Source organism: Myodes glareolus, chromosome 10, assembly GCF_982192425.1.
Source record: "Myodes glareolus chromosome 10, mMyoGla1.1, whole genome shotgun sequence".
In the NCBI taxonomy this organism is placed as follows: Eukaryota; Metazoa; Chordata; class Mammalia; order Rodentia; family Cricetidae; genus Myodes; species Myodes glareolus.
The window spans coordinates 67922807-67989192 of NC_142035.1; the positions used below are offsets into that span (position 1 = coordinate 67922807).

The following is a 66386-nucleotide window of genomic DNA, read 5'->3' on the forward strand; positions in this document are numbered from 1 at the left end:
ATTTTCCAACTTTGTGGCATATAAACTTTCATAGTAAGATCTAATGATTCTCTGAATTTCCTCTGTGTCTGTTGTTATGTCCCCCTTTTCATTTCTGATCTTATTAATTTGAGTGTTCTCTCTCTGCCTTTTGATTAGTTTAGCTAGGGGTTTGTCAATCTTGTTGATTTTCTCCAAGAACCAACTTTTTGTTTCGTTGATTTTTTGGATTGTTTTCTGTGTTTCTATTTTGTTGATTTCAGCCCTCAGTTTGATTATTTCCAGTCTTCTACTCCTCCTGGGAGAGTCTGCTTATCTTTTTTCCAGAGTTTTCAGGTGTGCTGTTAAGACTCCAATATGTGCTTTCTCTGTTTTCTTTAAATGGGCAGTTAGTGCTATGAACTTTCCTCTTAGCACTGCTTTCATAGTGTCCCATAGGTTTGAGTATGTTGTGTCTTTATTTTCATTAAATTCAAGGAAGACTTTAATTTCTTTCTTTATTTCTTCCTTGACCCAGGGATGATTCAGTAGTTGACTGTTCAACTTCCATGCATTTGTAGGCTTTCTGGTGTTCGAATTGTTATTGAATTCTAACTTTATACCATGGTGATCCGACAAGACACAGGTGGTTACTAAAATTTTTTTGTATCTGTGGAAGTTTGCTTTGTTCCTGAGTATGTGGTCAGTTTTCGAGAAGGATCCATGAGCTGCAGAGAAGAAGGTATATTCTTTCCTATTTGGGTGGAATGTTCTATAGATATCTGGTAAGTCCATTTGATTCATTACCTCTAGTAATTCTCTTATTTCTCTGTTGAGTTTCTGTTTGACTGACCTGTCCTTTGGTGAGAGAGGTGTGTTGAAGTCTCCTGCTATTAGTGTGTGTTTTGATGACTGCCTTGAGTTCTAAAAGTTTTTCTTTTACGTAAGTGGGTGATTTTATATTAGGGGCATAGATATTCAGGATTGAGACTTCCTCCTGATGAATTGTTCCTGTTATGAATATGAAATGTCCATCTCCATCTCTTCTGATTGATTTTAGCTTGAAGTCAGTTTTGTTAGATATTAGAATGGCCACACCAGCTTGTTTCTTAGGTCCGTTTGCTTGGAAAACCTTTTCCCAACCTTTTACTCTGAGTAGATGTCTATCTTTGTTGTTGAGGTGTGTTTCTTGTAAACAGCAGAATATTGGATCCTGTTTTCGTATCCAATCTCTTAGTCTGTGCCTTTTTATAGGTGAGTTGAGTCCATTAATATTAAGTGATATTAATGACCAGTGGTTGTTGATTCCGGTTATTACTTTTTGTGTGTGTGTGTGTGTAGTAGAGTTTGTGTGTTTCTCTTCTTTGAGTTGTGGTTGTGAATGGTCGCTAGATGTCTGGGTTATTGTAGGTAGTGATGGCAATGTTGGATTCCTTGGGATGCGATTTTCTTTCTATTACTTTCTGTAAGGCTGGATTTGTGGCTACGAATTGTTTAAATTTATTTTTATCCTGGAATATTTTGTTTTTTCCGTTGATAGTGAATGATAGCTTGGCTGGGTATAGTAGTCTGGGCTTGCATCCATGGTCTCTTAGTTTCTGCAGTACCTCTATCCAGGATCTTCTGGCTTTCATGGTTTCCATAGAGAAGTCCGGTGTAAGCCTGATGGGTTTACCTTTATAAATTACTTGACCTTTTTCCTTTGCAGCTCTTAATATTCTTTCTTTAATCTGTATGTTTTGTGTTTTGATTATTATATGGCGAGGGAATGTTTTTTCTGATCCAGTCTATTCGGTGTTCTGTATGCTTCTTGCACCTTCATAGGAATATTGTTCTTTAGATTGGGAAATTTTCTTCTTTAATTTTGTTGAATATATTTTCTGGGCCTTTGATCTGCCGTTCTTCTCCTTCTTCATCCCTATTATTCTTAGATTTGTTTTTTTTTTTGTGTGTGTGTGTTTCACAATTCCAGAATGTTTTGTGATGAGAATTTGTTGGATATGCTGTTTTATTTGATCAGAGTGTTTAATTTCTCTATGGTGTCCTCAGAGTCTGAGATTCTTTCTTCTATCTCTTGTATTCTGTTGGTTATGCTTGTTTCTGAAGTCTCTGTTTGTTTACCTAGATTTTCCATAGCCAGCCGGCCCTCGTTTTGTGATTTCTTCATTGACTCCATTTCAGTTTTCAAATCTTGAACTGTTTCCATTACCTGTTTGATTGTTTTTTCTTGGTTTCCTAGAATTTCATTTATGGATTTACTCATTTCTTCAAACTTTTTGGTATATTTCTCTTCCATTTCTTTACTCATTTCCTGAATCTTTTTGTTATACTTATCTTCCATTTCTTTACAGCAGGTTTTCACCTCCTGTTTAAGTTCCTCTATTATTTTCATATAGATCCACTTAGAGTCGATTTCTTCTATTTCTTCTGGAGTAGGGTGTTCAATTCTTCTCATTTCGTGCTCCCTGGATTCTGGAGATGTCATGTTGCCTTTCAGGTTGTTGGAGGAATTCTTGCATTGGCGCCTGCCCATCTCCACCTCTCTGGATGAAACTCCTCCGCAATCTCTGGATAGAACTCCTCAGCACTCTCTGGATAGAGCTCCTCAGCACTGAAGCTGGGATAGCTGGCCTTCCCAGGGCCCAGGGAACCAGAGTGCAGCGGCAGTGGGGGCAGGGAGTGGTCCGGTGAAACAAGGAAGACCCTGCCTCCGAAGCTGAGGGGGGAGGGGCTGTGCTCTCTTCCTGGGCTGGCTGCCCAGGCTAGCACCCACTCACCTCTCCGGGTAGAACTCCTTGGCACTGCTATGGGGTAGCTGGTTTTCCCAGGGCCCAGGAGACAAGAGTGCAGTGCAGTGGGTACAGGGAGGGGTTCGGTGAAACAGGGAAGATCCTGCTGCAGAAGCTGAGGGGGGAGGGGCTGTGCTCTCTTCCCGGCTGGCTGCACAGGCTAGCACCAACTCATCTCTCTGGGTAGAACTCCTCAGCACTGCTACAGGAGTAGCTGGTCTTCCTAGGGCCCAGGAGACAAGAGTGCAGGGCAGTGGGGGCCCCTAGGTGGGATCTTGCTCTCAGGTTACCAATCCATTTATTTCATTTCTTAATCCATGTGCATTCAACTTCCTGATGCCGCTTTCACATTCTGTACCTTTTGTGTTTTTATTTGCTCAGCTTGACTCTTATAATTGCAAATCTTCATCAGAGTTAACATTAATAATAACACAACAAGAGTCTATACCAGGCTGTTTTTTGTTTTCCTCTGTCTACAGGATTGTTGCAAAACCCCTCACTTTATCTTCAGAACAACTCTTTGAATTATGGCAAAACTAATTTACTTTTCCCCCAAAATATCACAAAAAAATATAGGCTTTATCTTAATCGTCTTCTCTTCTACAAGCTCTGGGGCCATCACAGTTAAAATAACCCTTTGCCCCACTGTCTTCTGTGATCCTACTAATATGACCAATTAAATATCACTTAAAGCATCCCACTGTTTTCCTAACCCAAACTCCAAAGTTCATATTTCTCCAACAAAACATGGCCTGGAGTGTCACAGAAATATTCCAGTCCCAGGTTACAAATTCTTTCTTTCTTAGCTAGAGTTTCTATTGCTGTGAAAAGACAACATGACTACAGCAACTCTTACAAGAAAATCATTTAGCAGTTTGATTTGCTTACAGTATCAGAGTTTAAATCCATTATTATCGTGATGGAGAGTATAGTGCTGTATAGGCAGACATATTTCTGGCTACTTTGATCAGAAGGCAAAGGGAAGTAGACTGAGACATTGAACAAGGCTTGAGCATTTGTGAGACGTAAAAATCCACCTCCACAGTGACACACTTCCTTCAACAAGTTCATACCTACTCCAACAAATCCACCCCTCCTTATAACACCATTCCTTATGAGTTTATGGTACAAATTACAAGCAAACTGCAACACAGACCAAGAAAGATAAACATAGTACATGATTATTCATGAGTGGATATTAGCAAAAAGATAAAGGAAAACTATACTTCAATCCACAGAACAATAGATACTCAGTAACAAGGAGGATTGAAACAGCAATGCTTGGATCTCCCTGGATGGGGGAATAAGAGATTTTTGTGAATGGACTGTGGAAGATGATAACATAAGGCATCAGTTGGGCAGACAGATGGGGAGAGTATTGAAAGTGAATTCTAGAAAATTGGGGGTCAGGTGAAAACCTGGTACGAGGGACTCTCCCAGAAATCTACAAGGGTAATCCTAGCTAAAAATCTTAACAAAGCTGAATACTAAACTGAACAATTCATCTCCTGTGACCAGGCAAGACTTTAAGTGGAGGGAGTGGAAAAATCAACCCCGCCACTGAACTTTTACCTACAGTTTGTTCTAACTATGGAAAATGTTTGGATAAGTGTGACCTAGCATGACCAACCAATGGTTGGTCTACCCTAAAACCCATGCCAGGTTTTACAAGCCCACACCTGACCCTGTCTGAATTACCAGGGCATACAGACTAGATGACCAGAGTTTAGGATAGCACCAAACATAGCAAAATAAAAAATCGTCAATGTAATGACAGAGACTTTGTCTAGCAACTGTTAGATACAAATGCAGATCCACAGTCAAACATTAGGCAGAGTTTGGGAAATCCTGAAGATGAAGGGGAACAAAGATTGTTGGAGCCAGACGGGTCCAAGACTTCACAGGAAAACCAACAGAATCAACTAACCTGGGCTCATAGGTAATCAAAGGGACTGAATTGACAACCATGGATCCTGCATGAGACTGAGATAGGCATTCTAAATATATTTTGCATTTATGTAGGTTGATCCTCTTGTGCATCTCCTAAAAATGAGAGCAGGTACTGTCTCTTGGGACCCTGTTTCTCATACTGGGTCACCGTGACCTGCCTTGAGATGTGCTTATTCTTACTGCAACTAGATAAGTCATGCTTTTGTTAATATCTATAAAAAAAACTACCTTTTTTATGGGAAAGTAATTTTATTAAATTATAAAAGTTTCCATTTCCGCTCCTCCTCCCAACACCCTCCCACTCCCCCCACTCCCTCTCCTCCTCCCTCTCCATCCTTAAGAGCAGTCAGGGTTTCCTGCCCTGTGGGAAGTTCAAGTTCCTCCCCCCTCCCTCCAGGTCCAGGAAGGTGAGTATTCTAAAAAACTGGATCCCCAAAATCCAGTATATGCAGAGGAAACAAGTCCCAGTGTCATTGTCAATGGCTTTTCAGAAAGACTCCAGGCCAGCCACATTCAGAGAGTCCGGCCACATTCAGAGAATCTGGTTGGATCGCGTCCTCATTCAGTCCCAGTCCAACTGGCCTTGGTGAACTCTCATTTTATCAGTCCCCTTGTATCAGTGGGTGATCGCATCCCTCGCAGTCCTGATTTACTTTTTCATTTTCTTCCTCCTTCTGCTCCTCATTTGGACCTTGGGGGGCTCAGTCCGGTGCTCCAATGTGGGTCTCCGTCTGTATCGCCATCCATTGTAGGATGAAGGTTCACTCTGGTCTTGCCGTCTTTGCTCAGTTCCTTCGGCTTCTCATTTGAACCTAGGGAGTTAAGTCCAGTGCTCCAATGTGGGTCTCTGTCTCCAACTCCATCCATCGCCAGATGAAGGATCTATGGTGATAAGCAAAATATTCATCAGTATGGTTATGGGCCAAGGCCGGTTCAGGCACCCTCTCCTCTGTCCAGAGAACAATCTGGGGATCTCTCCTTGGACCTGGGATCCCATATATAATCAAGTCTCCTGTAAACCCTAAAATGACTCCCTTAGTTGAAATATTCTTCCCTGATCCCATATTCATCCTTCCTCCCTCCCCCCCATCCCGGTTCACCGAGCTTTCCCCATTCCTTCCCTACTCCCTTCTCTCTAACCCTCTCCCCTTCCAACAACCCTCCCACCCTCCCAAGCACCCGAGGTTACCTGGGACTCTTGTCTATTTCCTATCTCCTGGCAGATAGCTAAATAATCTTCATCAGGTTCACCTTCTTATTTAGCTTCTCTAGGATCACGAATAATAGGCTCAAAGACCTTTAATTATGGTTAGAATCCATTTATGAGTGAATATATACCGTGTTCCTCTTTTTGGGTCTGGCTTACCTCACTCAGTAAAGCGTTTTCTATTTCCATCCATTTGCATGCAAAATTCAAGATGTCATTGTTTTTTACCGCTGAGTAAAACTCTAATGTGTATATGTTCCACTCCCTTTTTAACCATTCTTCTATTGAGGGGCACCTAGGTTGTTTCCAGGTTCTGGCTATTAGAAATAGTGCTGCTATGAACAGAGTTGAACAAATGCTTTTGAAGTATGTTAGGGAATCTCTTGGGTATATTCCCAAGAGTGGAATTGCTGAGTCCTGAGGGAGGTTGACTCCCAGTTTCCTGAGAAACCGAATCACTGATTTCCACAGTGGCTGCACAAGTTTGCATTCCCACCAACATCGGATGAGAGTTCCACTCATTCCACATCCTCTCCAGCATTGGCTATCATAGGTGTTTTTGAGTTTGGCTATTCTGACAGGTGTAAGATGATATCTCAAATTGTTTTGATTTGCTTTTCCCTGATCGCTAAGGAGGTTGAGCATGACCTTAAGTGCCTTTTGGCCATTCGAAGTTCATCTGTTGTGAATTCTCTGTTCAGATCAGTACCTCATTTTTAATTGGGTTAATTAGAGTTTTAGTGTCTAGTTTCTTGAGTTCTTTGTATATTTTGGAGATCAGACCTTTGTCTGATGAGGGGTTTGTGAAGATCTTCTCCCAGTTGGAAAGTAGCCTTTTTGTCTTACTGACAGTGTCCTTTGCTTTACAGAAGCTTCTCAGTTTCAGTAGGTCCCATTTATTCATTGTTTCTCTTATTGTCTGCACTCCTGGGGTTCTGCTTAGGAAGTGGTCTCCTGTGCCTATATCTTGTAGACTACTTCCCACTTTCTCTTCTATCAGGTTCAAAGTTGTTGGATTAATGTTGATGCCTTTAATCCATTTGGACCTGAGTTTTGTGCATGGTGATAGATATGGATCTATTTTCATTCTTCTACAGATTGACATCCAATTATGCCAGCACAGTTTGTTAAAGATGCTATCTTTCTTCCATTGTATTCCTTTAGCTCCCTTTTCAAAAATCAGGTGTTCATAAGTTTGTGGGTTAATACCCGGGTCTTCAATTCGATTCCATAGGTTGACTTCTCTGTTGTTAAGCCAATACCAAGCTTTTTTCAACACTGTTGCTCTGTAATAGTTTTTGAAGTCAGGGATGGTAATGCCTCCAGAAGTTCCTTTATTGTAGAAGATTGTTTTGGCTATCCTGGGTTTTTTGTTTTTCCATATAAACTTGATTATTGTTCTCTCAAGGTCTGTAAAGAAGTATGGTGGGATTTTGATGGGAATTGCATTGAATCTATAGATTGCTTTTGGTAGAATTGCCATTTTTTACTATGTTTATTCTCCCAATCCAAGAGCAGGGAAGGTCTTTCCATTTTCTGGTATCCTCCTCAATTTTTTCTTCAAGGACTTAAAGTTCTTGTCAAATAGGTCTTTCACTTCCTTGGTTAGAGTTACCCCAAGATATTTTATGCTATTTGTGGCTATCATGAAAGGTGATGTTTCTCTGATTTCCCTCTCTGCTTCTTTGTCCTTTGTGTATAGGAGGGCGACCGATTTTTTGGAGTTGATCTTATATCCTGCCACATTACTAAAGGTGTTTATCAAATGTAGGAGTTCTTTGGTAGAGTTTTTGGGGTCGCTTATGTAAACTATCATATCGTCTGCAAATAACGAGAGCTTAACTTCATCGTTTCCAGTTCGAATCCCCTTGATCCCCTTATGTTGTCTTATTGCTATTGCTAGAACTCCAAGCACTATATTGAAGAGGTATGGAGAGAGTGGACAGCCTTGTCGTGTTCCTGATTTTAGTGGAATGGCTTTGAGTTTCTCTCCGTTCAATTTGATGTTAGCTGTCGGCTTGCTGTAAATAGCTTTTATTTTATTTAGGTATGATCCTCGTAAACCCAATCTCTCCAATACCCTTATCATAAAGGGGTGTTGAATTTTGTCAAATGCTTTTTCAGCATCCAATGAAATGACCATATGGTTTTTTTATTTCAGTTTTTTTTATATGATGGATTACATTGATAGATTTGTGTATGTTGAGCGAACCCTGCATCTCTGGGATGAAGCCCACTTGATCATAATGGATGATTTTTCTAATGTATTCTTGGATTCGGTTTGCCAGTATTTTATTGAGTAATTTTGCGTCAATGTTCATGAGTGAGATTGGTCTGTAATTCTCTTTCTTGGTTGTGTCTTTGTGTGGTTTTGGTATCAGAGTAACTGTAGCTTCATAAAAAGTGTTTGGCAATGATTCTACTATTTCTATATTGTGAAATACATTAAGGAGTATAGGTATTAGCTCTTCCTGGAAGTTCTGGTAGAATTCTGCATTGAAACCATCTGGTCCTGGACTTTTTTTGGTAGGGAGATTTTTGATAACAGCTTCTAATTCTTCACGACTGACAGGTCTATTTAGATTGTTCACCTAGTCTTGGTTCAACTTTGGTATATGGTACTTATCTAAAAAAATGTCCATTTCTTTTACATTTTCCAACTTTGTGGCATATAAATTTTCCTAGTAAGATCTAATGATTCTCTATTTTCCTCTATGTCTGTGTTTATGTCCCCCTTTTCATTTCTGATCTTATTAATTTGCATGTTCTCTCTCTGCCATTTGATTAATTTGGATAGGGGTTTGTCAATCTTGTTGATTTTCTCCAAGATCCAGCTTTTTGATTCATTGATTCTTTGGATTGTTTTCTGTGTTTCTATTTTGTTGATTTCAGCCCTCGGTTTGATTATTTCCAGTCTGCTAGACCTCTTGGGTGTATCAGCTTCTTTTTTTTCTAGAGCTTTCAAGTGTGCTGTTAAGTCTCCAATGTGTGCTTTCTCCATTTTCTTTAATTGGGCACTTAGTGCTATGAACTTTTCTCTTAGCACTGCTTTCATAGTGTCCCATAGGTTTGAATATGTTGTGTCTTTATTTTCAGTAAATTCAAGGAAGACTTTAATTTCTTACTTTATTTCTTCCTTGACCCAAGGGTGATTCAGTTGTTGACTGTTTAACTTCCATGAATTTGTTGGCTTCCTCGGGGTAGCACTGTTGTTGAATTCTAACTTTAATCCATGGTGGTCTGACAAGACACAGGTGGTTACTAATATTTTTTTGTATCTGTGGAAGTTTGCTTTGTTACCTAGTATGTGGTCAATTTTCGAGAAGGTTCCATGAGCTGCAGAGAAGAAGGTATATTCTTTCCTATTTGGGTGGAATGTTCTATGGATGTCTGTTAAGTCCATTTGATTCAATACCTCCAATAATTCTCTTATTTCTCTGCAAGGTTTCTGTCTGATTGACTGGTCCGTTGGTGAGAGAGGAGTGTTGAAGTCTCCTACTATTAGTGTCTGTGGATTGATGACTGCCTTGCGTTCTAGAAGTGTTTCTTTTACATAAGTAGGAGGCTTTATATTAGGGTCATAGATATTCAGGATTGAGACTTCCTCCTGATGAACTGTTCCTGTTATGAGCATAAAGTGTCCGTCTCCATCTCTTCTGATTGATTTTAGTTTGAAGTCAATTTTGTTAGATATTAGAATGGCCACGCCTGCTTTTTTCTCAGGTCTATTTGCTTGGAAAACCTTTTCCCAGCCCTTTACTCTGAGTAGATGTCTGTCTTTGTGGTTGAGGTGTGTTTCTTGTAAACAGTAGAATGTTGGATCCTGTTTTCGTATCCAATCTCTTAGTCTGTGCCTTTTTATAGGTGAATTGAGTCCATTAATATTAAGTGATATTAATGACCAGTGGTTGTTGACTCCGGTTATTATTTTTTGTTTGTTTGTTTAATAGAGTTCATTTTTGTCCCTTCTTTGAGTTAAGCTCGTGAAGGGTCGCTAGATGTTTGAGTTATTGTAGGCAGTGTTGGCAATGTTGGATTCCTTAAGTTGTGATTTTCCTTCTATTACTTTCTGTAAGGCTGGGTTTTTGGCTACGAATTGTTTAAATTTGTTCTTATCCTGGAATATTCTGTTTTCTCCATTGATAGTGAATGATAGCTTGGCTGGGTATATTAGTCTGGGCTTGCATCCATGGTCTCTTTGTTTCTGCAGTACCTCTATCCAGGACCTTCTGGCTTTCATGGTTTCCATAGAGAAGTTCGGTGTAAGTCTGATAGGTTTACCTTTATAAGTTACTTGACCTTTTTCCTTTGCAGCTCTTAGTATTCTTTCTTTAATCTGTATGTTTTATGTTTTGATTATTATATGGTGAGGGGATTTTTTTTTGATCCAGTCTATTCGGTGTTCTGTATGCTTCTTGAACCTTCATAGGAATATCCTTCTTTAGGTTGGGAAAGTTTTCTTCTATAATTTTGTTGAATATATTTTCTAGGCCTTTGGTCTGCAGTTCTCCTTCTTCAATCCCTATTATTCTTAGATTTGGTTTTTTTACTGTGTCCCAGATTTCTTGAATGTTTTGTGATGAGAATTTGTTGGATTTGCTGTTTTCTTTGATCTGAGTGTTTATTTTCTCTATGGTGTCTTCAGACTCTGAGATTCATTCTTCCATCTCTTGTATCCTATTGGTTATGCTTGATTCTGTAGTTTCTGTTTGTTTACCTAGATTTTTCATATCCAGCCGGCCCTCGGTTTGTGTTTTCTTCATTGCCTCCATTTCAGTTTTCAATTCTTGAACTGTTTCCATTACCTGTTTGATTGTTTTTTCTTGGTTTCCCAGTGTATCATTCACGGATTTACTCATTTCTTCAGACTTTTTGTTATACTTCTCATCCATTTCTTTACTCATTTCTTCAATCTTTTTGTTGTACTTCTCATTCAGTTCTTTAAGGGAATTATTCATATCCTGTTTAAGGGACTCTATTGTTTTCATAATGTCACTTTTTTCCACTTCTTCTGAATTAAGAGGTTCAAGTCCTTCTACTCTAGGGTCATTGGGATCTGGTGATTTCATGTTGTTTTTTAGATTGTTGGAGGAGTTCTTGCCTTGGTGTCTGCCCATCTCTTCCTTCAACTGCTCTGTATCGTATCTTCTTGTACCACGTCAGGTTCCCTTGTTGGGCAGATACTTCACTGACCGAAGGTTTACCTTTCCTCAGGCAGTCTATTGTAACACAGGCACTCCCTCCTGCCGGGTTGCACTCACAGCCCTGGCCCAGCGCGCAAGGGAGCTGCTCTGGGGAGATCTTGTGGCCCCAGGGGAAAGAGGGGAAGAGAGGAAGGTGTACCTGGATGAAGGCTGGTATGGGATTCAGGAGAGCTCCGCAGGGTAGAGCCACCACTGCATGCGACCAGAAAGTCGAGGGGGGCGGGGAAAGTCTGAATTCCTCCTAGCCGAAGCCCTCGGGTCAGGAGCAAACTCACCCCTCCTCCAATGGATGTCTGCTAGAAGTTCACTGTCTCTTGCTGGCCAGGAATGTGGCTGAGCTGATTCAGGGCCTGCCTGTCCTCAGGCAGGCTCTCAAAGCACAGGAACTGCCCCTGCCCAACTGAGCCCACAGCCCAGGCTCAGCATGCAAGGGAGCAGCTCTGGGGAGATCTTGTGGCCCCAGGGGGAAGGGAGAAAGAGAGGAAGGTGTCAAAACCTACCTTTTTTTGAAAGAAATGAAGGAAGAGGATTGAGGGTTAGGAACAGAGGGAAATTCGAAGGAGGGACTGGGAGGAGAGGAGGGAAGAAAACCTGGTTAGAATACAAAATAAATAAAAAGTACATAATAAATAAAATAAACACTACAGGGAAATAAAAAATACTGAATGTTTGATAGTCTTCCTATAGCACATCAACTCGTTATTGAACAACGAATGTCCATCCCAGAAAACATACATACAGACAAACAAGTCACATTTGGGAAAATATAACGTGTGTGTGTGTGTGTGTGTGTGAGAGAGAGAGAGAGAGAGAGAGAAAGAGAGACAGAGAGAGAGAGAGAAAGAGAGAGATAGAGAGAGAGAGAGAGAGTTTATCCCCATATAAATAAACCACTGTTATACTCCATTTTAGGCTATTATAGAACTCTTTTGTATGCCAAAAAATTGATGCCCACATGTCTGCATTCCACTCAAATGATGAGAAATGTGTAGCAAGTAGTGGGAGGCCATTTGTGTGTTTCCCAGCTGGCTGCCCGTACTCCTAAACTAATCACAAAAACTTTATTAATTAAATTACTGCTTGGCCTATTAGCTCTAACTACATATTGGTTTACTCTTACATCCTAATTTAACCCATTTCCATTAATCTGTGGATCACCTTGAGGTTGTGCCATACCACCAAAGTTTCAGTGTGTCTATCTCCAACCATGGCTCCACGACTTCTCTCCAACTCCACCCTTCTTTCTCTCAGCATTCAGTTTCATTTTCCCTGCCTAGCTCTGTTCTACTCTATCATGACAAGCCAGTTTCTTTATTAACCAATGGCATTTACAATATACAGAGGGGAATCTCACATCACCTCTCCTTTTCTGTTTTAATAAAAAGGAAGGTTTTAACTTTATCAAAGAAAAATTACATACAACAAAATAGGTATCAAGCAAGAATTACAGTTATAATATTTATATCTACTTTATCTTTTATCATATCTAAGGAAAACTATAATTATTTATTCTTGGTGAGGGCTGTAATGCTGATTCACAGAGTCAAGCTATTTATAATTAATACATCTTCTCCCTGTGTCCTACAGCAGCTTTAAATTCTTGGAGCAGGATTCAAGAATCAGGAATTATTATTGAATTATATGTCATTAACTGAATGTCCTGGCTATTATGCTATTATGCTTTTCTAAATGGAATTTTCTTTGGTTTTCACTCAATTTCTTAACAAAATTTTCAACATTTACCCTTTGAATCCACAGGGTTATAATAGTGGAATTCCCATGATAAAAGTCTTAGGAAACCAGTCCATCAGCCTTCACATTGCCAAAGACTCCACCCAGTACCAAGCATGTTTATTAAAAGACTGAATAGTATTGGAAATAGGGATTTCTGTTGCCTTTATTCTCATTAATCAGGTAAGTGGTGATTCTATAATTAGTCAATAGCCTACTAAATTTAGCAGTTATTTTTCTTGTGTATATAATGTATATGTCTCAGGTCAGAACAACAAAACATTTTATTCTTTGTTGAAATATTTATTTAAAAGCCTTTATTGAACCTTCACTTTTACTGGACTTCCACAGAGAAGTCAGAATTTTCACTCCTTACTCTATTAAGTTTTTGCCTTGCTTTTCTTGAGAACTGCTCTCTATTGTATTTCCATAAATCCTAGTTAAGGTCTTAGAAACTTGCTTTAAAGTGGTTATCTTGACATCAGTCATAGGTATATGATAATTTCCAGAGGAATAATTGATAATTCTTTTGGAATCAGATTTCAGTGGCTTTAAGATAGAAGGCAAAGGTTCAACATCAATCAAACAGTATAATCAATTATCCTTGTATTTTATATAATTGACTATCTCAAACTCACTTAACCATGAACCAGGATTTCTTAAAAAGATACATTCCCTTGTTTTCAGAACTTCATGGACTTAGTATGGCACTAAGAGAATAGTCATTGTAAATTATTGTATGGAATAGGAAATATAACATGTTTACAAGTATGATGTTAAAGTGTAGAGAAAGGCTATTTGATCCAGAACTAAGTAGAAAGACATTTTTAGTGAACTGACAGAGAAAAGACTTTTGCAATAAGAAGTAATCAGCTAAACAAGAACATAAAGTGATCTTTTAAGTAAAATAAGGAAACACGTACAGTCATAAAAGAACAAAGTGTGCTTGAGATGGTATGGAAGCGAGGCTGCAGAGATAGAAAGAAGGAGGGTGCCAAGAACTATTCTGCTATACAGAAAATGTCTGCATGCAGAGTTCACAAGATTTTAAGCAATGAGTAGAGCAGAGAAACGTCAAGAAATATTTCAGTAGTGTTCTTTTCATCTCTTTTCCCTTTAGTGTTTATGGTATATTTTCTTGCTTGTTTCAAATTTCCCGTTTCTTTCTGCTCTGTGTTCATGTCCATCTTCTCTATTCTTTTCCTTCTCATCTACTTCCTTATTAGTATCAGCTAACTAAAGGATGAGAATATTTTAGAGAAAACTAACAATAGATTGCTCACAAAAAACTTTAATATTAGTGATAAAACTCTTTCTGAGAAAGTATTTTATTAAGTAACTTGTGATATTTTATGAGAAAAATCACTTTTTTCATATTGGTATTCTTTGTTATAATTTCTAAAGTATGTTTGAGTGGTTTTGACATTAAACTATTGAATGTGTAGGGATGTTCATCTTGATCTATTTAACTTTATACTCTCCAATTTTCAAACTGAAAACATTTTCAGACTTACATATATAAAATGAGTTTATCTAATAACTTTAAATTATTCCATTGCATATATGCACAGTTATGTAACTAAGAGGTTTGAGCTATTCAACATTAATAAGATAAATGTTATAAATGTTGCTCACTTAAGCATTAAACTCTCACTGGGATTAGTTTTCTAGAAATCAACTTGGTATCACATTTTAATAAATTTTCTTAACATAATTTAAGAGTGAAAGAAAACTCTTTGTTCTGTAGTATTGGTAATACTGAGAGTTATTTCTCTCATCTATGCCTTATCACCCTTTGTTGATCTTTTTTCTTGATTACACTGCTTCTTAAACTAAAAGATAACTACTAATGACTGATAAGATTGATTATTAATAACTCTGTTGCCCACTGTGTTTCTTCCTTATCCTTAAAATGAGATCTACTCCTTGCAGCATGAATACTTTAATCCTTGTATCAAACATTATAATATCAATATAAATGGCGGTAGTTTTCCAAACCATAATAAAAATGTAACAAAGAACAGACTGACATAGAAAAGGAAGTCAATATAAGCTGTTCAGTTGCATAGTCATTTAGAAACAAAAATAGAATATAAAGTTAATTATATTGTTTTCTCTCAGTGTTTGTGAATGCGTGGGTATGTTTGTCCATGTATCAGTACAGCTGTGTGCGGATGCAAGAGAACAATGATCATTGCTCTTTTTCAAATATCTTGGTTTGTTTGAGTATGTATGGGAGAGACGGGGACTCTCACTGGAGTGGGGTTCAAGAATTTGATTAGATTGGTTCAGCCAGGGAAATTTGGGGATCTGCCTGTCTGCATACTGGAATTAGAAACTCACATTGCTGTGCTTTGATTTTTAACCTGGAATCCTGAGGTGACATTAAAGAATTAATTCTTAAACAGCAAAAACTTTACAAACTGAACCATCTCCTGAGTCCTGACTTTTGATTTTGTTGCTTTTCTCTGACTTTTCTTTGGAAATACAAAATGTGTGACTTTTTCCTTTTGAATGTACATGCTTTATATTCCTCACAATGAATGACCACAACTCTTAGGACTAATTAAAGCTCCTTTGAAGGAAAAACTATATTGTGATTTACATCTATCATTGTGCCTTCATCCCTTGCTTAGTGCTTAGTTTTTTCTTGAATTTAAATTATAAAGATTTAACTTATATATAAAATGTATTTACCATGAGAATTTTGATATATTGTACATCGTTCAAATAAAGGTTAACCTATATATCCTTTCTAATATGTGTCATAACATTGTGGAAAACTACTGTTTTTCTCTTCTGGTTCAATAATGAACTGATCACTGAATTCTTCTCCAATGTTCCCTAGTCACTACCTGTATAATCATCACTAAGTGGCCCTTTTCTTTTTAAGCCTGCAGTGTTTTGTTTTGCTTTGATTTGTACTCCTACATTCTAACCATCATAATGCCTCTTCATGTCTGGTTTTGCCACACAGAACTTGATTTCTATTTCAATGAGTCCCTGATGTGTTTGCATCAATATATTCTACTGTGTGACTATGCAATATAAGAATCCTTTTCAAGTAGACCCAGGCTAGGTGGAAAATGACACATAGGAGAGTAAATGACAAGTTCATTGTCAGTGCCGAGTCTAGAAAAGCTTGAAAGTGGAATTACAAGTTTAGAAACCAAGGTTGTCAGTTATGTGTGAGCTAAAAAGAATTTATTTGATTTGGTTGCCTAAAAATTAAGTATTTAACAAGACTGAAAAGGAAAAATTATATGTTAGGTTACATAAAATTTATATATCTTTTTTGAACTGAAGAAATGTCAGTTTTGTATCCTTTAAACTAATAACTCCATCCACAGTAAAACAAAAATAAAGTATGACAGAATCATCCTCTGTTTTACAGAGAAATGTACTTCTTAAATATAAACTTCTTATGTATTTTGTTTTATAACAATTTTATGAAAATATATTATTCACATTTTATATAATATTGATTTTTCCCCTGTAGTTGGAGTTTTGATATTCTTTTGAAAGTATCAGTTAAAAAAATCATACCAAGGCCAGGTGGTGGTGGTGCATGCCTGTAAACCCAGCACTCAGGAGACAGAGGCAGGCCCATATCTGTGAGTTTGAGACCACCCTGGTTTGCAAGTTCCAGGACAGGCTGAAAAAGCTAAACAAAAATCCAGTCTCAAAAAAAGAAAAGAAAAGAAAGAAGCAAGGAAGGAAGGAAGGAAGGAAGGAAGGAAGGAAGGAAGGAAGGAAAAAAGAAAGAAAGAAAGAGAAGAAAGAAATTATATCAAGCTATTCCAATTTTCAATGTATGAAACTCTTTTTTCCCCTCGAGGTGTTTTTCACAGAACTTCATCAGATTATGAAGAATCTTACAACACAATGGAAATCAGTTACCTTTACCCTTCTGTTTATATTTCTTCAGATAGTACAAAAGTAACTTTATGTTTATATGGTGAGTATGAGATTTTTAGTAAAATAAAGCAGCAAGTTCTGAATACAAGTGCTTACTTTACTCTTGATGCACTTCCCTTGTCCCGTGGCCACTGAAGAGGACATAAACCTTGGACATTCTAAATCATCTTCAGAGGTAATGACTACTGTTTGGCAGATTGTAGGCAGAGTCCACTGATATAAACCAACACTTCCCCTGTGTTTTCTCTTAATCTTAGTTATAAATGTTTTCTTTGTACTTAAAGATTTTTACTGTTTTGTATTTAAAGCAGATAGTCAACCTGCTTATAATTCTGCAAAGAACAAAATTTTTGTCTTGCCAGAGGATATAACATAGTATTTGGAAAACAGTATATATTCATAATGGATATAAGAATAATAGAGATATTAAATCTTCAAAATATAGAAGACTAGGGGGAATTGTTTTATTAATACATATTATAAAACAATTTAAGAGTGTTTTTCAATAATCATTTATTTTAAAGGATGTTTTCTGATATACTGTCACTTTATTGTAATGAATTCACAAATAATGCTTTCAACTGCTAGGTTATCATTCTGGTAACTGCTTTGCCTGTTTTGTTTTGAGCATTGTAGATAACTCAAGAATGAATGAAGCAAATTATTCTGAAGTATCTGAGTTTATATTCCTGGGATTATCAATCTACAGACCAACACAGATTTTCCTCTTTGCATGTTCTACATTATCATATGCAACAATTGTTCTAGGAAATTTCTCTGTTATGCTTACAATTATCTTTGACCCCCATTTACATTCACCTATGTACTTCCTTTTAGCTAATCTTTCATTTGTTGACTTATGTTTTTCTACTTCAGCTGTTCCTAAATTGATTTCTGATTTATACTCCAATCACAGCACCATTTCATTCCAGGGCTGTATCTTTCAAATGTTTGTCCTTCATGTCCTGGGAGGATGTGAGATGGTGTTGCTGGTAGCTATGGCCTGGGACAGATATGTGGCCATATGCAAGCCCCTACACTACCAGACCATCATGAGCCCACGGAAGTGCATTTTGCTTCTGATTGGTACCTGGATTATTGGTCTCATTCATTCAGTGGCTCAATTAGCTTTTGTTGTCAATTTGCCTTTTTGCAATTCAAATGAGATAGATAGTTTTTATTGTGACCTTCCTAGGTTCATCAAATTGGCTTGCATAGACACCTACAGGATGGAGTTCTTGGTTACTGCTGACAGTGGACTAATATCTGTCTGTACCTTCTTCTTACTGATTGTCTCTTACATCATCATACTGTTCACTGTATGGAAACAGTCCTTGGGCAGTTTGTCCAAAGCCCTCTCTACACTTTCTGCCCACATTTCTGTGGTGGTTTTGTTCTTTGGACCATGTATCTTCGTGTACATGTGGCCATTTCCTACTGTACCAGTCGATAAGTTTCTTGCCATTCTGGACTTCATGATTACGCCCATCCTGAACCCTGCAATTTACACACTTAGGAACAAAGACATGAAGGTGGCAATGAGGAGACTGAGTAAGCAGCTCCTGAGCAGGAAAGTTATCTGCTAAATTTCCCAGAAGAATGTACAACCTGTATACTCAATTATAAACACAAATGATAAATGACTTTCTCTGCTTTGATGTGATTTATTATTCCTACTCCATCAACTTGATAAACTTGAATAATTTATTTCAAGTTGGTAATGAAATCATCACCTATGTTTTTGTTAATTAGCCATGAAATGTCACATACTTATTGGGTGCATGTCATTTATACATTGCATTTAGTTATTTATTGTTTACATATTTACTGGCTATTATGAAACACATTTTTATGATATTTAGAAATCACTAGAGGAAATGAAAGTAACAAAACATATATTGTTTTCACACTTGAAAAATTCATCTTTGTCTCCCAGTGTTTCCTGTACTATTTTTCTTGTTTGGGTCTAAGTTTAATCAAAGCAGGCCTCAAACTCAAAATCTAATTGTATCAACATCCATAGCACTAGGATTAAAATGTGCATTATCACATTCTTCTTGCTTTTTGCTTTGTGTGTGTGGTGAATAAGTGAATGGCAAGACTCTATGGTGTCGGTGAAGATCAGTAGTAAATAAATGAAATTTGGATTCTTTGAGAAACATGTAGTGAAATGGGGTCAGAAAGAAGGAAGTAATATAGAATGGCCCAGAACTAGACTATACCTACCGGAGGTGCATTTGAAGAGATGATCTAATTTAGGAATTGGGGGAAGGGGTGGGTGGGAGAGGGGCGATTTATGGTGAAGGGACTGCTACTTCAAAGTCTAACAGCTCCCTGGAGAGAAAAGTGGTATTCAAAACGGGGTAGTGGAACATGGAAAAGAAAAACATAGAGTTTAAGGTTGTGTGAACCAAGGAGGGAGAGAAGAGGGAGTAATAGGAGAGTAGAAAAGATGAGGGGAGAGGGGTTGGAGATGGAAGTTGAGGAAGGGGGCACAGACTTGTGTGAGGTGACATGGATATTTACTGGACAAAGGATTTGTTTTCCTGGAGAAATGGTCAGAAGAAGAAGGCGTTACATGCACAATGAACTCCCTTAAACTCCAGGATTGTTAGCAGTACAAGAAGTTTGCTCTTGTACATGATCACATCAATATTTTCCAGTGTTGCTTGGCAACCTGGAGTCAATCAACCATATCTGGGGATGTCAGAAGCTATTTACCCTGCCCTACATCCTCTGTGGGGGACTTTGTGGGCATATATTGATTTTCTATAAGTTGACAGTGTGTTTGGCAATTATTTGAAAAGGGTCAGGGACAGGCATATGAGACCAGCAGCTTCAGTAATGAAAAACGTGGCTCAGGGAATTAAGGAAAATACACCTATAGGTTTCTGCAATGTCCCAACAATGTCCCACTTGTTGAATATTTTTATGGGACTTCATTGTTTATTCAGTTATGTAAATCATCAAGAGTATGAATTATCCCATATATATTAACATACATCTGATCCGAAACAGGTCTGTCAGGCCACCTAGCACAAAGTAAGGAAAAAATTGATCAACTCTTGATGAAAAACATTCTGGAGTCCACAGAATTTTATTAAAAATGTCTTGTCAATACCAATGGTTTAAAAAGAAGATTTTTCCCCTATTAAGTAATAAATCAAGGAAATTATAAAGAAATGTCCTACTTGTACTTTATAAAACTAAACTTCAATATCTGCAGGAAGTAGTGGAAATGTTATTCAAGGAATGAAATCTGACAGATGAATATGTTCCATTTTGTAGAATTTGAAAAATTAAAATATGCATACTACACCCTTGATACCTATTCAGATTCTCAAAGGGAAACTGCTTTGAGTTCAGAAAAGGCTGAATTGGTAATCACACATTTGCTAGAAGTTATGGTCATTATGGGTGTACTAATTAAAACTGACAATGTTCCAGCATATGTCTCTAAGAAAATGAAGCAGATTTTTGCTTATTATAATATAAAACATATTGCAGGTATACCACGCAATACTCTAAGGTAAGTTGTTATAGAAAGCTCAAATTGAGCTCTAAAGTATATGTGAAATAAACAGAAAAGGATAATAAAGACTCCCATAAATGAATGCCTGATACTTTTTATAACTTTGAGTTCTCTAAATGCTAATAAGAAAGAACAATTGCTTAGGTGAGACATTAGATAACAGAAAAATCTACAGAACTAAATTAGTCTGTATACTTTCAACACCTATTGATCTCAGTATGGAAATCAGCATATGTGTTACACTGTGGAATGGGTGTTTTTTGTTTCCACAGGAGAATAAACCTATGGATACCATCAAAATTGATTAACATTCCATTTGAATAAGAGAGACTACTTAAGAAGTACAGATATTTCTTCATCAAGCAATATGGCCATTTAATCTAAACTAACCTATAAAACTGACAAATGTTTTTATTTTTATCAGAAATAACTTGCCAAAGGGTAACCTCCCCAAAATTAAGGTTGGGGAAGGTTTTGGTTTTGTCTTTTCAAGAAAAGGAAGTTTTAAACTAAGGGACCAGAACTAAACTAAACTAATATGACATCTGAATAAAAATAATGAATCATATAGAGATAATGTCTCAAGAAAAGGAGTAAATTGACCTACTTGTATATCATATCTGTAACAGGATAAAATTGCATAAATCTTCCTAAATGTTTGTTGATGTTCTCTACAGACATATAATGCAACTGGTCTTTTGTGATCTCAGTCCAATTAAAAATTAACACTATTTTGGAGTTAGAGTGTGACTCTCTCCTTCTCTAAATCCAATCATGCTTGTTAAAGTAAAACCTAAAATCTCTGTCTCTCGTGAGATATGGGACAAAAGAAAAGTCAAAATTTAGAGACATTTTATTCCACTAATTTCATAATCCTTCCTTTTTTGACTTTTAACAGCTTTTTCTAAGGTATAAATGTTATCTCAATATTTATAAAATTAACACACAAACACATATATATGTATATATACATATATTTACATATATACATGTGTATATATATATATACTTTGTCATATTAATGTTTATATAGAGTACTAAAAAACTTCATCTACTTTCTTGAGTATGATCTTGGGTTAGAGTTTCTATCAGTTTCTGCAGTGAACCATGACCACATCTTACAGTGAACTTTGAAGTCTCCAAAAAAGGATGGGGCCCCACAACAACTATCCCACCATGACTGTGATAACATTACTAAGCTGCAAAATACAATCTAAAGATCGGCTTTGGACTAAATACTTCTCAGGGCAATTTTGAGGTGGCTAGCTAAGATGATCCATTCTCATAGACAATTCTAGTCAGGAATTGAGACAAGCCCTAAGCTTTCCCATAATGCAGAGAATGGACAACAAATGATACAGCTATCTCTCCCAGGACTTGACAATTACACCATTTTTTTTCTTTTCTGGATCCCCTGATGATGCCATCACCACCAGATAGCAGGGAGTAAACTTAAGAACACAATGTCTACATTTCCAAGTGGTGGGGTAGGTGGTTTTTGTTTGTTCAGTGGATTATGGCTATTTGTCATCATTTAGGGAAATTGGTTACAAGTTGTGTTTGGTAATGGTCAGTATAAATGCTAAACAAAACAGATAATATTCACGGTTCTTGTTTTGAAAAGAAAAAAGTGGAATGCAGATAAAATAGGATAAATGGGTAGATTATTCAATCTACTCTGAAAAGAAAAAAGGGAGGGAATAGATACGATGAGATAAAAAAGGTAGATATTAAATCTATTTTTAAAAAGCAACTACTAGTTTTAAATATTTTACATTGGATTGACTTCTGTATAATGTACACAAATTTTGTATATTGATTCAAATTTCAGATTAATTTTGTTAGAACATACTGTACATATATTTCTATTCTTGCTTAAGGTATTGTAACTATCTAGCTCATTTAACAATGAAATGTAAATTTCCAGAACTTAAAAGTTATTATTACCCATTATTTAGGATAATAAGAAATGCATATTAATAATTATTCACCAACTACATTTGAACATATGGTCACATTTTGTTTTCAAGTTTAAAGAAACATATATTTTAGACAAATAGGGCAACTTCAAACTCTTTCAATATCTACAGAATCTGGCATTTAAGATGTTTTAATAACATAGGTTCTTTTTTATGACAATGAGACATGTCTGCTCCTGGTAACATCAATATACTTCAGAGATAATGATGAACATCAAATAAATTCCACACGGAGTTTACTTTCTTTGTGACAGAAGTAAAGCCCTGGGCAAGAAAATATCCTTCCCTATACTGCTGACATTATGTTATACAAAATGGACAAGCAGGTCACAAAAGATGGCGACTGTCAAACCTTGTCAAGACAAGGTAGGAAGGTCCTTCAAAAATCCTGCTTTATAGAAAAACCTTTAGAATATTCATGGTCTTGTCAAGACAAGGTAGGAAGGTCCTTCAAAAATCCTGCTTTATAGAAAAACCTTCAGAATATTCTTGGTCTGTAGGCTGAAGATGAATACCCCAACATTGCAGAGGAGCCTTGGGTTACTGGCCACTCAGCCAGCTGTTTCTGTTATTTTTCACAGGTTTTGAGGTCACTTGCTTGTATTTCCTGCTTGTTCAGTTAATATTTTTTCTCTCTCAGGTCTCTGATGGATTGAAGACTAGATAGCAATAGTTGTAGTTTTTTTTTATCTTTTCCAGATACAGGAAAGAAACTCACTAAAGAAATGTAAAGTATATAAGGTTGATAGCTATCAATTGTATGGTAATACAAGTTAGGATATAAAGTGAAATAGGTATAAACATTTGAGTCACTAAGATAGCATATATAATGAAGTATCTTCTCTTAATTTGTGAAATGCAAATGAACTATTGTATATAGTTATTGTATGTATTTTTCTTTTTTTGCTTTTTTAAAATTTTTTTGTTTTTTAGGTTTTTTTTGTTTTTTTGTTTGTTTGTTTTTTGTTTCTTCCCAAAGTTTATTAAATAATGAAAGTTTCCATTTCCGCCCCTCCTCCCAACACCCTCCCACTCCCCCCTCCCCCTCCTCCTCCCTCTCCATCCCTAAGAACAGTCAGGGCTTCCAGCCCTGTGGGAGTTCAAGTTCCTCCCCGCTCCCTCCAGGTCCAGGAAGGTGAGTATCCAAACAGACTGGATCCAAAAAATTCAGTATATGCAGAGGAAACAAGTCCCAGTGTCATTGTCAATGGCTTTTCAGAAAGGCTCGGGGCCAGCCACATTCAGAGAATCCGGCCACATTCAGAGAATCTGGTTGGATCACGTCCTCATTCAGTCCTAGTCCAACTGGCCTTGGTGAACTCTCATTAGATCAGTCCCCTTGTATCAGTGGGTGATCGCACACCTCGCGGTCCTGAGGTTTTTTTTATGTTCTTCCTCCTTCTGCTCCTCATTTGGAACATGGAGGGCTCAGTCCAGTGCTCCAATGTGGGCTTCCGTCTGTATCGCCATCCATCGTCGGGTGAAGGATCTATGGTGATAAGCAAAATCTTCATCAGTATGGTTATAGGTCAAGGCCGGTTCAGGCACCCTCTCCTCTGTCCAGAGAACAATCTGGGGATCTCTCCTTGGACCTGGGATCACATTTATAATCAAGTCTCTTGTAAACCCTAAAATGACTCTCTTAGTTGAAATATATTCTTCCCTGATCCCATATCCATCCTTCCTCCCTCCCCCCATCTCAGTCCCCCGAGTTTTCCCCATTCCTCCCCTACTCCCTTCTCTCTAACTTTCTCCCCTTCCAACGACCCTCCCACCCACCCACCCCCATGCACCCAAGGTTACCTGGGACTCTTGTCTATTGCCAATCTCCAGGAGGATAAGTACATGATTGTCTTCAGGTTCACCTTATTTAGTTTCCCTAGGATCTCGAATTAAAGGCTCAAAGACCTTTAATTATGGTTAGAGTCCACTTATGAGTGAATACATACCATATTCTTCTTTTTGGGTCTGGCTTACCTCACTCTGTAAAGCGTTTTCTATGTCCATCCATTTGCATGCAAAATTCAAGATGTCATTGTTTTTTACCGCTGAGTAAAACTCTAATGTATATATGTTCCACACCTTCTTTAACCATTCTTCTATTGAGGGGCACCTAGGTTGTTTCCAGGTCTGGCTATTACAAATTGTGCTGCTATGAACATAGTTGAACAAATGCTTTTGTGGTATGATAGGGCATCTCTTGGATATATTCCCAAGAGTGAAATTGCTGGGTCTTGAGGGAGGTTGACTCCCAGTTTCCTGAGAAACCGTCACACTGATTTCCACAGTGGCTCCACAGTTTGCATTGCCACCAACAATGGATGAGAGTTCCCCTCTCTCCACATCCTCTCCAGCATAGGCTATCATTGGTGTTTTTGAGTTTAGCTATTCTGACAGGTGTAAGATAGTATCTCAAAATTGTTTTGATTTGCATTTCCCTGATCGCTAAGGATGTTGAGCATGACCTTAAGTGTCTTTTGGCCAATCAGAGTTCTTCTGTTGAGAATTCTCTGTTCAGATCAGCACCCCATTTTTTAATTGGGTTAATTAGAGTTTTATTGTCTAGTTTCTTGAGTTCTTTGTATATTTTAGAGATCAGGCCTTTATCTGATGAGGGGTTGGTGAAGATCTTCTCCCAGTCAGAAGGTAGTCTTTTTGTCTTACTGACGGTGTCCTTTGCTTTACAGAAGCTTCTCAGTCTCAGTAGCTCCCATTTATTCATTGATTCTCTTATTGTCTGTGCTACTGGGGTTCTACCTAGGAAGTGGTTTCCTGTGCCTATGTCTTGTAGACTACTTCCCACTTTCTCTTCTAGCTGGTTCAAAGTGGTCAGATTAATGTTGAGGTCTTTAATCCATTTGGTCTTGATTTTAGTGCATGGTGATAGATATGGATCTACTTTCATTCTTCTACAGGTTGACATCCAGTTATGCCAGCACCATTTGTTAAAGATGCTATCCTTCTTCCATTGCATACCTTTAGCCCCCTTGTCGAAAATCAAGTGTTCATAGGTTTGTGGGTTAATATCTGGGTCTTCTATTCGATTCCATATGTCGACTTCTCTATTCTTATGCCAGTACCAAGCTGTTTTCAATACTGTAGCTGTGTAATAGAATTTGAAGTCAGGGATGGTTATACCTCCAGACGTTCCGTTATTATATACAATTGCTTTGGCTATGCTGGGTTTTTTGTTTTTCCATATAAAATTAATTATTATTCTCTCAAGGTCTGTGAAGAAGTTTGATGGGATTTTGTTGGGGATTGCATTGAATCTATAGATTGCTCTTGTTAGAATTACCATTTTTATTATGTTGATCCTCCCAATCCAAGAGCAAGGGAGATATTTCCATTTTCTGGTATCCTCTTCAATTTCTTTCTTCAAAGACTTAATGTTCTTGTCAAATAGGTCTTTCACTTCCTTGGTCAGAGTTATCCCCAGATATTTTATGCTATTTGTGGCTATCGTGAAAGGTGAAGTTTCTCTGATTTCCCTCCCTGCTTCTTTATCCTTAGTGTATAGGAGAGCAACTGATTTTTTGGAGTTGATCTTGTATCCTGCCACATTACTAAAGGGGTTTATCAGCTATAGGAGTTCTTTGGTAGAGTTTTTGGGGTCGCTTATGTACACTATCATATCGTCTGCAAATAATGAGAGTTTAACTTCTTCTTTTCCAATTCGAATCCCCTTGATCCCCTTATGTTTTCGTATTGCTATTGCTAGAACTTCTAGCACTATATTGAAGAGGTATGGGAAGAATGGACAGCCTTGTCTTGTTCCTGATTTCAATGGAATGGCTTTGAGTTTCTCTCCGTTCAGCTTGATGTTAGCTGTTGGCTTGCTGTAAATAGCTTTTATTATATTTAGGTATGATCCTTGTATTCCCAATCTCTCCAACACCTTTATCACAAAGGGATGTTGGATTTTGTCAAATGCTTTTTCAGCATCTAATGAGATGATCATATGTTTTTTTTCTTTCAGTTTATTTATATGATGGATTACATTGATGGATTTGCGTATGTTGAACCAGCACTGCATCTCTGGAATGAAGCCTACTTGATCATAATGGATAATTTTTCTAATGTATTCTTGGATTCGGTTTACCAGTATTTTATTGAGTATTTTAGCGTCAATGTTCATGAGTGAGATTGGTCTGTAATTCTCTTTCTTGGTTGTGTCTTTGTGTGGTTTTGGTATCAGGGTAACTGTAGCTTCATAAAAAGAGTTTGGCAATGACTCTTCTGTTTCTATATTGTGAAATACCTTAAGGAGTATAGGTATCAGCTCTTCTTGAAAGTTCTGGTAGAATTCTGCATTGAAACCATGTGAACCTGGGCTTTTTTTGGTCGGGAGGTTTTTGATAACCGCTTCTAGTTCTTCGCAACAACAGGTCTATTTAGAATGTTCACCTGGTCTTGATTTAACTTTGGTAAATGGTATTTATCTAAAAACCCATCCATTTCTCGTACATTTTCCAACTTTGTGGCATATAAACTTTCTTAGTAAGATCTAATGATTCTCTAAATTTCCTCTATGTCTGTTGTTATGTCCCCCTTTTCATTTCTGATCTTATTAATTTGAGTGTTCTCTATCTGCCATTTGATTAGTTTAGCTAGGGGTTTGTCAATCTTGTTGATTTTCTCCAAGAACCAACTTTTTGTTTCGTTGATTTTTTGGATTGTTTTCTGTGTTTCTATTTTGTTGATTTCAGCCCTCATTTTGATTATTTCCAATCTTCTACTCCTCCTGGGAGAGTCGGCTTCTTTTTTTTTCCAGAGCTTTCAGCTGTGCTGTTAAGACTCCAATATGTGCTTTCTCCATTTTTTTTAATTGGGCACTTAGTGCTATGAATTTTCCTCTTAGCACTGCTTTTTATTGTGTCCCATAGATTTGAGTATGTTGTGTCTTTATTTTCATTAAATTCAAGGAAGACTTTAACTTCTTTCTTTATTTCTTCCTTGACCCAGGGATGATTCAGTAGTTGACTGTTTAACTTCCACGCGTTTGTAGGCTTTCTGGTGTTAGAATTGTTATTGAATTCTAACTTTATTCCGTGGTGATCCGACAAGACGCAGGTGGTTACTAATTTTTTTTGTATCTGTGGAAGTTTGCTTTGTTCCTGAGTATGTGGTCAATTTTCGAGAAGGTTCCATGAGCTGCAAAGAAGAAGGTATATTCTTTCCTATTTGGGTGGAATGTTCTATAGATATCTGGTAAGTCCATTTGATTCATTACCTCTAGTAATTCTCTTATTTCTCTGTTGAGTTTCTGTTCGATTGACCTGTCCTTTGGTGAGAGAGGTGTGTTGAAGTCTCCTACTATTAGTGTGTGTGGTTTGATGACTGACTTGAGTTCTAAAAGTTTTTCTTTTGCATAAGTGGGTGCTTTTATATTAGGGGCATAGATATTCAGGATTGAGACTTCCTCCTGATTAATTGTTCCTGTTATGAGTATAAAATGTCCATCTCCATCTCTTCTGATTGTTTTTAGTTTGAAGTCATTTTTGTTAGATATTAGAATGGCCACGCCTGCTTTTTTCTTAGGTCCGTTTCCTTGGAAAACCTTTTCCCAACCTTTTACTCTGAGTAGATGTCTATCTTTGTTGTTGAGGTGTGCTTCTTGTAAACAGCAGAATGTTGGATCCTGGTTTTGTATCCAATCTCTTAGTCTGTGCCTTTTTATAGGTGAATTGAGTCCATTAATATTAAGTGATATTAATGACCAGTGGTTGTTGATTCCGGTTATTATTTTTTTGTGTGTGTGTGTGTAGTATTGTCTGTGTGTTTCTCTTCTTTGAGTTGTGGTTGAGAAGGGTCGCTAAATGTCTGGGTTATTGTAGGCAATGATGGCAATGTTGGATTCCTTGGGTTGTGATTTTCCTTCTATTACTTTCTGTAAGGCTGGATTTGTGGCTAAGAATTGTTTAAATATATTTTTATCCTGGAATATTTTGTTTTCTTCGTTGATAGTGAATGATAGCTTGCCATGGTATAGTAGTCTGAGTTTGCATCCATGGTCTCTTAGTTTCTGCACTCCCTCTATCCAGGATCTTCTGGCTTTCATGGTTTCCATAGAGAAGTCCGGTGTAAGCCTGATAGGTTTACCTTTATAAGTTACTTGACCTTTTTCCTTTGCAGCTCTTAATATTCTTTCTTTAATCTGTATGTTTGTGTTTTGATTATTATATGGTGAGGGGATGTTTTTTTTGATCCAGTCTATTCGGTGTTCTGTATGCTTCTTGAACCTTCATAAGAATATCGTTCTTTAGATTGGGAAAGTTTTCTTCTATAATTTTGTTGAATATATTTTCTGTGCCTTTGATCTGCAGTTCTTCTCCTTCTTCAATCCCTATTATTCTTATATTTTGTTTTTTTATTGTGTCCCAGATTTCCTGAATGTTTTGTGATGAGAATTTGTTGGATTTGCCGTTTTCTTTGATCTGAGCATTTATTTTCTCTATGGTATCTTCAGAATCTGAGATTCATTCTTCTATCTCTTGTATTCTATTGTTTATGCTTTATTCTGTAGTCTCCGTTCGTTTACCTAGGTTTTCCATATCCATCCGGTTCTCGGTTTGTGTTTTCTTCATTGCCTCCATTTCAGTTTTCAATTCTTGAACTGTTTCCTTTACCTGTTTGATTGTTGTTTTTTTTTTCCTTGGTTTTTCAGGGTATCATTCACGGATTTACTTATTTCTTCAAATTTTTTGTTATATTTCTCACCCATTTCTATACTCATTTCTTCAAACTTTTTGTTATATTTCTCATCCAATTCTTTAAGGATTGTTATTCATATCCTGTTTAAGGGACTCTATTGCTTTCATAATGGCACTTTTTTCCACTTCTTCTGGGTTAAGGTGTTCAAGTCCTTCTATTGTAGGGTCCTTGGGATCTGGTGTTTTCATGTTGTTTTCCAGATTGTTGGATGAGGTCTTGCCTTGGCGTCTGCCCATCTCTTACTTCAAATGCTCTCTATTGGAACTTCTGGTACCAGGTCAGGTTTCCTTCTTGGGTTGGGATTTCACTGACAGAATGTCCACCTTTCCTCAGGCAGGCTATTGAAGCACAGGCACTCCCTCTTTCTGGGATGCGCTTACAATGCAGGCCCAGCTAGCAAGGCAGCTGCACTGTGAAAATTTTATGGCCTCAGGGGGAAGGTAGAAATATAGGAATTTGTACCCAGGTGGAAGCTGGGATGGCAGGCGGGAAGGGGGAGCCAGCACTACAGGGTGACCTGGGAGTCTATGGGGTCAGGGAAAGCCCGAGCTCCTCCTCACCGGGACCCTGCCACGGGCCGAAGCAAACTCACCCCTCCAATGGCCCTCTGCTAGAAGTTAGGGCCCCTGCTGGTCAGGAATGTCCTGTTTTTTAGTTTTTTGAGAGAGGGTTTCTCTGTAGCTTAGGATCCTTTCCTGAAACTAGCTCTTGTATAGCAGGCTGGTCTAAAACTCACAGAGATCCACCTGCCTCTGCCTCCCAAGTGGTGGAATGTTTTTCTTATACTAGTTTAATTTTTTATATTAGGCACAAAAGTAAATGTAGTGATATTTTGTTTGTGATTTAAGATCAGAATATAGATCAAACCATTAGTTAGCCATAGAGGCTAGGCAATGGTGACACATACCTTTAATGACAGCATTCAGGAGGCAGAGGCAGACAAATCTATGTGATTTCAAGGCCACCTAGGGCTATATGAGCTTGAATCTGTCTAAAAGAAAAACAACCCAAACAAAGGTGATCCCAGCACCGGGGATCACATCCTTTAATTCAGCACTAGGGATGTAGAGACAAGAGTGGTATGGCTAGGTGGAGAAGGGAATAAAAGGTGGGAGAAGAAAAGAGATTCAATTAAGTCTGAGGTTTTATAGAGAGAGCATTCAATCTGAGATTTCAGAGGGACAGGATTTCCCCCTTGGTCTGGGGATGTAATCATGGTAAGAAATAGTGTCACGCTGCTCTGTTTCTTTGGTCCTTCAGCATTAACCCCTTTATCTGACTCTGGGTTTTTATTATTAATACCAATTAAAATTTGAGCAAATCCAAGCCTACTACAAAGTATGAGAAAATCTCTTTGTCAAATAAACTGAGAACCAGGTGTTAAAGACCCATTGTGAGCATTATGTCTTTCCTTTAACTTTTGACTAACACATTAAAGTACATCTTTTAACATTCATATATTCAAAGGTCTGAAGATGTTACATATTGTCATATATTTATTGGCTTTCTAATTTAAATGGTGAGATTCCATTGAATAATTTATTCATGAAAGCTTCTTTCTCTGTCTATTAATCTTTTCTTCCTTCCTTCCTTGACTTGCTTCCTTTATTTATTTCTTATCTTAATTTTTTTACTGTTTCATTATATTTTCATGTTTAAAGTCAGAAGATTAAGAAATCAAGTTGTTAGTTGATATTATATAATTTCCGTTAAGTCCTTTAAAGATATTATATTGTATTGATGATAATTAGTATTAATTTTCCTGTGCCAATAAGCTCAACAAATTAGCAAAGATGTAGTGTAAATATATCCATCCCTCTCCAAAACCTCCAATATCCCTTCCAAAATGAAAGGTAAATGATAGAAGATTTGATATTGAGTATTCTAAGAATAATAATATTTGTAAAATGAGGAACTTGACTCTTTATGATGAAATACAAAAAGAGCATTTACACAAACGCTAGTATTATTTCATTGTATTCAAAATTCAGTGCACTTAACCTTGAATGTCAATGGCATTTTTATATACCTTTTTATTGATTTTGTGAATTATCAAAAATTATTTTAAATGCACCTTCTCTCATTTTCTTCTAATCTCTGTTAACTACATTCTTGTTGTATTATGTATATCTTTGAAAATACAGCATCTAATAACGCAATGATAACCATACAACATTAGAATAAGTTTAGTTGTCTGTGAACGCCATATTTCTCCAAGTTGAGAGACTTAAACCTTGTAATATTACTGTAAGAAATCATTAGATATGAGCATGTAAAACTGTGTTAAGTAGTCAGAAGTCTCAAGGATTTGTTGGATGGATGTGAAAACTTGTAGTATACAAAAGTATGCTACTAAAAGAAACAAACAAACCTTCAATGGGAGGTTGAAATGAAAAATGATGCAATAATCTTTTAATGAAGTAAATCAATAACTATAGGAGACCATTCTTTAGGTAATAGGGAAGGAAAAGGAATCCCAGATTGTAGAGAGCCCATTGGTTGAATTACCTTGTTGACAACTCTTAGATCTATATCTCTTCTACATTTTCCAGATTTATTTTTAACAAAAAGTACAGCATAATTCCAAAGGCTGGTTGATTCTTCAATATGGTGAGCATCTAGTTTCTTTTGTATTAACAGTCTAAGTCTGCAGGTTCTCTTCTGTTAAAGGTCATTTTTAAACCCATATTGTTTTCTCAGTTAACCATTTTGTACAGCCATTGTACCTCTCATAGTTTGCTAGCTGTTTTATCTTCTTGTGCAGTCTGAATGGCAGGTGATATTTGTTATAGTACCTTATATTATCTGTCCCAGAAACATGAGTTTTAGGGACTGCAGTAATTTTAATCTCAGTATTCCATTGCTGCATCAGGTCATAACTCCATAAATTCTCTGTTATATTTGTCACATATGTCCTCAACCTTCCTCTCTGTTCTTCTGGGCCTATTCATTCAGTCCATTCATGCTTTATTTCAATTGAGATAGGGTTTCAATACCTAGGCATTGAACATATACCTTTAGAAGAGGCCAATTTGAGTTTCAAGATTCTGGAGTAATGGTAGTCATATCTGCACTAATGTCCAGTAATCCATCAATCACAATTTATTTATACACATTCTTAGCTTTGGTCTTTGATCATTTTATGGAAGTGTGCCAAAAATAAATGTTTTCTGTTTCCTATTGAAATTTTTTATTCATACTCCCTGTTTATTCCATTATCAAGACAAGTATGGGTTTTTTTAAAGCAGGCACTGTGTATTTTAATTACCTGGTGAGTCATGTCCTACAAGTGACTGGAAATGACTGGGTCGTGTTTGACCTGTGGGTTGACAAGAGGCTCCTCAAGGAATTTCCTGATGCTATCTTGTTGCCTTGTCTGTCTTTTGTTGATCCACATTCATTGGTTCAATGATGGTCTTTGCCACATCTTCTATATAATCCAAAAGATTGAGACATTTTCCTTTTGCCATTCCCAGCGGAGACATTATTTTTAGGAATGCCTTGTCTACAGTCTCTTCTCAGGTATCCTATTCTACCACAATTTTTAAAAAATGAACATTGATATGAGCTCATACCATTGGAAATTGCTTCTCCTAACCAAGATTCAGTATTGTAGTCAAATGTCTCAATATTCATTGCATGCAGGATCCATTCATCCACTGGTGTTGACCTAACCTTTAAATGTCCAAGTATCTTTTGTATTCTAAGTTGACATTTTCAGAAACAGGAGATTCAAAATTACTTGTCTAGCTTCTGGGTTTGTTACTCTCATTTGTCCATCCTTAGATAATGTTTGTAAAATGTCACTAAAGGATTCTCTTTGGTTTTGTTTTTCCCAAGTATATGTTGCAATTATCGCTCTTAGTTCTTGAATCCTATTCCAAGCATTTAAGGATGCTTCATGGCATAGGGACATGGTGTGATCATCAAAAAGAGCTTGCTTCTGTGGATCAATGTAAAAGCCCTCACCAATAATTTGATCTTGCAAAGCCTCAAATCCTTTTGCTCATCCCTGTTGTTCTAAAGTTTTTCTTTTTTTCACTAGTAGCATTTCCATAGCAGTTGTGGTCAGTTTTCAAGGATTACTAAGTCTAACTAAAGCCAAACACGTGGGATGGCCTTCTTACTTGACACCAATATCTTTACCATCTCCATAACAAATGGTGAATGCAACCCATAAGATACTTCTACTTGCTTAACTAACTTTGAAATTTATACCTAGAGGCTTCCATTTGCAGTCTTTGAATCCTTTTGGGTATTTAGTACTGGAAGGTGTCTCAGAGCAGATAACAGTAAGTAGCTAAAACAATTACTAAGTAATCTCTGATTCTGAGATGTACTGACAATCCTAAATACTGTCTTTTTACCTTCTCTCCCTGCTGTTTAATTCCCAATAATTTCCCTAATCATTTCATATCTTTTTTACCACTGTCTTTTGTAAAGCATGAATCTTTTGACTTATGAATTATTTCTAATGATTTCATTGACACATATAACCTCTGGTCCTCATTCTGCACATATTATTCCAAGGTAGGAAATTGTTTCCAGTAAGGATAACTTCTCATCCTTGGATAGTATTTGGGTGGCATGCAGAATGCCTTCCTAGAGAGATACTCTATCTCCTAAATTATCATAAGTTTTTAACAGATTTTGATTGTCAAATTCAATAGTATGAATTCTTTCAGATAATTTCTCAGCATCCTTTGATGTAGGTTGAATTTTGTCTGTCAAATTAATGTTATCATTTTCAATAGTATTATTTTTACAGCTAATTTTTTTTTATTTTCAATGGTATTAATACTATCAGCTAACTGTTCATTATTTGTCTCTAAAGACTGTATCACTTCTAAAACTGTCTGGTTCTTAACTCTGTCATCAAACCATTTTCTTAAGGATATAATGTGAAAAACAAAGCTAAGTCCCATTATTAAATAAATGGAAGTATCAGAAAAATCATATAAACCTTGCAGAATGCCATCCATAGTATAAGCAAAATGTTATTAAATTCCTGGATAGCCGTATTGTCTGGCATTATATAAATTTAAAATTTGCTGATTTATTTATGTAAATTATCATTCCTCATTATGGATCTTTGGTAAACTTTTGTAGATGTAATAATCTTTATTGGCCAGCAGGTGTCACAGTTGTAGGTGAGTGTGATTGACAGCAGCAAAGCAAGTTCCAGTACCTGAATTACCTGGTACTTAATTAATTAATTAAGAGCAACAATTGATATATGGATGATTGAGTTGACCAGAAGACAAGGAACCCAAATCTTGCTGGCAGTTGCTAGCCATGAAAGGGGCCTGGGCACAGAAGGCAGATATGAAGCAGCGCGGATTGCGGTGGGTGAAAAGCATGTGCAGGTGGGTAAGTCATGGGGCTTGGGTACTGGAAAGAGAGACTGTAGCTGCTTTATGTGGGTAAAAAGCATGTGCACCTTTATATGGAGTTTGGTGGGGAAAATGTGTGCACGGACCTTTTGGGCTAGTCCCAATAGGCATGGAGTTGGGATTCATGTGGGTACCAGATGTAGATGCTACAAAGTATCCTTATAGCATCAAGGGATGCTATAAAGTTGTCCCACATTAGCTCAGATTTGCGTATAATGAAAGGTTCTTTATTTAGGGGTAGCAGCAGCCGAGAGAGAGAGAGAGAGAGAGAGAGAGAGAGAGAGAGAGAGAGAGTGCATAATCACGCTATTGTAACCAAGGCCTTGCCAAACCTTGCCCAGCATCTCAAAGACCATAGGCTGAATGAGATTCCCCAGCACTAACACTTTCTAATATACATAAAAATAACTTATTAATACAGATAAATACAACATTGAGTCAAATAGTATAGAAAAATGTTTCTTTTCATTATATGATTGAAATTACATATTTGTGATTATATATATTTATAATTATACACATAAAATATAAATAGTAATTATATATTACATATTGTTTATTATATAGTAAACATGTATACTTATTTGTCATATATGTAATTATGTATATAATATTATATATATTATAATTGAGTAATTATTTATATATGTATTATGACAACATACATGTTATATGCTGAATAATATGGGCCAGTGATATGTCTTGTTGCAAAATCTGATAAACCTGAGTTGAGACATTAGGCTTAACCTGGCTCCACATGTTGGAGAGAGACAACTGAGTCCATCACATTATCTTCTAAACTCCAAACTTGTGTCGTTGCACAAATATAAGTAAACAAATCCACATTAACGTGTGCATGGAAACACACAATAAATGAAATAAATTTTTGACAAATGAAAATTCATCTTGTCTGTCACTTTACAGTTGTACATACACATTTAGACAACTCTATGACATCTGAAGATGCCAAAGCAGTCATTAGTTTCTCCCATACTATCTTTCGTACTCTATGATCAACCACACCTAAGACTCAGGCAAACAATCTTATTTTCATTTGTATACTTTTGCTTTTGTCTTTAAATCCATTTATTGTATATGGTTAAGGTGAACACTGTTATATTTTGATAGACATACATATTGTAACTTTGCCTATCATTACTTTACATATACATTGTATGTACATTAAAAACATTTAAAAATCTCTTCAACTTATCATTATTAAATACCAATCTACTAACTATAGTTTTAATTCAGTACATTAATTTTCTAGAATTTTTAGCCACATATAACTATGAACTAATCTATCTTCACTATTCTCTCTGATCTACTATTGATGCCCACAGCTGTACTATTTTCCTTTTTATTCAACTTTTTAAATGTTTGCAAGTAAATGAGAGCACACCTTATATTTCTGCTTTGTGTCTGTCTTTTCATTTAGCGTGATGTTTTCCACATTCACCAATGGCATTATATCCCTCTTTTTAAAACCTTAATTATATGACATAGAGCTTATTCCATATACAGTATGTGTTCTACATATTTGTTTTATATGTAATATATTTCATCCATCATGTGTATCATATATATTGCTTTATCTAGCAACCATTTTAAAAATATTGACATAGGAATTTGCTTTGCATGTTGCTCAAATTTAAGAACTATCTATCTCACATTTACTTAAAACATACAATCTTCTTTCTTCAATCCCCAAATTGATGAAACCTTTCAATTTATTAACAACATTGGGTCTACAAGTTTGTCTTTGTACCAACAATTTAAGAGTTCCTTTCTACAATTTTTACAATAAAATGGTGTATCGTTTTTGTTACATATACAAGAAGCTATACATATCTGTAATATCTGACATATTATAAGGTGTTATGCCAATATGACATTGATTTTCATAGTCACATATTATGTTCCCTTTTGATTCAAGCTTTCTCCTCTCTTCACTTGGTATTAAATATGTTATTGTATTAGTAATTTTATTTACTAATTTTATTTCATTTTATGCACATCTATTCATCTACTGTCCACTTTAGTACATGAGGGTTGTATCTAATCTATGGGTTTTAGGAACACAACAGTGTAAATATTCACGTTCTTGTCATTCACACAGATTTATTCTATTTAGGTAAATAGTTACTAGTAACCTCTCTTTGTAAAATGGCTTATTATAAGCTTAATATTATCAGTTTTTTTATGATAACTTAGATCAACAGACCTGCCTGGTACCAAGTAGCTTAGGCAAGAGAAAAACACCCACAGGGCAGCCTTATCATTAACAAGTATGTGGTGCAGATGTGGGAGAGAAAGAAAAGCAGAATGGTTTGTATGCTGTGGTAAGAACAGATCTGCAGCAGCAATCATGGTGAGGAATGGCCTGATGTTGGTGTCCTGTTTGCTTCCCAGGACCAGAGTGATGTCTGGTGCTGAGTAGATGCCTAGGACCATGACTGGTGATCCTAGTGCAGCTGGAGTCTATGTTGATGGACATGAACCATGTTGCCACCAAGACCACAGAGATACTCAAATTCTTGGATGCCATCTGTGGTCACTTTGTTGTACAAGGGTCTTGACACCACTGGTGGATGTTGATTTTAGTAGACTGTGCTGCTCCCAGGGTAGATGATTTCATCTGACTTCAGCAGATGGCAGGGAACATGTCTGTGTCCACAGCTCTGCTGCAATCAGAGCCTGTTCTGATGTTTGTGGCAGCTGTTACCACCAAAGAGCATGCAGATACCAGGGCTCTGTGCTGCCTCCTGGTTCCATGTAGGTATCCAAGGGTGACAATGCCAATCTGAGTGGTCTGCCCTGCCACCTGGAGTTATGGTGACATCTGAGCTCAGGGTGCTACCAGAAACTATATCTGGTTTCATGGCCCTACCACATCTGAGGCCTGTGTTGATACCTGTGTCTCATGGTAACACTGAAAGCCACATGGATTGTATGGATCAAGGCCACAACCTGTGGCCCTATTTGTGGCTGTGACCCAAGCCACAACTTGAGTCATGCTGATCTATGTGGCCTGTGATGCCATACAGGATTATGATGTTGTCTGGTCCCAGCTACTGCACAGGACCATGTCTGTGCCATGTCTGCCTCTGTGGCCATTCAGCTGTTAGGGTCTCTACTAGTGTATATGACTCCTGATAGCACCAGAGGCTGTGTGGATGCCAGGGGTCTGTATAGCAATATCTGTGTCCTAAGGCCTTGCTGTAGCCAGGGTCATACTGCTCTGGGTTGCCTTTGCTTCGACCGCTGCCATGGTGACATCCAAACACAAGGTGCTGCCAAGAGTCTTTCCATGCTTATGGTTCTTCTGAGGCTGGGGTCTGTGATGATGTCAATGACTTGTGTTGCCATAGGGGGTCATCGGAACCATGTGAATTGAAATTCTAAGGTCATGCTGAATGGTGACACCCCTCACTGCAGCTGGGATAACTGTCCCTGTTGCTTGCTGGTCACTGCAGCAGAGGTGTTGGTCCTGCCACCCTTGGGATACCTGGCCCTTATACTCTGATCTCACCTCTCACCATGGCATGATCCTAGAGGAGCAGACTATGCTTTTGTCTGAGAGGGTGTGTTACCAATGGCCTAGAGCGACCAAACACCCAAACACATATTCTGGTCCATGGGTTGGTCCCCATGTATGACCTGTTAGAGTGCATGAAGGGACTGGTCCTGTGGAAGAATAACTGCAGGATACTCATGACTTGGGACAACACAAAAATAATGGAGATGAGTTTGGGTGAGGGTCCAGTGATGGTGTTATGTCAAAAGAATCAGATTCATTGTAATGAACATTTTGCGGGTGTGATTGTTTGGACAATAGGGTATGCTGTGAGACATACAGCAGCCCCCAGTGTCATTAGAATGAGTAAAGAGGTGTTGAAAGCACAAAGGAGCTGGGGGGTGGTGGTGGCACAGGCCTTTAATCCCAGCAATCACAAGGCAGAGGCAGGCAGATCTCTGTGAATTCGAGGCCAGTCTGGTTTATAAGAGCGAGTTCCAGGACTGGCTCCATAGCTACTGAGACACCCTGCATTGAAAAACCATAGATAGATAGATAGATAGATAGATAGATAGATAGATAGATAGATAGATGGATGGATGGATGGATGGATGGATGGATGGATGGATGGATGGATGGATCGATGGATGGATCGATGGATGGATCGATGGATATATAGACAGACAGACAGACTGACAGACAGACAGACAGACAGATAGATAGCTAGATAGATGTAGATAGATAGGACAGATAAGACAGAGAAACAGACTAAATAAATAAATAGAAAACACAAAGTAGAAGGTTATTTTCTGCTTTGTTTTTAACTGAGTTTTTTGGGGGGAATTTCTTTTAGGTGGATGCTGCATGGGTGAGGAGAGAATATGGAAGGACTGGGAGTGAGCAGGATTGGGGTGCATAATGTGAAATTTCCAAAGAATCAATAAAAATTTATGTCATTAAAAAAGAATGATGTTTAAAGTACTGTTTTCTTAGCATATTTATCATACTGTCTATAAGAATGCCTTAAAAGTGCTGTTCAATTCCATTTGGGCTTAGCATAAGAATGTATATAGTACATATACCAAAACCACATTTCTATTTCAACAGGAGAAAGAAATAGTTTGAGAACAAGTAAGAGTGACCATGGCCCAGGACTACAGCTTCAAATTGCCTAAAAACCATGTTTCAATGTCATACCAGTTTCATGAAGTGTTTATGTTGACAGAACAAGAGAGGGTCAAATATCAAAACAGAGTTAAAATACATTAGTGGGAACATCAGGTGGGTAATATCTCTACTCATTAACTAAAGCATTGTCCTCTAATTTAGTCTTAGTAAAAGTTAAAGTTCTTTTTGTACATTTAAAAAAATAATTACCTAGCACTCTCATGACTGGAATTTAGGTAGATAACTGAAGAAGTCAATGAATGGCTCTTAAGTGGACTAATGATAGCACAGTAGGCCTAGACTGGTAACATCACAGCTCTCTAGACTCACAGGAGTTCAAGTCAAGCAATCATCTTTGCAGAACCTGGTTTTCAGATTAATTTAATTTTTAATGTATGTGACAGTGTGTATGTCCATGTGTATGTGTGTGTATAAATGTGTATATATGTGTGTGTGTATGTCTGTGTCTCTGGACACGTATATATGTATGCATGTATGTGTGTATATGTCTGTGTATGGACATGTGTCTGTGTCTATATGTATTGGGTATGTCTGTGTGTATGGACATGTGTATATGTGCTTATGTGTGTGTATGTGTGTGTGTGTTTGTGAGTAACTCAGTGTGAATTCTGGGTGCTATGGTTTCCTTAACTACCAAGTGATCTTTGCAGCCCATGGTCTTAAAGAGCCTTTTTTATCATTAAATTTATTTTTTTTTAAAAAAAAGTCTTTTTTGGGTCTGAGTTACCTTATTCAATATATTTTTTCTATATCAATCCATTTGCCCCCAGAAAGACAAATATAATATATATTCACCCATAAGTATCTTTTAGACGTAAATCAAAAAAATACACCTACAGCCCACAACTCCAGAGAAACTAGACAACAAAGAGGACCTTAAGAAAGACATACATGAATCTTCATAGGAAGGCAAAAAAGAAAAGATCTTCTTAGTAAATTGTGAACATGGGTGTCATGGGAGAGGGGAGAAGGAGAGAAGGGAGAAAGGCAGGGGGAAGGAGAAAAACATACTTCTCAATAAAAATAAATAAATACAAAAAACGATTTTTTTTTCTCATTTTATTATCATAATTAGGCCACTTCCTACTCCCTCTCCTCCATTTGCTTTCCCCACCTTCCCAGGATCCCAGCTTCCTATCTACTCCTCACAAATGGTAAGGCTTCCCAAGTGGAGTCAACAAATTCTGACACATCACTTTGAGGTAGGATCAAGGTCCCCCACCCCCTCCTGCTATATCTAGCCTGAGCAAGGTATCCCTCCAGAGATAATGGATTCCAAAATGCCAGTTCAAGCCCTAAGGATAAATTCTGGTGCCACTGCCAGTGGTCTCATAGGCTTCCCAAGACACAACTGTCACCACATTCAGTAGAACTAGTTTGGTCCTATGTAAGTTTCTGCAATGTTAAGTCCAGAGTCAATGAGCTCTCACTAGCTCAGGTCAGGTGGTTCTGTGGGTATCCCATTATGGTCATGACCCCTTTGCTCCTCCCTCTCATGGACTGGTCTTCAGAAGCTGATTCCAGTACTTAGCTGTGGATGTCAGCATCTGCTTCCATCAAATGCTGGAGAAAGGTTCTGGTTACAGGGGAAACCAGTTTAGTCACCCTCTCCACTATTGCTTAGGTTCTTAGTGAGTGAATTCCTGAGAATTTCCCTACTGTTTGTTTTCTCCCTAGCCCCATAATGGATCCCTCTGTCAAGATATCTCTTTCCTTCCTCTCCCTCTCTGTCCTTCCCCCATCTCAACCATCCCATTCCTTCTTGCTCTCTTCTTCACTTCCTTTCTCCCCTCCCTCTCCCTCCTGCCCTTTCTTTACCCCACATGCTCCCAATTTTCTCAGAAAATCTTGTCTAATTCCCCTTCCCCGGGGGACCATGTATGTCTCTCTTAGTGTACTCCTTGTTTCCTAGCTTCTATGGGATTGTGGATATAGGCTGATTATTCTTTGCTTTTATGTCTAATAGTCTTTAACACAGGCATGTTTTTTTTCCTTCTTTCCTTGGGACTTTAGTACAGAACAGTGAAATTTCAAACACAGCAGAGCTGGCAGGTGGTGTGTTTGAAGCCAGAAAGTAAAGAGAGACCATCTGTGTTGTAAGACATAGGCTGTAGGCACAAAACACAGATCACATATTAACCAGGACTGCTGTTTTTTGGTTCAGACTGCATTTCCCCCTTAGAAACCTGCAGCCTGAATGGGACCTGCAAGAGAACACAGGCATCATCACTAACCCCGAAGATATCTCCAACTGATAACCACTTGTAAATGAAAATTACCTTTCTCCAAAGGAGTTCTCTAGAGAAGCACACTATCTTAAGAAAATCACATGCCCAACAGTCAGTGGTCAACAGAAAATGAACTTACCTGCATCATTGGGGGTCTTTCGTCATTTCAGTGATTTTTTTAAAAGATCTATACTGTTATGTTTTACTTATTTATTCAGCCATTGTTTTTTGTACTATAGGTTTTATGAATATATTATGGTTTTCTGATGTCTGCTCTTATGGGAATCTTTAATGTACATATCAGTGGTTTCTGTAGGTCTGTTCTTGGACTCTTTTCCTGTTTGTTTTGCCCTAATCTTATCTTATTGTTATCCCTCAGGTGAGTGTTCATTTCCTAATATGAGAAAGACGCGGGGGAGATAGAAAAGAACTGGAGGGAGTAAATGGAAGGAAAACTATATGAAAAAAGTCTAAGTAGACTTTTAGACTATTTAGAAAAAAAGCAACAGTAACAAAAACAGAAACAGCCCAAAACAGAATCCTTGCTTTACCCAGTAAGATGAAATCCTCTTCATTCAGAATCATGCTGTATTATTTGCAGGGATAATAGCTTTTATACCCTTTCAAATGTAGATCAATCTCAGTGGCCTTTTCTCAGATGTGCCTTTTTCCCCTTGTTCCTCTTTTTCTCTGTGAATTATTTAATTTGTGCATATGTGTATAATGACATTATTTTGTGTTTATCTAGAACTTTAATTTCAAACTCGGATGTCTATTTTTGTCCCTGTAGAAGTCAGATGATTTCAGTTTATAAGGGATGGTATCTAACCCTGCTCCTTAGACTACTCTACTGGCCATTTCCTTGCTGGGCTGTGCATATGAATGAAAGAACACCAACAGTCAGTACTTTTTAGAGACTCAAAAAGTATCAAATCAAAGATTTTTCAGATGATAGATTTTTTCATGCCTGTGTATAACTTAGTGCCACATGATTAAAGTGAAAATATTTAACGTGTAGTTTATAAGCTACCTAGCCTTTAGATATGACCTTTCATTTACTTGATGGTTAGATTCTTCTAGTGTATTAATCATCCACTCTGCTTGACCACTTTTTCAGATTTTCTAAACTGCACAGAGAAAATTTTCTAGGAGGCAGATTGGACAAATCGAAGAAATAAAGTGCATTTACAAAATAAAGAACTACACTGAATACTTTATCTTAAAATTGAAATAATTCTAAATTACAGCATCTATATAGTCATCATTAGGGCAGAGCCAGTAGAAGATACTAATATGTCACTTTCCCACTGATGACCATGAACCCACTTCTGAATAAATTATTCACTTTCAAATTTAAATTCTGTGTTTGCTTTTGAGACAACACCACTTAAACTACAAAGACATTAGTCCTTTATAGAGAACTACACATTGTGATTATTAATTTATTTACATAAATAAATTTGGTGTTCATTTTTGATCACTATAGATTGTTTAAACAGACTAAAAAATACATTTATTTATCCATACTGCATTTTTAGAATACTGATGTATTCTAATTTCTCAAAGAAAAAGGAGCAAGACACTAATGGTCTGTGGTAATGAATGTGTGTTGGTTACAAGTTATGGAACATATGCCTTAGTGGAAACTTACATTATACAATTGTTCATAAGCTTTTAGAGGTCCCACACCAGATTTACTCAGCAAAATTTGTCATAACCAACCCTTTTGTATAATCTTTGGATTGATACCCTTATATCTTTGTTCCTAAGTGTATAGATGACAGGATTCAGGGCAGGTGTGATAGCAAAGTCAACAATAAACAGGTATTTATCAATTGATGATGTGGGGAAAGGCCAAACATAGAGAAACATACATGGAGTAAAAGAAAGAACAACTACAGTGATGTGTGCTGACAAAGTGACAAGTGCCTTGGACAAATCACCTGAGGACCTTTTCCAGACAGTGACCAAAATGAAGACATAGGAGAGCAGAAGCAGGAAGAAGGCCCCCATGCTCATGAAGCCACTGTTGGCAGCAACAACAAACTCAAACTTGTCTCCATCAGTGCAAGCGAGTTGTATGATCCGAGGAAAGTCACAGTAAAAGCTGTCAACTTTGTTAGGACCACAAAAAGGCAGGCTTATAACAAAAGAGAACTGGGACAGGGCATGGACGACACCAGTGACCCAGCCAGTGACTACAAATGAGATGCATATTTTAGGGCTCATGATGCTCAGGTAGCGCAGAGGCTTACAGATGGCTGTGTACCTGTCAAATGCCATGGCTATGAGCAGCACCATCTCCACTCCTCCAATAATGTGAATAAAACATATCTGAGTCATACAACTGTGGAAAGAAATTACTCTGTGTTCTTTCAAAAGATCTGAGATCATCTTGGGAACTGTGGTAGAGGAAAGTCCAACATCAATGAGGGACAGGTTGGCCAGCAGGAAGTACATAGGTGAATGTAAATGTGAGTCAGAAATTACCAAAATAACAATGAAGAGATTTCCCACAATGATTCCTAAGTAGAGCGTAGAGAAATTCAGCATGAGAAAAATTTTAGTTTCCCAAGAACTAGAGAGTCCTAAAAGCACAAACTCAGAAACCATGGAGTCATTTAGTTGATCCATTGGCGTGGGCAGTTTCAAATCACTTGTTGTTAGGAAATGATGAAAATTTGTAGCTTAGATACTAAGGCATATGTTCAACTTACAAAACGTCTTGATTCTCTAAATATCAAAATCAAGAAAAAAAACTCTGAGTTGGATAGCAAAACAATAAGCAACTGAAAAATAATAAAACTTTCACGATAGTGCCTTTAAGGAAATACAAGCATAAATATGGTAAAGGAAAGCAAATGGGGTTTCTCCTATGTATTCTACTATCAGATATTCTGTTATAGTAAGTTTGTTTTGCAGAATTTCTAAATATGTTCCCTGAACTGTTTTCTAAGTGTTTTGAGTGTCTATTCATTTCAGATGACAGAAAATATCCATAAAAATGTGTTCTTGTACTATTTTGTAAATTATTTTTTCATGAACTCTTTTACTGATGGAATGGAGCTTTTTAGGGGCAAAGCTATTTTTATACACATTTAATTTGTTCATTTCAGTCTTTTTAGTCTCCCATTTTGTCATTCCCAAATCTTTATTGATTACTCTTTTACAGTCTTACTTTTTCTTTGACATTTTCCATCAATGATGAGAAGTTGGACATGTTTCTCTCTCTGACAGTTCCTTTAAAACAGTGCCTTGCACTTTTTCCATCATGATGCAAACGACAAAATTCCTTTCTTTGTATGACTAATATTTAATTATATTTTCGTTATTTCTGTGTGTAAGCTATTGTAAATAGCACAGTCATAAATATGTAATATCATGAATCTCTTTGGTATGCTCAATTTGTTTGCATAATATACAACCCAAAGTAAAATAATGGATAATTATTGCAGCCCTATTTTAACTTTTTGAGAAATGTCTATGATTCAATACAGTTGCTAAATGAACATTCTCATCACAAGTTCACAAAAGTGGACTTTTACCCTATTCTTCATTCTCACTGAATTTTTTTGATTTGATAGTAGCTTTTCTAGTACATGATACTGTGATTTCATTGCAGTTTTGATTTCTGTTTCACTTGTGGCTTATGGTATTAGCAGAGAATTTTAAGTATTTATTTTCTTGCTTTTATGGACTATTTTGTCTGCAAATCAATATGTGTTCCATGTATGTGCAATCCACATTGATGTTAGAAGAGGGCATTTGATCCTCTGGGACCTGAGGATCCCAGTCTATGTATTATTACAGTCTATGACTAACTTTCTGGGTGATGGGAATTTAACATGAGTTCTCTATAATAACAGCAAATGGTCTTTTCTATTGAAGAATTTCAACATCCCCAATAATGAATATTTTTCTATATGTCATTTGGGCATCTGTATTTATTTTCTTCTGAAGTGATATTCATTCTCATTGCCCTATGACTTTCAAATTGAATTGCTTATTTTTTCAGAGGATGATTTAGAATTTTGACTTTCCTAATATTACTGGTATTACTGATGATTGTTCATATTATGCTATTGTTATTCATTTATTTTGGTTAGTTTTCTTTTTGTCTTGTTATTTAGATCTGTTTTATTTTTGTTTTCACTGCAGTGTAGTTTTGAAATCCTATCTGAATGTATACCTATACCAATGGGATAAGTTGCATTACTGTTTTTTGTTTTTAAAATAATTCATATCTTACATGTGTATGTTTTCCTTTTTCTATACAACTTATCATGGACATTACCTACTCAAATTGAGATGATTTTTTTAAAAAAATATTTGGCTTGTGACACTTTTATCATTGTCCGGCTTAGACATCAACATTCAGTGACTGTAAAAGTAAACGTGTTATTAGTTATAAAATTATATATCAATGCATAACATTTTTATGTACTTCTTTTGTGCAGATAAGGTTAGCAAGTACATTAAATCTTATACCATGTAGAATTTTGTATACATTCTCTGTTCTTGATCTAAATTTATATGTTAAAAATATTTTGCATATCACCATAGAACCTTCATCTGGCGATGGATGGAGATAGAGACAGAGACCCACATTGGAACACTGTACTTAACTCCCTAGGTCCAAACGAGGAGCAGAAGAAAAGAGAAAATGTGCAAAGAAGGCAAGATCAGAGGGAACCTTCACCCGTTAATGGATGGAGATTGAGACAAAGACCCACATTGGAGCACTGGACTGAGCCCCCAAGGTCTAAATGAGGAGCAGAAGGAGGGAGAACATGAACAAGAAAGGCAGGACTGTGAGGAGTGCGTTCACCCACTGATACAAGGGGACTGATCTAATGAGAGTTCACCAAGACCAGTTGGACTGGGACTGAACGAGCACGTGATCCAACCAGAGTCTCTGAATGTGGCCGGATTCTCTGAATGTGGCTGGCACGGGGTCTTTCTGAGAAGTCATTGACAATGACACGGGGACTTGTTTCCTCTGCATATACTGGATTTTTGGGATCCAGTCTGTTTGGATGCTCACCTTCCTGGACCTGGAGGGAGGGGGGAGGAACTTGAACTTCTCATAGGGCAGGAAACCCTGACTGCTCTTAGAGAGGGAGGAGGAGAGGGAGTGGGGGGAGTGGGAGGGTGTTGGGAGGAGGGGCGGAAATGGAAACTTTCATAAATTAATAAACTTTTATAAATTAAAAAAATAGTAGTTTAAAGATTGGCTGCAGAAATTTTAAAGTCTAGATAAAAAATAAATAAATAAATCTCCACATTTACAGAAGAATAAAGTGTCAGGTTCAGGACTTACATTTAGAAATTTGGAAAACATATTTCTTTTGACTACAGAACTATGCTATTATGGTTTTTACTTTGAAATATACTCCAAACATCTTCCAATCAAACAACCTCCAGCTTATGTATCCTATAGGTTTTATACACTCGTTAACATAAAAATCTCTGAAGTGATGTCCATTGTAACTACTCTTCTTTATTGCCAGACATTCCTCAGCAATCCCTAGTGTTCAGTCAGTCCTATCATTCAATGGCCTTGGACACTGTGTTCCTTGAGAGAAACTATTCCGAATATTTTCTATAGCAATCAATTTTCACTTACTGTTTTACTGCATTTCTCTACAGGATTTAGTTCTAATTTTATTAATTTGCTTTTGTATGTTTCTAAAGCTTTGCCTTCTTGACTTCATGAAGCTCTTATAACCACGTGTTCTCCTGTCTTTTAATCATCTCCAACCCAGTTTTTTAAGGATTACAGCTTTATCTCACATCAGGAATATGAAATCTGGGTTTATTTTTTAACATGTAGTGATATTTCTATTTTTCATTGAAATTTGGGCATATAATTCCAAATCAGTAATTTTCCAGAAAGTCATTACCTCTAAATAGGGAAAAACACCTTCCTATGGACAAAGTGTATTTTTGATCCTCATTTAATTTGTGTAGTTAGTGCTATTGTTATTTTTAAGAGTGTTGCAGCTATGATGCATAAAGCCCACATCTTGCATGCAGCACAGTGGAAACGTGAACAAAGCCCAGCACTCTGCGTGCATGTTGACCAACTTCACCAAAGTCATCAGTTATTTTCCCAGATTTCCTCTAGTCATGTGGGAAAACTGAACTCTACTCATTATGATCAATTGCAAACAAGGCTTTCTGATGACTGCAGCTACATTCAGTCTGGCATTTTTCTCAACCAGTTTTCAGAAAAATTGCATGTAACCTTTCTCCATGTTTTTATTTTTATAAAGTGATGGTTCCTCCTATTTCAACCCTTAATAATTTGGTGTGATTCACTCATCCTAGACTTGTCCTGCTTTGCTTCTTTCAGCACCATGATACTCAGTTTAATTAATATCTTACTATTAAATTATTTACCTTTAGTTTTAACTTTGAATCAAGAGTCCAATGTCCAAAGATAAATATTTCATATTTGTAAAGAAGACTTTCTAGGGCTAAGTTAATCTATAAAACCTGAATTTGTAGTCACATAGGCTAATCAAATCTGTTCATTTGTATTATTACCATTCTCCCAGACAAATTGAATAGTCACACCACAGACTGCTTCTGCTCTTGACATATACTTTCCAGGTTCACAGGTTTTACTAATAAGCAATTTCAGTGTTTCACGTTTTGTACCTGTTGATGATGCTTTTGGTTTCCTTTCTTCATATTTTCCCATATCAAAAATGTAAAGTGACTGCATTGTTTTCCTCCATATTCTGCTGTTTCTAATCAGCATCAGATAGCTCTGCTTACCTCTCCAACTGAGAGTCTTGATTAATTAGGTCACAGAACACTGAAAAGACATAAGCAATTAAACAATTAAGAATATTTCTGAATGAATTAAATACATACAATTTTATAGTCATTAGAAAGTTATTTAAGAATTTCCTTAACTCGTTTATCTGTTCAACTAATAGATCAGAATGGCGGACAAGGGAGACATAATTTTGGATCTTTGTTTAGAACTTTTTTCTGAAGCCAATAATAAGAGTCTGAAGTTTAATAAACAGTATCTTTATCATAATTAATACTTTCAAATAGTCATATACAAAAATAGAAAGGACATCATGTAGTCTGTCCTAGCACAGCAGAAAAATATATGGTATTAGGGAGTGGATGAATTCTTCATACCAAAATGTAAGAAATAAAACATGCAAGCTATATTTGCTTTCTATCATAAACGTTAGTTGACTTCAATTGATCATTTCCATATTAAACAGAAAAAAGGCTGCTGGGATGACTCACTGAGTAAGGTGCTTGCTCTGCATGCATGAGGACCTAAGTTCAAATATTTAGCACTCGTTTAAAAGGCAAGTGCAGTGGTACATATTCATATCAGTGAAGGGAACAGCATGTCCTGGGGGTCCCACCCTCCAGTTTACCTGGAACAGTAAGATGAAGACTCAGTGAATCAACATGTTGCAAAACAGGGGGTAACTGAATATCCTACATCTGAATTCCCCACTTTACAGATACGAGCAAGTTCTCCTTTAGCCTCTTTGTTACGGTCATTTTCACATCATCACTTACTTCATACCTGGCTCCTTGCATTAAGATGCTCTAGGAATGAAATTAAAACAATAAATTAAAATAAATGATGGCATGCTCAGAGTGACTTGAGTCAGGCAGGCTGGGCACACTGTTCTTTACAAACATCTTGTAAGTATCAAAATCAAAGGGAAACAATTGCAAAGATGAGACAAGGAGCCCCTCCTATATGGGCACAGGTGGAGAATTTATATTGTAAATACCAGATGAAATAGAGCAGGACTGAACAGGGACACTAGAACACTGTGCTCAGCTAGAAGAGACGTCTTTTGTAAAGGACCTATAATCAAAACGCTAAAGGAATTAAATGCTATCTATAAGTTTAAGATATTGATATTCTGGAATACAAAATATACATATTCAGTATGTTTTATTGTATGGATGATTAAAACCCATGGTTTAAGTTTTAAAAAATGAAACTCTAACAGAGTTTTCACAAAACGCTTTATTTCTTATCTTCCTTGTTTATACCTTCCAAGTGTTTTCACTTGAAAAATCAGTCAGTATTTTCTGACTGATGATATTGTATACATAAGTATAAAAATATAGCCATCATTTATTCAGAATATAAACACTCATAATATTGTTAACATGTTGCCAAGTAAAGTGTCTGACTGGAAAAATAGTACCACTTGCATAGAAATCTCACAATGAGATTAACACACACAGTTAACAAGTTAAATAGTTCCCCATATCCATCACTAGTCATAATCTTACTGTTTTGCCAATCAATATGGGGAGAAAATGAGAGATTTGTAAAGGAAGAAGAGATGGATGAGCAAAAGAGCCTCAACATTTTTAAGGCTGTAAATAAATTCTAATTTTGTAGATTGCATTTGTACTATAAATTGATATTTATAAGATTTTAACATGTAGCTATTATTACAAGACTGAATATTAAATATGTGACAAATATATTCACACACAGACTATAGTTTAAAATTGTAAATAATGAATTATTAATTTCAGAAAATACATACAATGAAATATTATACTTTAAAAATCATCAAAATAGATTTATACAGGCTACTCTATGAAGATTTATACTTACCTGAAAAACAAGAGAGTAATAAAACCAGTAATATGACTATTTGTGGACATATCAAGCTTAGACATTCTTTAAGAAAAAACACCAAATAACACCAGCGATGATGTGGGCTAATAGGTAGACATCTAAGTGGCTTTCCCTGCCTAAATTCTATATTCTTGTGTTGTTTAAACAATTTAAAAGATTCTTGTATCAACATTAACCAAAGGTGGGTTTGTAAATACAAAATACTAGATTAAGGAAGAACAGATTTGCAAAGTCAGTGAAGGGATTTCAGATTTATCCAACCTAGCATTTAATGTTATAATAATGATTTAAAATTAGAGAAAAATTGTTTTCTCCTAAATATATGTCACTCTACAAGAGTTTTCTCAATATCAGACTCATCAGCAATAAAAAAAAAACTCACATGTAGGAGCAGTTCATGGCTAGTTATTTTTAACACAGATCAGCTCTTTGATTGATGCTAAAGGAGAAGGGACATGGACGAAGAAAGATAATAGTAGAGAAGGTAGAAAAAAAATAAAATATATAGGTTACAATGGAAGTAATTAGAGTAAAATTTAAAGTCTAAGTTTTTTGCTGTGTTCAAACTGTCCTACTACTAAGACTATGACAGACCAAGCTCAAACACACAACAAGCAAAACAAAAAAATCAAATGTAGACCATAAATGGAATATTTCCTGAGTCTTCTAATACCTATCCTCTGTTTGAAATCCCTAACAGCCACCGTATTCATAATTTCTCTTTCTGTGTAAGATGGTCAAGTACTTAGAATAATTGCATTGGCCCTTTTCCTGCTTTCATCTTGTCTGTCTTGATAAAACTATTTTCAACATCTTCTTGTTATAACTCAGACCCCCAATTTGTTCCAAAAATTGAAATGAAATCTAGGGTTATACAATACAACTTCTAAATTTGTTTTGGGAAACAGCATGAAAGGATGCTTAACAAATATGTCTGAAAGAAAAATAGTATTGAAGATGGGGCTCTCTGCATGTTATAGAAATGCTGTGTGTTAGTTGTACAAGGAAAGTTACTGCTAATGCAGAATGGTATTGATGTCTGCTTACCAGGTGTCCTCAAATACTAGAAAGCAGTATTTCCACTATTACTTTATATTTTAGAAAGTGTCTTCTTCTTAGATACTGCATGTTTATTACTTCTTATCAATGTTCTAACTACCTACAACCTGACAACAGCATTTGGTGACCAACTGATGACTGGTTACCTAAGTCTCCAGGTCATTTACCATGGGAATTGTACTTCATAATCCCATTGCATCAAAGAGAGAAATACTAGCGGTTTCAGTAAGTATTTGATGAGGAATTAAAGGAAACCAAAGTAGAATATTTTTAAAGATAAACAACACTTGATATTTTATTACACAGTAAATGTATATATCATTTTGACCAATGTTACTGAAAACCATGAAGCTGCTAACAAATTCATTGAGTATCATTTAATTTTAATTATTTATGTTAACATATTAATTGCATAAAACAATGGATTGAATTATGACAATGCCATATACTTATATATCATATAATATTAAACACCTCTATTAAACTCTGTCATCCACTTCCCATTCAAACTTTCCCATTTCCACACCACACATCCCATATTGTCCCTTTTTGCTTTCATGTTATTTTATATAAGCTCAGATCTCACTTATGAGGCAAAGTCTTGTCTTTGTGAGTTGTGTTTATGTCTTCTGACATTATGATAGCCAGTTCAACTACACGAATATTCAAGAAATATTGTATGGAACATGTGATATCAAAATTAATGCAATTAGTGTTTACATTTAAAGTCATCAATATTGCTTAACATTTATATTCTATATATAGCTATACATTTCAAATATAGACAAAGATTATCAAGGTAATATTATCTAATATTCAAATACAGTTGCTTCATGACAGTCCATTTTTCTTTTGTATCATTGCTATGGTATTTAAATATAAATTTATGCCCATTTTAATTTTTCTCAGCTCATATATATCTATTTTATTTCTGTATTAAAATTTTGATATAATTATATAATATTTTTATTAAGTGACTAGATAAGAATACAACTCATCTTCAAATAATTGAGTTAGATTTCTTGTTTCTAATGAAGAATTCAGGCAAATGGTCTTTATTTACTTGTTAATGCTAGGTTTGCTAAATGCTACACATCTTTCAGAAAACAAAAAACGTGTAAACAAAACTAACACTACACATCGATAGTCATAAATGCTAAGCAATGTATATTATATACAATATACTGTTTACTATTTCAAATTTACTCCATTGTAACCTAAATAACAGCTAATGTGAATGGCTTAAAATTAATATTCAGTGTATTAATTATAAAGTTTTGAATCCAAGCATGGTTTTACACAGTATTGCATTAACATAAAGGAAAAGATAAACATGCCTAAAGAAAAATTATACACTTATTCTTAGGCAAAAAGACAAGAATCCATAGTCAAAAACTCATTTTAAAAAATGCTGTTTAATTCCAAAATGAATAGCTATAATGCCATAATGTATACCTAATATATTCTTATTTACTTTTCTCGAGAAATTTTGTAATAAATATTGAATTTAGTTCCTCATGGAGTTTAGAGGCTTAGTTCTTTGTTTTTTTAAAATTCAATATATGTTGTTTAATTTGTATGTGTATATGTATGCATGAGTTAATGTGCATGATGTGTGTGCAAATGTTCTTCACCTAGGGATGGGGATTGTGAGATGTCTCTAGTCCACACTGGCCATCATATATGTCTTTTTAGATGACCATATTGTTGGGATTTATTGCTAATAGATTCCTTAATATATATAGAAGACATTACTTATAGCAGGATTCCTCGTTGTTTGGCTCTTTTAAAAAAGTATTTATTTATTTATTATGTGTACAATATTCTGCCTGTATGTATGCCTGCAGGCCAGAAGAGGGCACCAGACCCCGTTTACAGATGGTTTGAGCCATCATGTGGTTGCTGGGACTTGAACTCAGGACCTTTGGAAGAACAGGCAATGCTCTTAACCTCTGAGCCATCTCTCCAGCCCCAAAGTGTGACACAGCGAAGAGCTGTTCGTTGTTTGGTTCTTAAAACCTTCTGCCCAATCTTCCTTGACTTCATCTGAGCTTTTGGTGTAGGAACAGTTTTGCGTCCCACCGGTGTGTTGTTCTTTATTTTGAACAGCGGTTGGTGTCTGTAATACTCTTTATCTGCCACAAAAAAAAGGCGCTTATTTGATGAGGGGTAAGAGTTAAAAATATCTCTAGACAAAAGGATGAGTATCTAGAGAGAAATTAGAAATCACACTGAATTTGGAATATGTTAATATTAGGTGTCTTGTCAAGGATCCAGGACCACACTGGTAATATATTTGCCAGCCATGAATTTCATCCTATATACTGCTTTCTCTAGTTACCTCAGGCTATATATTCATTACTAATCATAGATTCATTACTATAACTAAAAAAAATAAAGAACACATAGTGTTAATAAGACTCAGAAATAATAAAATTTAAAACATATTATTTTGTTTGTCTGTAATTAGATGGTCATGGCCCAGTGATTGCTCTTATATATAAAAATATCATTCATTAACAATATTCTTATTAATGTTATTTAGGATAATCTTAATAATTTATTATCCTAAATAGTATTAATATTAATAATGATTTAGTTGTTCTTTTTATACCTATTTTGGTGGGGCATGTACTAAAACAAGTGTTTTAGTGTTGATCTTCATAACCTGCACACAGAGATTTTTAAAACTGGATATGTTGCACACAGAAATTGTTTTTATTAACACAGAAACATTTGAGATAGGAATAGTATTTTGTTCCTCTCTGATTTTTTATGCAAGCATGACTGAACTGATGATAAGTTAAGTGGATCAGTCTGCAAAGATAATCATCTGCTCCTTTTGATAAAAGTCATGTAGCATCTTTAGAGAAATAACACTTCAGTCTGTTAATATATTAGCTCTAGAAACAACAAAGAAGGAAATGTTTTAAAGTCATGCTTAACCATTGCCATCTAAAGCTTTGCTTCATACCTGCACTCTACTTTTCTTAACGTTAACAATAGATAGATGCATTGCCTGATGATATTCTCAATTCTGAACCTCCAAGGTCAAAGGAATAAGATATAGATAGTAGCCATGAGGCTACTCTGCACTAAATATAAGGCTTAAACATTTCCATGAACCCTTGACACAGCAGAAAATGATTGTTTTACCTTATTCTGCTACAGTTTTGGAGTTCTATTGTGACTAAGAACAGTGACTTATCATGTAAAAATAATTGTTCGGATATTATGTCTCTCTGATATTTCTATACATAGTTGTTTATTTCCATACAATATTTCTATACACAGTTGTTTATTTCTTCTTAATCCCCTTCTCTACAATATTTAAGATACTTCTTCAATATTTTAATCCATTTTACCACACATATTAATAGGGAGGATTTTGAACTCTCACAGAGATTTCAGAAGTATCAAAATTTTTGTCAAACTGTCTTGAAATGTATGATATTTATAAGCATCAAGAAGAATATTTTGCTTTAGGTAAGAATATCTTTTGGGTGATTTATTTGAAGACTCACTGATTGTGAACCACCAGGATTCATAGTTTCACAGAGTAAGGTATTTCTTGCAGGCACAGAGGTGAGTATAATAAGAAAATTTCAAATAATTAACAATTGATTATTAATATATAGGAGAGAGAGGGAGATAAACAGAGAGAGAGAGAGAAAGAGAGAGAGAGAGAGAGAGAGAGAGAGAGAGAGAGAGAGAGAGAGAATAGGGAGGAAAATTATGATTGTGGAAATAACTCAAGAAATTGAGTAAAATCACAGAAGCAAATGGGATAATGTTAAAGAATACATGCTATGCAGGCTGGCACATTCCTGATGTTGTGATAATTAGGCACACACTTGCTAAACGTAACGGGAATATATAAGTCAGAGAGATTGACAGGGACACAGAGTTAATCCTCATATGATTCTGAAAGAAGCAATTTTAATTTATGAATATGTTCTGAGAAGACAATGATTTTTTTCATTTGGATTTTCCTGGTTTGACTCTTTTTGTCAAGCTCAATTTTATGCCTTCAGTGTTTAGAAGTGTGTTCTTTTGGAATAAAGATTTACCTTTGCTACATTGGACATGCTTGAAAGTCAACTATAAGGAACCTAATGAACTTGTATATATCATTTACCCTGAGTAGCCAAAAATAACTTCCATTGGTGAACATAGGGGACATAAACCTCTTTTAAAAGTTATAATTTTTCAGTCTAAGGAACTTGAAAGTCAGTAAAAAAAATTACAAACACATAGAAATGATGGAGACATTGTTCTCTGGAACAGAGTAGAGAGGTTGCCGCAGTTTCAGATACTTAGGGTCCACTAACTTGGAAGTAACTTGACACCTGTTCAACCCCTGCTTTTTACCCAAGTTTTTTTGCATTTAACTCTATGTTGACTTCCAGATTTCAGTTTCTAATAGGCTATTTTCTTTTCACTAGAAATTTAATGTTAAATTGTGTATACTCTGTCTAAATTACGTTTGCTTAAATGATTATAAGCTGTCATGTGGATTCTGAAAATTTAACTCAGGTCCTCTTTTCTGGAAGATCAGCCAGGGCTTTTAACTACTAAGTCATCTCTCCAACTCCCAAATAAGCTTTCTTAATGCTAGGCTTCCTGATACACTATAATTGGGTATCCTTTGTGTTTTTCAGTATTTTTGTACAGAGTCCAGAACCTTTGAAATTCATGATCAGAGAACATTTCTCTCCATAGTCATGACTTTATCTCAGGTAGCTAAATATCTTACTTTTCAACTTTCATAAGCAATTAACTATTGTCATTGTGAAACAATGTTGACAATTTTATCAACTAGTACTACTACTCTAATTATTACTAAATTGTTTATTCATGCACTCACTAATCATATAATTATTAAGATTAACTAAAGAACTATTCTAGTATTTTAAATTAATATAGGACTTTATTTTCCTATCATGTAACTACCAAACATATTCTTTTTCAAAAATTCACATTTAGGACTGGAGAAGGGGAAAAGGGGAAATGGGGGGAGAGGGAGGTAAATGGGAGGAGGTGGAAATTTTTAATAAAAAAGTAAATAAATAAAATAAAACAAAAATTCACATTTATTTTACATATACAGTATCAAATTGATTAGGTTTCCTCATTTGGAGTCTCCTTCACCACTCGTACCTGTTTACTTAATAATAATATGACACATATAGGATATGATAAATTCAAGAAAGAAGATTAAGAATATTTTATTATGCTTATGTGCTCAGTTTCATATCTACTTTTGACAGCACCTGACTTTGTTACTTTTCTCTAAAGATTTCCTTATTGTTTTATATATAATTTATCACAACTTTACAAAGTACAGTTGTTTTCCTTTGTGTTTCATCTTACAACAACTATGTCAAAAATGTATTTTGAACATGTAAAATCAATATTTTACTAAAATAATTCTACAGTTTACATAATTATATTTCAGTTGTATTTCAGAACAATATGCCATTTTTATCAATGGTCATTAGCATTAGCATACATTTCTTCTTATACCCGTATACAAGAAATAATCTGTGTAAATAAATGAAAGCAGGGATTCTAGGACACACCAGGTATGACTCTTAGAGAGAATGGTGTACACAGATGTCAGAGATCAGTCACTGCCATTAGAGCAGTTAGAGAAATTCCTTTAATATAATCCTCTGATATTCACAGAATTTAATCCTGTGTAGTTTTCTTTAAATTAATTTTAAACTGAACTAAATGGAAGAACTAAACCAGTCTGAGGTATCTGAATTCATTATTCTTGGACTTTGTGAATCTTGGAAGCTCCAGGCCTTCTTCTTAGTGATATTTTGTTCACTTTATTTAATCACTATTTGGGCAAAATATTTATTGTAGTCATCATCATCATTGACCTTCATCTCCATTCCCCTATTTATTTCCTGTTGATGAATCTCTTGTTCATTAACTTTTGTCTTTCCTCTGTCACTACATATAAGATGATCACAGACTTCCTTAAGGAAAAAAGACTATCTCCTTTGGAGGGTGCACGGTCAGATTTCCTTTGGACACTTCTTTGGAGGGGGCGAGATGTAGTGCTTGTGTCAATGTCCTATGACCATTATGTGCTCATCTGTAAGCCAATCCATCACTCCAGCATCATGAACAGACATACGTGCATTGGATTAGTGATGGCATCATGGATCATTGGCTTTGTGCCAATGATATGTATCCAATAATAAGCCTATTAGTTATAATTGTAAATTGTTATAACTGTAAAACTGCCCTTTTGTAGATCCCAGGAATTGGACAGTTTTTTTTCTGTCATATTCCATTTGTCATCAAGTTAGCCAAATAGACAAGTTTCTGGCAGTGTTTTATGCTTTCATCACACCTCTCCTGATCCCAGTCATTTACACTTTAAGAAACAAAGAGATTAGAAATGCTATGAAGAGATTACAATGCTAGCATATGTATTTTAGTACATATTTTATGATTTTACATTGTTAGAATATTAACTTATAGGTAACTAAACTAATCACACTTGTCCTTTTTCTATACACTATAAACATTCTCAAATTCATGGACGTTACATAAAATGGTCATTAAAATGTCTGTATTTACAAATTTCGTTGACACATGGAAAATAACTGTCTGTATATAAAATGGTAATAATCTTTTAAATTATGATTTAGATTATCTCAAGTGGAACTTAAGGTTAACAACAAATTACTGGCAACTATTACATTTGCTACTTCTTCAATCTTTATTGTCTCATTATAAAATCAAATATCAAAGCATGTGACATAAATCCCTACTAACCCCCATGTGCCATTAAGCCACCAAATTGAATCTGAGTCTTGTGTTGCTTAAAGTTTTCTTATGTCTAGAATAGGGCTGTCTCAAGTGGCCATGTCTATAGTATATCTCAATTAATGACTGCTATTGTCTCCTTCGGTGCTGAAGTCTCCCTGGAATCTTAAGTGTTGAGATAGCAGAATTTCCTTCAGTTCATTCAATCTGCTTAGTACTCAAAGGATTATTCAGGAAATAATCCCCTACTCAAGCATCCAGGCCTAAGGAAAGGGCCTCCCTAGTACCCACTCTTGACAGTTTTTGTCATCTACCCGAAAATTAAAGAGATGTATACAATAAAGATTTAATAAAAGCTCAACACAAGAAAATGTTGGAGAGAGTTCAACAATTAAAGAGTGAAACCCAAATTTAGTTTCCAGAACTCATGTTGTGTGGCTCACAATCACCTGTAACTCCAATTCTAGGAGATTTGACACCTCTGGACAACGTGGTAACCTATACACACATGTTTATATGCCACACACAAAAAAAATAAAATGAAAATAAAAAAAGAAAGAATGCTTAACAGCATTGAATTAGTGGCCCCGTGTTCCAAGGAGATGTGTACTTGTTTGATAAGTACAGTATTGTGCCTTCTGCAGGCCAGAAGGCTTCAGTCCTTTGAAACATAATCATTGTATTGATGGCTTCTAAGTTTTTTCTTTATGGAGCTTGATAAGAGATGTAATTGGGTTTTCTGTGAGATTGCTGTGAAAGTTGCTCTCTAAATAAATCCCTAAACTCAATCAGATCCTGACTTGACAAAGGAGTTATTCCTCCAAACAGGAATATGGTCAACAGGGGATCAATTGATTCTCTCCCAGTTGTACCTTTTAATTATACTCTTTAGCCTAATTTATCTCTCTAACAATTATACTCTTACCTAAAACTGAGCTTGCTTTTGGTTGCAAGTTCAATTGCCTCAACCAGAAAGCTGGATTCAACCTAGAAAATGCTTTCCACTGTTTTCTTTTGTATTTTTCCAATGTTATGTGCTGTTTTAAGCTTATTATCACTTTTTATTAGTTCCCAGGGTTGGTCTTACCTTCTTTCTGTGCTATATTCATTTTTGGTCACTTGGATATTAATTGTAGAATTGTATAAAGTGTACTTTTTATTCTTTAAAGCATTTTAAATCATATTTTTGAGACCATACTGTAACATATCCTTTCTCTCCTTCCATCTTATTCATTTCCCTCTTCAACTGTAGCCAGCACTACTGTTTTCTTTCAGATCGAAGGCTTTGTTTTCTTTATTTATTCTAATAACACACACACACTTCTATATATATAAATACAGTCTTATCAGCTAATTTACTACTTGCTACTATTCATATGCTTGTGTATTCCCAGCTGTCCATCTTTTAGTGGATTACCAATGGGTATGCTCTTTCATGAAAAAGATTGTTTCTTCTATTCTCAGCATTCCTTAGCTTTTTTTAGGGTGAACACTTGAAATGCTTTTCCCCTTCTATACCATGTCTACTGGTGTTGTTCTTGTTCAGGTCCTGTTTGTCAGCCATTTTGCTAAGACTTGATGAGTGTAGAATCTCTGAAATTAAAAAGTAAAAATGTAAGATATTCTTCAGAGGCACAGTTTCACTGAGACTTTCCTGTTCCTCTGCTTTTACAGTCATTATGCCCTCTCTCTATTATTATTCCTGAGTGCTCGTTGCAGGGGCTATAGTGTTGATGTGTCAGCTGAAAATGGGTTCCCCAATACTGTTTTTGGTCAGTTGTTTTCTGTAATAGTTTCTAGCCTTGCAAAGAGAAATGTCTTAATAAAAATTAAAAACTCTCTTTCTCTATGGTTATAACATTAAAGAATAATTTGAGAATATGCTGTTTGAGTAAAGTATTGGTTTTATGCTTCCCCCTAAGATCCTAGTCTTACAAACTTTATTTAGTTGTCTAGATTTCCAGTACCAGAAATGATTTCAATCATCTTCAGTGAGAGAGTTCATGTTCTCTAATAGTCCATTAGAGAGCTATTGATTCCTACCCATGAAGATGTGCCAATATTGTAGCCTTAGGATTATTATATCATGCTTGTTGTGGTTCTCAAGGTAGTACTACTATTTTTTTTTCTTTTCTAAGGAAGTTTCCATCACTTTTTGCCTTCTGGTACCATGAGAACTAATCCTCTGCAAGAAAATTTTCAGGTCAGTTCTATTTCAGATCCTTTTTTCACATGTCTGAATCACATGGTATCTTCAGCAATAGGGATTTACCTTCTACATTTTTGAAGGGAAAAACCATAGGCAAAATAATAACCTATAGTTTTGTAGGAGTCTGTTGGACAATTCTGACTAACAATTCAAAAGATTGTTTCTAATAGCTGATGTTAGGGATTTTATTAGACAATCTACGACTCTTGGGGTAGCCTTAAATTATTTTTAATTTCTTCTAGATTTCAAGTTTTCAATTGCATTGTCATCAATTTCATGACTAATCTTTGAAGGCATTAATTTTAGTTTTCTGACTGTATCAAATAAATTATTTTTATTCTTTGTGTTTTTTGTATAGATGTGTCTACCTAGTAAGCATATATGTACATGTGTTGGCATATCTGTGTGTAGATACATGTAAATGTGTGTGTGTATTAGTCTGTTTGTGTATGTGTGTGTATGTGTGTATTTGGTGACTAGAAGTTGATATCAGGTGTCTTTCTCAATTGCTTTCTTTATTATATATTGAAGAAAGATCTTTCACTTGAAACCTGAGCTTACCTATTGGGATAATCTAGCTAGACATCATGGCTTAGGGATCCCTTGGATTATAAATTAGCTCACTCAGCATTTGCATAAATATTGAGGATTAATTCACAGAGAGGACCAAGAGGTTGCTCCAATAACCCCATCCCATCCATTAGAACCTGTAAGCTACAAGTCACACTCTGACCCCAAACCCTCCTATGCCCACAAACCACAATGAAACTCTAAAAAAGGCTTCAAATTCACAGAGAGGACCAAGAGTTGAGTGACCACCCACCCAGTGGATACCTCACACTCTAGACCCTCAATATCAAGGCAAAACACAAGGCCTCTCCCCTACCTGCTTCAACTTCTCTAGTCAGCCAGCAGGCAAGTTTCTTGCAGGTAGACTATTCCAATATGCTACCCCATCGATCAGACCCTACAAGCTACAAATCCCATTCTACCACCATAATCTCCTATATCCCAAAACCTCATTGACACTCTGAAACACAAGGTGCACCTACACAGAAAGAACCAAGAGAAAAACTCTGAAGCACAGACTGTGAATGCAGAGTGGACCAAGAGAGCAAACCAAAAGAGCAGACAAGGAGAGCAGGCCAAAAGAGACATCAGTGGCTCCTTGAGACACACAGAGCTACAGTACATAATAGACCAAGAACAGTTTTCAAAGACACAGACAAACACTGCAAGTAGTGGACCAGGAGGCAAAGATATGGCTGGAACCAATTGGAGGAAGAGATGTGTTGGCACCAATACAACCTAAAAGCAACATGGTAACACCATAACCCAGTGGTCATATAACAGTAAGACTTGATCATTCTAACCCAGAAGAAGCAGACGAAAAAGATTTTAAATACAACTTTAAGAGAATGATGGAAACCTTGAAAGAGGAAATGAAAAATTCCCTTAAAGAAATTGAGGAAAAGACAAACAAAAAATTGGGGGAAAGGAATAAATCTCTCAAAGAAACACAAGAAAACTAAGAAAAAAAATGAGACAGGTGAAGTAAACAGTTCAACACTTGAAGAATGAAATAGAAACAATAAAGAAAACACAAACTGAAGGAATTCTAGATATGGAAAATATAGGTAAATAAGCTATTTACCTACAGAGGTACTAGAGGTAAAATTAACCACCAGAATACAAGATACAGAAGAATCTCAGGGGTTGAAGATAATATACAGGAAATAGATTTATCAGTCAAAGAAAACATTAAATCCAACAAAGTATTAACACAAAACATCCAGGAAATCCGGGACACAATGAAAAGATGAAATCTTAGAATAATAGGGATAGAAAAAGAATTCCAAATCAAAGTCACTGAAAAATATATTCAACAAAACCATAGAAGACAAGCTTCCCAATCTAAAGAAGGATATCCATATGAAAGTACAAGATTAAATGTTTTTGCAATGTTAAAATAATTTATCAGTATTTATGGTCTGAACATGAAGTCAGTTTAGTTGTTATTTTATTAATCATTGTGGTGGTTTTGTAATACAATTATTAAGATAAAAATTTTACACGGTTGCATGTTAAAAAAAAAAGATTGCAGAACACCACATAGAACCAAAAGAAGCCCTCTTATCATATGGTAGTAAAAGCACAAATATAACATATACAGAATAAGAAAGAATATTAAGAGTTGCAAAGGAAAAATGTCAAGTAATATATAAATGCAGTCCTATCAGAATTATACTCTACTTATCAATGGAAATCATGAAAGCAAGAATGTCCTGGACAGATGTGCTGCAGATAATAAAAAAAATATATATGCAAACCCAGACTACTATACCCAGAAACACACACTCTCCATAATGGACAGGTCAAGCAGACAGAAACTTAACAGAGAAATAAGAGATCTAATACATATCATGACTCAAACGGACTAATAGACATCTACAGAACATTCAACCATATATATATATATATATATATATATATATATATATATATATACCTTCTAAGCACCTCATGGAACCTTCTCTAAAACTGACCACATACTCAGTAACAAAGCAAACTTCAACAGATATAAAAAAAGTAGGAATAAGCCCCTGTATTTTATCAGATCACCATGGTTTAAATTTATACTTTAGCAACAACACTAATTGCAGAATGACTACAAATTTATGGTAAATGAACAGTGTTCTATTGAATCACCCTTGTACTGTGGGACAATGGTTTTATCCTCTAATGATTTGTTTCTTGTAATTATTTAATAAAATGCTGATTGGCCAGTAGCCAGGCAGGAAGTATAGGCAGGGTGACCTGGCAGGAAGTAGAGTTAGCCTGATGAGAATTCTGGGAAGAGGAAAGAGTCAGTATATAGTCTTTACACAGACACAGAGAAAGCCAAACACAGATCAGTGAAGATGTGACTGCCTCCTGAAAAAACATACCAAGCCATGTGGCAAACACAGAAAAGAATTATGGGCTAATATAGGTTATAAGAGTTAATAAGTTCGAGATTCTAGGCCAATCCGTTTATAATTAATATAGACCTCTGTGTGTTTTCTTTAGGGCTGAACAATTACAGGACTAGATGGAACAGAAATCTCAGTCAACAAATGGTGCCCAATGTGTGGCCAACTGCATCCACAGAAAACCTGAGAGAGCTTGGGAAGTAATTCTAGAAGCAAAATAACAGTTTTAAAGGTGGCTTCTTGGTAGCAGCAATTTCTTGGGTTTGTTCTCTTTGCTAGAGGCAAGCACATCTCATTTAACAGAGGATTCCTGACTCACCTTTAGCTGCAAAAACTTTGCAGCCATTTTAAGAGGCCCTGCCACAAACTGTTAAATGGTGTCCATGAATAGACAACAGCATGCTTTTTGGTGGTGAAAGGGACCTTGAAACTCCATAGAGTTGTGGCAATAAACATGGCTCCTGCCAATACTTCTGTCATAAAGCTAGACTCTCAGAAAAAAGCTAAGGAATGGACTGAATCCAGCAGTCAAAGCCACAACTTTAATCATAGCCATATCACTTAGCAAATTAAAGACTCTTGTGGTCAAAAATAAAGAGACACAGTAAAGATGCTTTCAGACAAAAAGCCTCTAAACAGTTTACAGTGTGTTAAAAATATATGTAGAAAAGAAAAAGGATAAATTCCTTAAAATAAAAAAGAAAGAGAGTAATTGGGTGTGATGGCACAAACCTTTAATCCCAACACTTGGGAGGCTGAGGCAAACAGATCTCTGTGAGTTTAAGGACAGCTGGGTCTACAGAGTGAATTTTAGGACAGCCAAAGATACACAGAGATATACTGTCTCAAAAAGCCAAAAATTAAAAATAAAAATAAAAGAAATAGAGTTTAAAATAAAGCCATGTAAAGATGAAAAATACACAGACAATCTTTGTGCTGTATGTTATAGTATTGTCTTTAATTTTTTGATGGCTGAGGAAGGAGTAAAAGCTGCTAAAAGATATTTATTTATTAAGGCTGCTAGATTAATTCAAAAAATATATTTTGAAAAAGCCTTGACTTCAAAATTTAAGTCAAAAAGTATGTTACTTTGGAGAAGAGATTTGTTTTTGTTTCCACAAGAAATGAGAGCCTGTGGATTCATTATAGGCAAAGAAAAATTAGGTTTTATCAAGAAAGACCCCCTGAAGAATCTCCAATAGGAGCTGATGATCCAGATGATCCAAGATTTCAGAGGACCTCTGTTGCAGTTTCCTCTGAGTTCTGCATTCAATACAGTTTTAAGACTACTGGCTTAGATGAACAAGAATATTCACAGAATATTCCATTCAGGACCTGACCATAATTCAAAATATTCTTTAGGTCCTTGTAAGATTATCAGTGGCTCCAATCAGTAGGGAGTAGACAGAAAACTACACCAAAAATATGTATTATGGATGTTTGTCCTTGTTTAGTGTTTGGGTTACAAGTTATATGGATAATGGTCAGGAACGAAGCTAAACAAGGGAGACTCAATTCAGAATTCTTGTTTTGAAAAAATGGGGGAGGGAAATGCTGTGGGAAAATGGTTTTACTTGTAAAGATTTATTTATTGCACTTGTCTAATAAAATGCTGATTGGCCAGTTTTATGAAGTCATGCATTGCTACACACCAAGCTCCCTCTTGACTTACTTGGACTCAAAAGCTTTCCATAGGTATGGAGGCAAATTCCATAACCCATTTTTTTCCTTCTTTATCTCTAAAGAAATAAAAACCATGGTCAAAATTGCCAAGTTCTGCTGCTTTCTGGGCCTGGAAGATGGTTTTCTCACTCAATTACAATCTTCCCTAGCATGCTGTCTTTCTCTGCCTAAGCTTGGCTGTCCTGAAAGTTGTTCTGTGTACCATGCTGGCCTCAAACTCAGAGATCTCCCTACCTCTCAGTCTTTCCAGTGCTGGTATTAAACATATTCATGATAACACCTGCATCAAAGCTTTTCCCTAATTCCATTTCACAAATTGAAAACTCATCTGGGTGGGATCTTGCTCTCAGGTCACCGATCCATTTATTTCATTTCTTAATCCATGTGTATTCCTGAGCTCGGGGATTTAGGTCTATTCCACTTTTGGATGCCACTTTCACATTCTGTACCTCTTGTGTTTTTATTTGCTCAACTTGACCATTTTAATCATAAATCTTAACCAGAGTTAACACTAATAATAACACAACAAGAGCCTATGCCAGGCTGTTTTCAGTTTTCCCATGTCTACAGAATTGTTGTAAAATCCTTCACTTTATCTTCAGAACAACTCTTTGAATTATGGCAAAAATAATTTACTTTTTCACCGAAATCACAAAAAAATATAGGCTGAATCTTAATAGTCATCTCTTCTATAAGCTCTTGGGCCATCACAGTTCAATTAACCCTTTGAAGCACTATCTTTCGTGCTCCTACTAATATGGCCAATTAAGTACCACTTAAAACATCCCACTGTTTTCCCAACCCAAACTCCAAAGTCCATGTTTTATCGCTATGTAAAACACTAAAGTGTATATGTGCCACACCTTCTTTATCCATTCTTCTATTGAGGAGTACCTAGGTTGTTTCCAGGTTCTGGCTATTACAAATAGTGCTGCTATGAACATAGTTGAACAAATGCTTTTGTAGTAAGATACAGCATCTCTTGGGCATATTCGCAAGAGTGGAATTGCTGGGTCCTGAGGTAGGTTGACTCCCAGTTTCCTGAGAATCTGCCACATGGATTCTCTGAATGTGGCTGACATGGGGGCTGACTGAGAAGCCATTGACAATGACACTGGGTCTTGTTTCGTCTGCATGTACTGGCTTTTTGGGATCTTGGTCTGTTTGGATGCTTACCTTCCTGGACCTAAAGGGAGTCGGGAGGAACTTGGACTTCCCACAGGGCAGGAAACCCTGACTGCTCTTGGGACTGGAGAGGGAGGAGGAGAGGGAGTGGGGGGAGTGGAGGGTATTGGGAGTAGGGGAAGAAGTGGAAATTTTTATAAATAAATAAATAAGTAAATTTAAAAAAATTATGTGAAAAAGGTTTCTGAATTAATTATAAAAGGAAAAAATTTACTTCGTCAATTAGTAGAAGTAGACCCAGCAGAGATTATAGTGCTTTTACTACTGCAATTAAAAACTTATAGGAAAACAATGGACCCTGGCAAAGAACTTGTGCTAATTTTTCAGAGAGATTAATAACAATTATCCCAAAAGAGATAGAATTAACCTTATATAGAGAACTACTTCGATCCTTCCCACATTTTTTGTTACACACCAATAACTGGAGCACATATTTCAAAACTGATGCAAACAAATAAGCAAAGGCAAGTTCCAAATCAAAAGATTTAAGTAAGGTGGAATGAAGTTCTTATAATTCTGTCCAAAAGA

At 36.2% G+C, this 66386-nt stretch overlaps 2 protein-coding genes and 1 pseudogene across 2 annotated transcripts; 2 read left to right on the top strand and 1 right to left on the bottom strand.

Moving 5' to 3' along the window:
- The first annotated feature begins 17404 nt into the window (after positions 1-17404).
- On the top strand, positions 17405-18343 carry LOC125416748 (olfactory receptor 4F6-like). The gene has a single exon (XM_048459895.3). It carries the CDS (start codon positions 17405-17407, stop codon positions 18341-18343), a length of 939 nt encoding a protein of 312 aa, XP_048315852.3.
- Positions 18344-43006: 24663 nt separating this feature from the next.
- Positions 43007-43942, bottom strand: LOC146892556 (olfactory receptor 4F21-like). Its single transcript, XM_085697269.2, has one exon. It carries the CDS (start codon positions 43940-43942, stop codon positions 43007-43009), a length of 936 nt encoding a protein of 311 aa, XP_085553395.2.
- Positions 43943-56756: 12814 nt separating this feature from the next.
- On the top strand, positions 56757-57235 carry LOC148120689 (olfactory receptor 4K2-like; annotated as a pseudogene).
- The last annotated feature ends 9151 nt before the right edge of the window (positions 57236-66386 follow it).

Excerpts from the sequence above, each read along its gene's own strand:
- LOC146892556 (XM_085697269.2), bottom strand. The coding sequence starts at position 43,942 with ATGGATCAACTAAATGACTCCATGGTTTCTGAGTTTGTGCTTTTAGGA.
- LOC125416748 (XM_048459895.3), top strand. The coding sequence starts at position 17,405 with ATGAATGAAGCAAATTATTCTGAAGTATCTGAGTTTATATTCCTGGGA.